The sequence below is a fragment of the Eschrichtius robustus genome, chromosome 15 (genome assembly GCF_028021215.1).
Source record: "Eschrichtius robustus isolate mEscRob2 chromosome 15, mEscRob2.pri, whole genome shotgun sequence".
In the NCBI taxonomy this organism is placed as follows: Eukaryota; Metazoa; Chordata; class Mammalia; order Artiodactyla; family Eschrichtiidae; genus Eschrichtius; species Eschrichtius robustus.
In genome coordinates, this window is record NC_090838.1 from 37,391,192 (window position 1) to 37,462,249 (window position 71,058).

At 51.4% G+C, this 71,058-nt stretch overlaps 1 protein-coding gene across 1 annotated transcript; it reads left to right on the forward strand.

Annotated features, from left to right (window-relative positions):
- The first annotated feature begins 19,549 nt into the window (after positions 1 to 19,549).
- On the forward strand, positions 19,550 to 22,414 carry SIX3 (SIX homeobox 3). The gene is made up of 2 exons (XM_068564667.1): positions 19,550 to 20,352; positions 22,222 to 22,414. Exons 1-2 carry the CDS (start codon positions 19,550 to 19,552, stop codon positions 22,412 to 22,414), a joined length of 996 nt encoding a protein of 331 aa, XP_068420768.1.
- The last annotated feature ends 48,644 nt before the right edge of the window (positions 22,415 to 71,058 follow it).

Below are 71,058 nucleotides of genomic sequence, written 5' to 3' on the forward strand. Positions count from 1 at the left end.
AAAGACTTGTGGATTAAGGAGAAACTCTAGAATTTCTCAGTACCTGACAAGTTGTAACGTGAAGAGCTACACTTAGTCCATTAAAGATTTTCCACAGTGACATTTGAGTGCAGCTTGAGAAACATGCCACCTTGCCATTTATCATTTTCAGGGCACGGGTGTCGGCAAGGAGGTTGCCATGAAGAACAAAACAAAATGGATTGCGTGTGTAGAGGTGAGCTGGCGAATACTGATAAATGTACTTCACTGAATGTCAACAAATGTCACTTGAGAAGCCATTTGCAGCTACCATAACAGCCTCCCAAACCCAACAAAGAGTAGCAAAAACAGGCAAAATGAACTGGGCGTCTTGCTTCCGCATGAATAAGCAATCAACCCTCTCAGAAGTTACACCAGAAAGTTGTTAAACTTGATAGAAGAAGCTTTTTCACCCATACTGATGCAGACTACAGATTGCTACAGAGGGTTGGAGACCTTCTGGGGACATCAGTGCTGTGACTCAGGGGAGGATTTAATAACCCCCTCTGTCCCAGGTGGGTGCCTTCCTTCTGTGGGTGGAGGGACTTGCTGTCTCCAAGGCATGCTTTCTGGGTTCTTCCCTGCCTCCTCCTCTGGCTGCTTCGGCTGAGGCTGCAGACCTCTCCCCTGCCCCCAGTCTAGCCTCCCTTGCAGTGTGATCTGGCAGGGGTTGAAGATGTGACCTGGGTATCAGGACCGGAGGATGCAGCTCTCACTTGCCATATCAAGAGAAGACCTAGCAGACCACCCTTGAGGCAGGCTTTCCATCTGTCATTCAAGAAAAGGCTTTTCAATGTGTCCTCTGGTTAATGTGAAAATGTGAGTCATGGATGCAGCTTCTGTTTTATTCTTGGTGACCAGGCCATGACTTGGCATCCATGTGACTTTGGATTTCCAGAAGGCAGGGCCATGTTTTCTTCAGAATTCAGCTTGGGTCAAGATGGTCCACTCTTCCTCCTCAGCTTGGTGAGTCTCTACACTTGGCTGCAGACAAGTAAATGGAAAGAAGATCATATGCTCAGAAAAGCTCTCCAGGGAAATGTGAGACTAATTAACATTCCAGCCCCTCTTCATTTTCTAATCTCTGGGGGTTCCTTCTTCTCAACACATACACACACGGTCATCCAATACGTGTTTCCTCCTTGATACCAAGAGACTGACAAGAGTAGCTTGAATTCGTCTGGCCTTGTAAATACACCACACACACACACACACACACACACACACACACACACACACACACACAAGCAGGTTGCCCACACAAATTGAGGTCAGTTCAGCTTTCATTGGAGAGATGCTGTGGTGTAGGGCTCCCATACAAGAAGCCCTTTATTGAACACACGTCCCCGGCTCTGCCCCTGAATGTGCTAATGTACAGATGTCACACTGTTCCGCCATATGTTTAGCCTGTGTATGGTAGAACTGAACACATTTTACAACCAGGAAAAGATGGGCTCTTTGGAAAGTGAGCTTCCCTTGGATGAACTTGGCGGGACTGTACATGGAGTGGGGGTGGGAGGCTGGCTCCTCTTCAGCTACACTCACCGCTGAATCCTTCATAATCCTTGGTGTTTCCTCCTTTTGAATTAGGTGCTTCCCGTGGAAGGGCCTTTACTTGGGTCTCGGGAACTCGAAAGACATCTGTTTATTATTGAAATGGAATTGCCCTCAACTTGTTGACTTTCATGCTTTGTTTAGGAAGAAACAGTGCCTTGTTTAGGGAAAAAAAAGAAAAAGAAAAAAAGAAGCAGCAGAAGAAATCCAAATTTCTAGAGCAGAGGGGGAGGTGAGGGCAGAGTAGAGAAGACCCGGCAGGAAGAATGGAGATGTAAGATCCCCAGCCCGATGCATAACACAGCCTAGCACTGCTATACTCGGTGAAGGTACTTTCTGAAGAGTGAATCTCTGCTGTGTCCTAACGTGGATTGTGTGTCCCAGGCACAAAACCCTGCTAAAGCATAAAAACACATTCGGAAGAAAAGACTAGATGGGTGTCAATGTCCCAACTTGGCAGTATTGTTTATTTTTCTGGTTGTTGTAATTTTAAAATTTGTGTATTAAAGATCAAACTAATAAGCATCTGTTTCAAGGGGAGGAAAATAAACTGTCCATAATTGATTAATATCACCCAAATCCTGCAACTGCTGGAGGCCAGAGCTATGTACAAACCTACCTTCCTATTGTTTCATCTTTAAAGAACAAAAACAAAGTCTTGCCACATAGACAAACATAGCCAATAACTCTGTCTCTCAGGGAGAAAAAGTGAAGCTGAATTGGGTGAACCACATTATTCACCCACTAATTAGTGGCACTAACTGGTTTCCTTGTTTCTAATCCAGAGGCCATTTTCAGTGGACTCTGCTCTGTGTATAAAAACCTAAAAAGCCCCCTTTCACCATTTTACATTCCAGGATGTTTCAAACAAAACGTTAAATTGGTACCCTAAGAGGAAGGTTTGTTAAAAACAAAAACCAAAATTCCTTACAATTGCAGGAATCCCCTCATTTTTGCAAGAATGGAGAAGTCTCCTCTGAGTGAGAACCTTCACTCAGAGCCTGGTGCCAATGGGCATCGTTCTGTCGGCCCTAGACATCATCAGTAACCCCAAACCGAGGTCCCTCAGCCTGAATGAGGGAAAAATACAACATTAAATGGGGAGAAAAATAAGACAGCTTCAGGTTAACATAGCAGGCAGGCCATCCTAAGGAGAAATGTTTACAGGAATTTGTTATCAGGCTTCTAAATAATTTCATTCATTCATTTAAATAAGCACTTTAAAATGTCTGCCTATGTCAGAGCTGTCACTATATCTTAACTGGATACTAATTCTGTTTATAAGTCATCCTCCTCACCATCTCAAATCATACTCAACCTTCAAGGCTCAGCTCAACCCCACCTCTTTCAGGAAGCCTCCTAAGATTTCCCCCATACTTCCCTTCTGTGTGCTCCCAGCCTGGACACCCATAAGAACAGCACTGTTCTGTGCTGTCCTGACCTATCTATGCTCCTGTCCCCCAAATGAATATTAGCTCCCTGAGAAAAGGGTCTCCATCTTATCACTGAGATGGTCTCCCCTAATATGCTCCTTGGGATGGTATTTAAGAGGACTGAAAGCACGGTTATCTTTCACCCACGTTGAGATTTAAACTACCTTAGTTTAAATATGTGGGAAACAGCCTTCTCTTCCTTGGCTATTGGTAGTATTCAGCATTCAATGCAGGGGAAAGATGCAGATGAGGGAGATGCAAGTGGGCAGCCCATCTAGATAATATGGGCCCTCTCTGCAGGGGAGGCAAAATCCTCTGGTAAGAGGAGCCGAATCATCCGAATAATTGCATAGATCTGGCCTTTGAGGCAAGTGTCACCCTTTTTGATACACTTGGGCATTTAAAGCAATTTCCCCCACCTCTGGATCAAATATGCTTTAGAAACTTGGGAGCTGACACTTCGTCCAGATATAATGGAATAGAAACGGAGAGAGTTCACTTTTTTTTTTTTTTTTTTTTTTTCTTCTGGAACTGCCAGCATTGAGGCACCTGAGCTTCCTTCTTAATACCCTGACTTTCGTTATTGCCCCGCAGGAATAGTTTGCAGTGTAGGAATCATTACGCTTTCCCCCCTTTATCGCTGCCCAAGTAATCACAGGAGAGAGAATACTTCCCTCCACCAACACAAGAGAATTTTACTATTGGAAAACTAAGACTTTTCGTGAGGGTTGCAAATGTTGATGACTTTTGGCAGAGAGATTTTTTTAAACCAGGAATTCAGGAATTCCCTTCCTTCCTTCTGATACCTATTGTTTTCATATGGGCCTTTCAGGGAAACACCTTTCTTACAATTTTTCAAACTTTTAAGTGCCAGAAGTCCACCAAAGCAGGCAGAACCCCTCATGTCTGTGTCCAACGTCAGGCCAGAAGAACCTATGCGTCAAGTCGCCTGGTTTAGCAAGTTCATATAACTACTATTTTCCTATTGGGCTCTTAAAAAATATCCCATCTAACATAATTCATAATAACCTTTCCTTATCATCTCAAACATTTCATTTCAGTGCCTGTAATATTTACTTCTTTCCCTACCCAATTAGGGAAAAAAATCTGCCCCGATTTTAGGAAGAAAAAAGATCTTTAAAGTTTCTGAATGTAAGAATGGTTGAAAAGGTTTTTTTTCCCCCTCTCAAATCAGCACTCAGAAACATATATTTATACATTCATTTACCTCTGGTGTGAAAACAGAGTTGCCGCTTTTGCTCAACGGAAAAGGTTTTTGAAATGACACAAATCTGTATGTGTGTGTTTCTAGAATTAATACGCTTGTATTCACTGAGGTGGTGGGCTTTCCAACTAGGGGAATCCGCATTGGGAGGAGTACCCTGCCTAGGGAGCATTTAAGGAAATGTTAATATCCAAACAAAAGCAGTATTACCAGTGTTATCCACTCCCTCCCCCAGAGGAAAAACAATTAATAATTTGCATATGCTCATGACACATATTAAAGACAAAGGGCCCCTCACAGACTGTGGTTACTATGCAGCCCTCCGCAAGCTGCACAGCCCCAGCCCTGCACTGTTCTTGCTTCCAAATGAATAGCATTAAGCTCAGTAACTAAAAATAGTGGTTCTGGGCCCTCTGGCCCATTCCCACTGTAGAACCGTGTTTCCCCAATGAAAAACGTCTTCCAATCTCTCCAGAGCTTCTGGGCAAAAAGAACGTATAGTTCTAAGGGGAAAAAACGTATATACTTTGCCCTTTTTATTTTAATGGCCAAACATTGTAATGCTAGCTAAATGGAAATTCTTGTCTGTTAATAGGTTTCTTTAGTTTGTAATAAATAGGAATGCTAATGACTAAAATTTGGTATTTGGTATGCATTAGCTTTTGTGAGCTTTTCTTTACAGTCCTCATTGACATGCAATATGGCAAGCTTCCTTTGAAACATATTTATAAAATAACTACAGTATAATTAAACCAACAAAGCCATCTTTTAAGTAAGCTTAATAGCTCAGTTTTTTTTTTCACCTGGGTAAAATTTTATTTTAAAAAGAAAAATAGTTATGCCTCAATCCCACTGTATATTTTATTCTGTGCATCTAATATTTCCTCTGCATCTACAATCTATGCATATCTAATTCTTTTTGACAGCTATGATTATTAATAAAGTGCTCATGAAAGATATGCTTCATAGCTTCTTCAACAGGAATAATGTTTTTTTTGTTAATGGAAATTGTAACGTATCTTGACAGATACAATATATAAGATCTGCTTTTTCTTAATGGTTAATATTTCTGGGCTGAATACTCAAGGAGCGGATCAACAGATATGGCAGGTAATAATCAGAGAGGATGCTATTTTATACAATGTAACTAAAAATATTTTAACGATATAAAAGCAATAGATAAATAAAAGCAATTATGTTTAATTTTGCTTTCGGTGTGCGAACAATTTTTGGTTTTTGTTGCTGCAGTGGCCGGTGTGTTTAACAGAGGTGGAAGCTCGCAGCGCAAGAGTGATCGGTACACACGCGGCTCTGCCTTCTTGCAGCCGAAGGGTCCTGCAAGCGCCCTTTCTCTGCTCTCAGCGGCTTCAGCGTCCCTCCCAGGGACGCAGGGCCCGGCTGAACGCTAATTCGCAAAACACAGTGGTTCAAGTTCACCAGGTTTTCCTCAATTTTGCAAACCGTTCCTCTCGCTCCACGCCTCGCGGTTTAAGACCACGCGATTTCCCAAAAGGAAGAACTCAAAAGACACCAGGCGTCGGACGGGAGCAGTTGGAGCGGGTCTGGTGCTCTTCGGCCTCCCGGACCCCTGCCCGTCCGGCTCTGCCCCAGGCGCCTGGCTCCCTTCTCCCCCAGGCTCCGGCCTCTCCGCCCCGGGCCTGCCAGGCTCCCAACTCCGCCCCGTGCCGAGAATAAACACAGTTGCCATCACTGTTATAATCTTTATTTCAAACTGTTTCCAAGGTTACAAATTATCGTGCCTCCCATGCAACAGGTTTCTCCGAAGAAGCGGTATCATTACAGATTAACTGTAATGTGTGGGATTAGAATAAAAGCACAAGGGATTAGGTAAAAGGGGGGACGCTCGAGAAATAACGCCCGAGCGCACCTCGACTGAGAGGCAGAGGGTGGAAGCCTCGTAGACACTGCTGCCCGGGCGCCGCGGCTCCTCCGTGAGCTGGACCCGGCTCCTCCGCTCTCGGCCCCGGAGCGGCCAGGGCCGGCGGGGCCCGAAGGGCTGGCGGGGCTAAAGGCTGGACGCCGGAGACGAGGGACGCGGCCCCCAGGCTCGGGAAGTCGAAGGGCCGGGAAGCCGCAGCGGCGTTGGGGGCGGGCGGGCCTATGGCCCGGCTGGGGGCCGCGGGTAGCACCGCGCCCGGGACACAGTTCCAGCGCCGTACGCGGCGCCCGGAACTCGGCGAAGGAGACAGCACACCCACAAGGGGGTCACCGGGTCTCGGGTGTTGCCTACACCGCATTCAAGGTCCAAGCCTAGGGGGCCCGTCCTCGTGTAGCTCCCGCGCCGGCGTCACTCTCTGCGGGTCTGGGATAGGGAGCCGGGGCCCGGCGGCACTGGGATGGGCGGCGGCGCAGGCTGCCCGCGCCCTTCGGAGCCTAGGACTTGGGCCTCGGCCGCCCGCCGAGGCCATGCGCCCCATTCGACCACCTCCCGGCCTGGCCGACCCCTGCCCCAGAATTCCAGAAAGGCCCCGCCGAGCTCCTTCTCCCCTCACTCCGCGCCCTGAGGGGCTGGAGCTCGCCGCGCCAGGCCCAGCGGGACTCGGGCCTGCCTTGGGCCACGGCCTCGAGCCGCTGACACCGCCCCGAGGACTGTTAGCGTGTCCCGGTGGAGGGCGCGGAGCTGGAAAAACAAACAGGGCCGGCGTGCAGGCTTGGGGTGCGGAACGGCCGGGGGCTGGAAGGAAGTTCGCAGTGTGGCCGCGGCGCCGAACAAAGCCCCCTCTTCGGGAGCCCCGTCACCTCGCGTTGACCCCGGGCCCTCGCCTCCGAGCAGGCCGCGCCACTCGGGGGGCGCACGCCAGGGCCCCGGGCCTCCGCCGCCGCCAGAGCCCGGGCTCTCCTCGGGTCGCGCAGGCCGAGCCCGCGGCCCGCCCCAAAGGCGCGAAGGCTAGCTCGGCCGGCGGGTCAGCCTCACCCCGCCACCAAAGCCAAAAGAGCAAGGCCGAGGGGTGACTCCACGTTGATGTCCTCTGCCAAGAAACGGGGTGACCCCGGGGCGCGCTGGAACCACAGCACTGCCAGCAGCCCCCGAGGGGCCGAGCGGGCTCCCAAGTAGACGGAAGTGGGCGACCAACTTCGCCGAGACTCCCGCTTCCAAGAGAAGGGCCCCGGCTGAGGAGGCGGCGGGAGGCGACTGTCGAAAACAGCTGTTCCTCATACATATTTCATTACACAATCAGATAATGCGTCCCACCACCTTCTCAATTATTCCCAGATAAACATTTTCAAGACGTTTTGACATCTGTCTTAGTGCCTGCTATTAATTTAGTAATCACTGTAGTTAAAAATGTATGGGATTTTTGCCTTCGGAGCACCTCCTCTCGGGCGCGCGGGCCCAGTGTTTTCGGGCTGTGGCTGGAAGCCTGGGCCCTCCGGGGGTGAAGACGCCTTTGGAGGTGAGACGGCCTCTCTAGCGCATTGACACTGTTAATGGAAGGGATTAAAGGGGTGTCTGGTTATTTTTATTGTTGAAGATGATGGTTGCCCCCTCCCCTACCCGCATAGCACCCCCTCACTTTCCCGCCCCAGCCCTGGACCGGACACCAAAGTTCAACCCTTTGCCCCGGGCAGCGGAAATGGTTAGCTTCTATCCGGGCGGCAGGTTTCTGGTGAGGAAGACGCAGGCAACTGCAGTTGGCTCGTTTGTGGCCAAAGAGAGGGAGAAAGGGGGGTGGGGAGAGGACTCACAATCACGAAGAATTCATCACAACAGAAAACTCTAACAACACAGTGCACCCCATTCCGGAGGTCACAAACCTCCGTAGTTTTGCCCTGAGCCGGGTGGCTGGGCAGAGGTGACAAGGGCGTTTAGGAAACACAGAGAAAAATAAATTCGCTCCAGTGACTGTACACGGGGCATTTGGGGCTATGAGAAAACGAGCTGCTTTTCTGCTTGAGTGATAAATGTTGCAATGAGCTTAGCTATGTACCCGAAATTTTATAAATCAGACAAGCAGAGTTTGAAGAATCTTGTAGAATTCCTTGGTAGGTAATAGCAGCCAACATCTCCAACTCTAAAATGCTGATTGTTATTTATTATTGGAAAGGGTCTAAATAAACTATCCAAAGAGGGGAGAAAGAAAAGCCCTGAGGGAAAGGAGTTTGCCTCCATGTGTCCCGAATCTCAGCTACAGCGAATGGAAGTTACACTTCGGGTTTGGGAATAATGGTCTCCTTATTCGCTGCCCCCGCCTTCTGTCGCAGTCCCTTTCCGAGGTGCAATAGCAGGTGGACTCTTCGGACTCTTATTAGGGAATAAGGAGAAACAGACCTGGGGAAAGAAAAAGGTCTTGGAAGAAACTGCCCTTCCAAGGAACATCAATGGACTCTAAAGTGATTTTCACTGTTTATTGTTCAAACATCTACCAGAACGACTCTTGCTAAAATTTCCAGGAATTAAGTGGGGAGTGGGGGGGCAGTGGTGAGTGGGGAGTGGGGGGGAGTGGGGAGTGAGGGGGAGTGGGGAGTGGGGGGAGTGGGGAGTGGGGGGGAGTAGCGAGGGGGGAGTGGCGAGGGGGGAGGGGAGGGGAGTGGGAGTGGGGAGTGGGGGGTAGTGGGGAGTGGGGGGACAGTGTTTGACCCCAAAAGGGAAGAAATTCTTCCCTCCTCATACCCCTACTGCACCCCCTACATTTCTAGGGCAACTACATCGGCTTCAACCTGTCCTCCTGCCCTGTTTACCAGGTGGTTCATCTCTTTCTCCCAAGAGGAACCTTCCTCTGCCCCTTGCAGGGTGGTCATCTACTTGCTAGCCCAGAAAATCCTCTTCCCCGCTCCACCCTATTTTTGTCTAAAAGAATCTTCCCAAACTTACCCTCCACTTTTAGAAAGAGAGTTGGGGAGGGAGGTGAGTGGACGGAAGGGCACTATCGTACCCAGGGTGCCAGCCTCTTCTGCAGGAAAACCATGATGGTGGCTCCTGTCTGGAAGGTTGACCAGGACTGGGCAGGCAAAAGGAGCTGAAACCAAAATCGAGCCTGTGCACTTGCTTGGGCCTTTTGGGAGAGCCACTCTAGGAATCCCTCTTCCAAACCTCTGCAGCTTGACCAGGACAGTGGGCTCTGTTTGGAACTGAGCAGTAGGGGGTGAGAACTTCCTAATATCTCACAAAGAAAATTAGTCTAACAAACCAAATAATTCAGTTTGCTTTGGAGTGTTCTTTTGTGGACTTATATGATATAAAAGAAATTGGGATGGAAGTGAAGGCAGGAGGGTGTGCAGCTGAGCTAAGTTTCTCTGTAACGACTAAATTTTGCATAAAAAGAAGAGAAAGGGGCAAAAGAAGGGCCCTCCGGCTTCTTGAACCCTGGTTGGAGCTGAACGCTCCTATTAGGAATCTCCCAGCTTTGAGTGAGGGCATCTATGCTCTCCACCCTATCCTTCTTTGGAACACAATCTCCTAAACCAATAATAACAACAAATAAATAATCCGGGTCAAAATGAAACTTTCCTGGATTGCCCTCTTCTGGGTGTCTCCAGCCCAGCTTAGAAGAAGGCGAAAGGGTCGGCTTTGGCGTGGATGTGGTGCTCTTTCTAGTCTCCAGGACTTGACCTGAAACCTTTCACCCAGTCGGCTCAACAAAGTTTCTCCCTCGGGAGCCAACGTCCCCCTAGCAGGAAGCCCTTGGCCTCGCGTCCGGCATCCTCGTTCGGGCCACTCTCCCTGTAGGTGGTTTCCTGCACATCTGCCCGTGACTGGGGTCACTCCGCGCAGGCACTGCGGCTTTTGTCTGCATCTGGACAACTGGATGTGCACCCGTGCATTCAAATAATTCTGTCTGTGGACACTTCTTTTTTCCTCAAATCCTGCTGTTAGTATTCCTCTAATTCTCCCGTATGTATTCGGGTACAATTGCATGTACGTTCCGTGTACAGTCAGGTGACTCAGCTTAAGCCTGAGCTCGGACGTCTGCGACCTCCTGAGTCTGCATGGGGAGGAGAAAGTGTGCAAGTGTGAACTCGGGGCTTCAGGTGGGGTGCGAGGTTAATAAGGCTTTCCGGCCCCAGGGCCTTCTAGGCCTCTTTTACACCTTCATCTCTCCATCTTCTTAACTTTCCAGGAGGAGGGCGATCCTCTGAACGATCCTGCGCCTCGCTCCTTCCGGAAGGGTCGAAACAGCCTTTGGGATCTCTCTTGGTGGATTTTGGTCGGGCCAAGCCAAATGGGAAGGGTGGGGGAGTCCACGAGGTTGCCTCGAGGCTCGCGACTGCACCTCTCCACTCAGGGCACCAACTGGCCCAGTGCGCCCCGGGATCCTGCGGAAGTTGCAGGACCCCACAGTGGAAGTCTAGGCGCCTCGGGGTGAGTGATCTACGTGTTTGGGGGCGAAACTCGCCTCCTCAGCCTCCCGGGAGCAGCTGTATTTGTAACTGGGAACTGGCCTGGACCCGCCCCCTCGGCCCCTCCTCCCGCCCCCACCTCGGCGCTCCGAGCTTAGCCGGATGCAGGACCGTTCGCCCCGGCCACCGCCAAACACCCTAGGGCCACGCTATCCCTTGGAGCCCTTACTGAGGCCTAGGGGCCTGGAGCGGAAAGGAAGGGTACGAAGCAGGGTGGTCGGGGTCGTGCTGCGAAGGCCTTGCGATGTATCCCTCCGCCAGGAGCCGCCTTGCGGGCCCGCGAGTCTTCCAGTCTCCGAAGCCAGCGGGAGCGCTGGCCTCCGGCTTGCTGGGTTGGGGATGGGGGTGGCTCGCCTGCGACTGGAGGCTGTTCTCGCAGGGATCGTGCGGGGACCGGTGCGTTCCTGGAATCCTGTAGTTGTGTTTTCTCGTGAGTGTGAGAGAGAAAGATGCGTACTCGCGGCTAACTTCAGGTCAGTTTGTTCGTAAAAGGCCGTCGTCAGCCCGTCGGTCTGTCTCTCCTGTGCATTCGCACAAAGTGAGGCCACCTCTCCCCACCCTCCATACAGCTTCCCAGGCCCGGCCAAAGGGCCAAGGCCTGGGGGCCCTGAGGCCTGGAAAGGTGAGGCCCTTGATATGCGCTCCCGGTGTTCTGATCGTAAAGTCCACGCTGCCCAGGTGCCCACTCAGGGTCAACTAGAAAACCTACGTGGGAAAGGGGGACTCGGAGAGCTATCCCCACACCCAGTGCAGGGTGAAGTCCCAACCTCGGCGCGCTGGACCTACAGACCTGGTGTCTCACTGCCGACCCAGCCGGTCACCCGGATTGGCGGCGGGGTGGGGTGGGGGGGATCGTGGAGTTGTGCTGGTACAGGTTGGAGGTGGGGATGAAAAGAGGGGAGAAAAGAAACTAGACTGGGTGGAGATGGGACATGGGGTGGGGACGTGGGGTGGGGACGGAGTTGGGGCAGCTTTTGATAGCGCCGGCTTTTCATCCTGCTTTGGGGACGTGCGTCGGGCTGCGCAGTTCCCCGCCCCCCCCCCCCCACACACACCGGAAAATAAAGCTAATGATGTAGTAATTTAGGAGGGGGTAAGGGGCTGGGCGAGAGGAGGGAGGAAGGATGGAGAACGCGCGCCCCGAGAGCGAAGGCAAACAGCTGTAGAGGCGCTGCCCGCGGTTCAGGCTTCCCAACAGGTTAGCTAGACAGGGATCCACCCGGCATTTCGCAGGAAAGGGTGGGGGTTGGGGGGGAGACTGAGCGAGAGGGGGAGAGAGCCTCGCAAGAGGACAGAGGGAGGGAGAGAGCGAGAGGAGCCAGAGCGCGCGCCGCGCGGTTTAAAAGGAGACACACTTCCTAATGAATATTTATCCGCCGCTGCTTCCTGCTCCCGGCTTCCCTTACCTTTCCGCAGGTAAGACCCTCCCTGCGCCCCAGCCCTGGGGGCCCTCCCAGCTCCCCCACTCAGTCTCGGGGCAACGTTGTCAGGGCGGAAGGGTTCTTGGCAGCCGAAGAGGGGGAGTAGGAGGGCGACTCCCTCCCGGCTGCGCTTGGGCGCGGGGGATGGAGACTCCGCACTGCCAAGGCTGCGTGCGTGGGCTACCTGTATGGAGTAGGTGTGGGTGCTGTGTAAGGGTGTGAGTGTGAGAGGGAGAGGATGTCAGCCCGGGGGCGCGAGCGCCTGTTTCCCGCGCGCTCTGAGGACATTTTCCGACTTTTCACTCGGACGCCCCGGATTTCTTGCCTTCGCCTTTCTCTGCTTCCCCCTCCTCCCTCCTCTGCCCTCGCCACCTCTCCCACCCTATCCCCAACCCCGGCCGCTGAGACGCTCTTCTCCGGGCTACTGTACAGCTGGCGCCAGCTCCCCCGGGCCGGATCCCGGCCTCTCATAAAAGAGGGTGTATAGTTGGGTTTCTGTCACAAACCCCCATACAAAGGCCGCGCGGCCACGGTCCCCTTCCTGCCCGCTACGCTCTTGAGGCTCTGCGGCGCGTTCCCCCACCAGCACACACACCTCGGGATACCAGGGCCCACAACGGACCTAAGGGTGATCGGACCCCCGGGGCACTGGGGGAGCAGTCCTGGGCTGCAGCTGGGAGCCGGAGGACCCCCAGGGAGAGAGCGCCGCTCATCCCCTCCCCCACTTTCTCCTCCCGCCTTCGCCGGCGGGAGGAGCAGAGGGAATTCGGGGCAGCCAGGGGGGAAACTGGGAGGGGCTGATGATATAACCAGAATTCTTAAATGGACTTACTTGGCCACCTGTTGAGAATCCATTTGGGGTCGGCCGGCTCCGGAGCTGCGCGTGGTGGACACACAAAACCAAACGGAAAAAGAAAATTCTTTCTCTGGCCATTCCCGGCGCGGCCCGTCAGGCTCTCAGCTCTGAGCTAGGGTCGGGCGGATCCAGAGCCAAAAGCAACTTTGCCAGGTCCCCAGCCACCCCAATGCCTCCCTCATCCCACGCCTCCTCGGCTCCGAGGCCGGGGGCTCGGAGCGCCCGGACTCGGCGCTCAGGGCCCAGCACCGGCAGTTCTGCTTAAGCCGGGACAGGCTTTCTAAGCCCTGCTCAGAAGTCAAGAGCAGCAGCGCCGCCGCCTCTGCTTGGCCTTTCAAGACGCGGTCGCTCCTTATTCTTGTGCCTCGGCCTCTCTGGTCGCCCCCGGACAAAGCCCCCGGAGCCGGCGCCTCCCTTCCCGCTAAATCCCCTTCGGGGTCAATGCGCTACCAGCACCCGGCCGCGCGCTTCTCCTGCCAGCCGTGTGGCTCTTAAAGAGCGCACCCCCCCCCCACCTTCGCCCTGCGCTCTCCCCCGACCCCCGCCTCCCCGCCCCTCTTCTCTGGATCTAGCCCCCCACGCCGACGCCTCAGGTCCCTCCTGCCCCGACCCAAGCCCGCGGACTCCTAGCCCCCTCCTCTCGCCTCCTCCCCTGAGCAGTTGGTGGGCCTGGCCTTGGGGCCACAGAGCTGAGTTATACCCTCTGCCTCAGGACCACTTTCTCTCCAACAGCGTCCATTCCTCTCTTCCCCCCTCCTACCTTTGCCCTTTGCATGGATCAAGGCCCAGGGCACTACCTTGCCCAGGTCAGAGACGATTCCTAAAAATAGTCAGTTTGGGCTTGAATTAGGAGGTCGTAGGATGGATAAGGGGCGGGGCATGCCAGTTGAGCTGGGGGAGAGAAAGAGGAGTAGACCAGATGGACTCAGAAAGCTCTGCTATCCCAGGGCCTACCTGGCCTTTTGGCAGAGGATGAGGGCTGGATGGTGCCACTCATTCCTAGAGGGGGCCACCCTGGAATGGGGTCCAGAGGTTACCAACCTGGCCAGCCCATGTGTGTCTGAGGGATCGTGGCATTGGGGGGGGGGGGCACCTCCAGAAGGCCCAGAGTATCCATCTGAGAGCAAACTGCTTCCCAAGCTCAGTGTATTAATACCCTCAAAAGTAACCTTTAAAAGCCCAAGAGCTGGGTGAGCAAGGAAGGACCTTGAGTGACAACTGTCCAGGGAAAAGGGCATGGGGGGAGGGGGCAGCAACAGGAAAACGTCGACTCTTTCAGAGGACTGAAGCACAACTGTTAACAAGGTTCCTGACATCTGCTGGTCAACAATGTCACCTGCCCCACCAAAAAAAAGGGAAAGTAAGATGGTGCTTTGGTCCCCCTTCCTTACAGAGCCCTCCCTCTCTTTCTCTCCTTCAGGCCTGTTTTAGTCTGTCTCACCCTAGCCGCCAGCTGGTCTTGTACAAGGTGGCCCCTTGCCTGGAGCACTTTCTTCAGGCCTCCTGAAGGCCAGATGTGTGATCAAAGAGAAACCAGAGAGGGCATGGCTGGAAGTGTGGGCAGGGATAGGGTGGGCTGTGGTACTTTGCCTTCCCTAGTGCCAACTGTCATAACATTTGACTGTGCTTGAGGTCTGCGGATGGTGGGAGCAATGATGGTGTGCCCTCCCCTTCTTAAATCCAAGCCCTAGCACACCAGTTCTGGCTGTCATAGAGGATCTCTGCAAAGAAGTAGGTGCCTCCTGAGCAGTGGAGACCAGAGGAAGTTGGAGCGGGAAGGAGATGGAAAGCTGACTCTCCCCTGGGCATCTCTCCTCTGCCGCCCCAACATTAGTCCAGATGCAGTTCTTTAAGGAACTGGGGTAACTAATTGATCTGAAATTGGCCCTCTTGGGAAACTTTGGCAGTGCAGTCCCTGGGCTACAATCTGAGGCCACAAACCATCCCCTAGCCCGTATGGCTCACATCTTCCCCAAGTCTCCCACCTCTTCTCTTGGGGCTGGGTCACCACAGCCAGCCAGGCCCGGTTTGTGCCCACTCTCCTGGACGGTGGCCCAAGACTGGAGCCAAACTTCTCTTGTTTGAGGACGTGGGGGGCGGAGGGGCCTTCGGCGGGCGTTGGGGCTCATTAGGCAGAGCGGGGTGCCGAGAGGTGCGCGCCGCCGGCCCGGAGGCCGCCTTTGAGCGGTCGGGGCGGCTTCATTAAGCGGCGCTAACAAGGCATACAAATGCCGGGCCCAGCAGCTTTCTTGCAATGCCGGGGCCTTAGCAGGGCGCCAGGCTAATGAGGGTCACTCAAAGGGGCTGATCAAATATTCAAATTTCCCCGCACGCCGGGAACTTTTATGTACGGAGAAAGTTGAGGCAACTGAGCTGTGTTTACTGTCCGTGTCGACAATTGCTAGGAGCGCGGGTCCCCGGAGGCTAAGGGGGGTGGGGGCGCGGGAAGGGAGCAGTTGTTGTTGTTGTTGTTGTTTTTCATTCAAAGGAAAGTAATCGGGGTCCTTGAAGGACTTCGCGGCCTCCCCGCCTGCGTGCTGCTCTCCCCTGCGCCCTCCTCTGCCGCCCGCGCCAAGGGCCTCAGTTTGTAGCTTTCAGGGAGGCCAGACCGCGGGCCACCCGGCCAGCTCCCGCCTCCCGATGTCTTGGGGGCCGGAAGGGCGTTGCCCCCCAGGACAAACTGGCCTATGGAGCTGAGCAAGGCCGAGTGGGTGCAGCTGCCCCAGCCCTCGGGTCTTCCTCTCTCAGAGGCTTCCAGACCCCTTGGCTTTGCCGGTAACCGAAACTAGGAAAGAGTGGGAATCTCTTAGGCACCTCTTCTGGTGGAGTTGAGACTGCCTGGGTTGGGGCTGATTTAGTTGTAAATAAATGACCGGTAGGTCCTGGTAAGAGAAGGACATCTTCCAGCTCAAACGCCCTTTCTCCCCCCATCACCTGTACTGCTGTCCTTCCCATCGCCTGGGCCAGGATTAAAGCAGGGACGATGGTGACAATTCTGTGACCTCGGCCGGTACGGGTGCCAAATCCCCGGAGTCTGAGCGGCCAGAGGGCGGAGGAGACCTAGAGACTCCGCGGGCTGACTTGTCCATCCGGATCTCCCTTCTCTGAGAGAACGGGGTGCAGGAGCCCCCTGCGCGCCACCTCCTCCGGGCGTCCCCCAGGCCCACCTCCCGGCCCTGGCTCTGCCCAATGCTTCGGGTCCCCAGAGCACCAGGGCAGGCGGCCTGGGCCCCAGAACCTTAGGTCCTTCGGCTCCTAACACCCCTCCCCAACGCCCAGCGTCTGGGAATTTGGGAGGGGAAGCTTTGGTGCTCCACATCCCCCCCGCAACCCCCCGCCAGCACCCTTAAACCGACATCCTGCGGAGCCTGCGCTCCCAGCTCGTCCGGGAGCCAGTCCAGCCATCCGCGCCGAGGACTGGCCGCCCCGCCTCCCTCCCCAGCTCTCTGGACTCTCAACTTACGTGCTCCGGCCGGCGGGCGTGGTGCTTCGGGCCGGAGCGGAGAGGCGCTGGCAGCTGCGGGGCCGCGGGGTGGGCTCGGTGGGCGGCGCGGAGCTCGGCTCTGAGGGGAGGCTCTGACAGCCGGGGGCTGCGCGCCCGCCCCGCCGCGCCCGGCCCTGGCCCGGCGCACAAAGCTGCGCGCCTGGCTGCCTCCCTCCGCCCGACTTTGCACCCCCAAGCCGCTGGAGGGGTGCGGCGGGTCGGCAGGCTCCCCGGCTGAGGCTGGGGGCAGGGGTGCCGCCGAGCTGAGCCTCAGAACCACTTGCTTCAATTCTTGAGCGGCGACGGTTTTCGATTTCAGCGCTTTCGGCAGAGCCCGCGGCACCTGCCCAGCCTCCCTCCGGGGCTGGTCGGGCGGCGGCCGGGAGAGGCCGGGTCGCCCCAACCCGGAGGCGGGGGTTGCGGGCACGGGGAGGGGACTGGCTGGGTTCACCCGCCCGCCCGGCGCCTTGGGTCCTCGGCTCCAGGGGATGCAGTTTCGGGGTCACGAGCTGTTTTCAAAAAGTTGAACACAATATTCGGAAACCCACCCGTAGGAATTCTCCCCCCACACGCGGCACAATACCCACTCCCCTCCCCTTTTTCATTCCTTCCTCCCCCGCTTCCTCCTCCTGCCCCTTCCCCCTCCCACCCCTCAGCCTATAATCCTTCCCCTACAAGAGAAAGGGATCGGGAAGAAAAGATGAAGTGTCTGTTTTTGTGTCCCAACCTTAGGGCTCTTTCTGGGCCCACAGTGAACGACCGCCTAGAGCTTCGCAGCTTAGCAGAAAAGGACTCACGGCTGGGAGGAAGATACACGGAGGGGAGAGATACCCGGAGCCCCACGAAGTGGGGCTTGGCGGGTCTTCCCTTTGGGCGAATAATTTTCTGCCGCAGTCAGCGGGTTTAGGACCAGCGACTCTGGCTGACTGGGGCTGAGTGGCCGGTGTCGGGCCCCCTCGCGCAGCCCACAGCCTCCCAGCCGCAGTGGAGCCTCCAAAGCAACTTGCATTTCTCACCCCGGAGGCCTGGTGCTCGGGGAGTCAAGGCCTAACGAGGGCCAGAACTAGGGGTTTAGGGGCTGGGACACTTGCAGCCCCTGTCGCGTTAGGTTTCCTATTTAAATTCTCTCACAGTCTCTCTTTCTCTCCTCCCTCTTTGAGATCTCCAAAGTGGTGTGGACTCAGCGCCTCACCCCCAGATCTCCATCGGAATGTAGAAAAGATCTTTTTTTTTTTTTTTCAAAAAAGTTTTGAATTCCTCAATGATTTTTCTTCTGGAAAGGCAGCTTAGGATAATTATTTCAGCTTTATTGAGGGCAGATTAGTTGAAGTCTGGACGCTGCGTTTCAATACACGTTGTACACGGGCCGACAATGTGGGCATTGTTGGCTACTGTGTGTGAACTCATTCAAAATATACACTTTTTAACACCAAACCGAGTCCTGTCTAAATATACACAGTGCTCAGGGGAAAGACGTCTCTGACCCCGACAAATCTGCGTAAATCACACTTCCATAGTTACAGAAGCCTCACAAAGGGAGGCCCGGCTCAAGATGCTGATTACATGTTCTTAAAAGCAACATACCTTAGAATAAATACCCATGCCTGGCCTGGAGGCTGCAGTGGCCAGAGGGAGGGAGGGCCCTCCCCATGCTATGGGCCTTTTGGGGTTTCTTTTAGGCTTGCAATGTTACTTTCCTTAAAGGAATTAGACAGTTTTATAATTTTTTTCCCTTTCAGTGTGAGCAAGCAAGCCATTTTCAGGCCTATCCATTTCTTGGGGCAGCCTCCAAAGTTTGAGTGGCCTTCTGGGGCTGGTAGGCAGACCCAGAGCCCCTTGGGGGTTGTGGGATAGGTGGCATCTTGGGAGGGGAGCAGAGGGCTTCCAGGCGTCTCAACCCAACTTCCTCCACAGCTCCTAGGGAGGCAGCTGAAATGGGGGGGGGGGAAACAAAGAGGCGGGTTGCTTTTTAAGATGGAAAGTGTACTGTTATTTCTACTGCTATTTTAAAATATAAGCCAATAGGGGAAATCAAGGCACCATGACTGGGAGCAGAGTTAAAGAGAAGCCAGATCCAATGCAGAGGAAGTTGGGGTAAACGTGGCCGAGGACTGCGGACCAGGGAGGCCAGAGCGGCTTCCAGCACCCTAGGTCCTGGGCTCCAGCTCCCAGGCGCCGGATGCCCCCCAAAATCCGAGATCCTGGGGCGCAGCAGCCCGCCGGACCAGGGTCGGCGCGCGGTGGGCCCCATGATCTCATCTCTCCTTTCTTCCTCGCCACTATTAGTGCTCACATAGGCAGAAAGAGGCGGCCCGACGTGCACACCATGTGCAAACCCTGCTGGCTCCGCTGGCTCTCGGCCTCTCCTTGGGGGCTGGTCCTCGGCGTTCATGCAGCGTGGGGAGCCTCTCACCTCCCAACAAAATCCCCCCTTTAATTGCTCATCCCATTCAACAACTCTATGCCCATGGCTATTAAATTTTCTGGATCAACTTCTTTGGGGAAGAGGAAAAAAGAGGGAGCTCAGAGACAGTAAGAAAAGGAGAGAGAGAGAGGAAGAGAAGGGGGGAAGTGGTGAGATTAAGAGTTGCAAAGATCAAAAAAAAAATTCTCTTTCCCCCCTTCTCCCTCTTTCCCTGCTCTCCCCCTCCCCCCCACTCTGGCTAAGTGGTAAAACCGTCCTTACGTTCTCGGTATTGATTGGCAGGGCTGACAGTGATTGGCAGCGGTTGCCGTGGCAACGCCACAACGACACGCCGCAGACCAATAGAAAAGCGAAACAAAATGTTTCAATGCTGCACTCACTGTGGATTTAGGGGAGATATTATGAGGCTGTTGTCATTAGGGCGATTGCTGTGGAATCGCTGAATCTTGACTCGGCGGTGGTTGGCTCTCGCTCGCTCTCTCTCCCTCTCCCTCTCTGTCTCGGATTCTCTCTCTGCGCGCGCGCACCGGGCCGCTCTCCTTCCTCCCTCTCTATGTGGCTGCGCGGGTGTGTGTGTGTGTGGATGTGTGTGGGGTGTGGGTGTCCCTTACGCCCTTCCTCCTCCCCCTCCTCCTCCTCCTGCTCCCCCCTCCTTTCCTTCTCCTCCTCCCCCCTCTCCTCTCCCTCCTCCTGGTCCTCATCGCCCCTCTCCTCCTCTTCCTCCCCTCTCTCTTCCTCTCCCTGAATTTTCTCCTCTCCTCTCAGGTCAGTCCATGGTATTCCGCTCCCCCCTAGACCTCTATTCCTCCCACTTCTTGTTGCCAAACTTCGCCGATTCTCACCACCGCTCCCTACTTCTGGCGAGTAGCGGCGCCGGGAACGGTGCGGGAGGCGGCGGCGCGGGAGGCGGCGGCGGCGGGAACTGTGCGGGAGGCGGCGGTGCTGGCGGAGCAGGCGGCGGCGGCAGCGGCGGCGGCTCCAGGGCCCCCCCGGAAGAGTTGTCCATGTTCCAGCTGCCCACCCTCAACTTCTCGCCGGAGCAGGTGGCCAGCGTCTGCGAGACGCTGGAGGAGACGGGCGACATCGAGCGGCTGGGCCGCTTCCTCTGGTCGCTGCCCGTGGCCCCCGGGGCGTGCGAGGCCATCAACAAGCACGAGTCGATCCTGCGCGCGCGCGCCGTGGTCGCCTTCCACACGGGCAACTTCCGCGACCTCTACCACATCCTGGAGAACCACAAGTTCACCAAGGAGTCTCACGGCAAGCTGCAGGCCATGTGGCTCGAGGCGCACTACCAGGAGGCCGAGAAGCTGCGCGGCCGCCCGCTCGGCCCGGTGGACAAGTACCGCGTGCGCAAGAAGTTCCCGCTGCCGCGCACCATCTGGGACGGCGAGCAGAAGACGCATTGCTTCAAGGAGCGGACTCGGAGCCTGCTGCGGGAGTGGTACCTGCAGGACCCCTACCCCAACCCCAGCAAGAAACGCGAACTGGCGCAGGCCACCGGCCTCACTCCCACACAAGTAGGAAACTGGTTTAAGAACCGGAGGCAGCGCGACCGCGCCGCGGCGGCCAAGAACAGGTCAGTGGCGGGGCCCGCGGCCTGGCTACACTCTCCGGGGCCGGGGAGGGGGAGAGCGGTTGAAAAGAGGGTGAGCGGACAGCAGGCGGGAGGCCAGCGGCTGCCAAGCAAGCGAGAAGCCGAGACCTCCTGGTCAGTTGGAGAAAGTTTCCGCTTGCCCAGGAGCGTGGAAGAGGAGCGGGCGTGGGTGTATTGATTGCTTTGCCCTAAAGGGTCTCTCGTCAGGGTGGAGAGAGTGTGTGTGAGGTCCTGAGTGCCCATAACCCCTGGGTCGTGTCCCTGGGAGCCTTAGCTCTGCGCTGCACCCGCGTCAGCCTCCTCAGCCTGGGATCCAGCTCCGGGCTTCTCTGGAGTCTACAGACAGGGAAGGAAGGAAAGCGCTCCTTGCCACCTGGTTCTTATTTCCACGCATTGCAAAAACCCAGGGAGGAATCCACGAACGTCTGGGAGAGGAAACTGAACCTGGGTCCCTGGCATAAAGGGGAGAGGCCGGTGGCCACCGTGCAGCAGGCCTGTACCCAAAGCCTTGCAAGTTGCCTGACCAGGAGCAGGAGAGCCAGGCTGGGAGTGGAGAGGCTGTGTGTGTGTGTGTGTGTGTGTGTGTGTGTGTCTCGGTGCTAGCCCTCCTGCCGAAGCCAAGGAGCATCCCCTCAGTCCACTAAATTGGGAAATAGGAGCAGAAGCTGCTTTGCTGCCCGGCAAGTTGGCCACAAACTCACAAAGTTGCACTGCGTTTGACCTGTCAGCAGAGCTGGGCCTGGGGGAAGTAGGGAGAAAAATAAGAAGAGGGGGAAACAGGAAAGGAGTGGAGAGGAAGAGGGGAAAGGAGGAAGTTGGGTGAAAGCCCTGATGGAAGGCCTGTGTCCCAGCCCTGCCAGCGTAGGCACTGGGCCTGATGCACTGCAGGGAACAGGGCTGCAGTTGCCGACAACTGCCTGGGCTGGGGACTGGGTGTGAGCTCCTGGAGGGAGTGAGTGTGTTCCGTTTTAGGTGTCCCAGGCCTAAGCCTTTGGCCCTCTCACCCTTGCCTTTGCAGCCAACTTTTCGCCTGATGGGGGCAGCGCCCAGGGCCAGGGGAAGGCCTCCTCTTGGGGAGAACTCAGAGACACTAGGTTTACATAGCAGCTGCCTGGCCCGGGGAACGGGCAGCCGGAGACGGCTCTGCACTCCCCTCCTGCCTTCTCTGTCTCCCGCTTTCCCTCTCCCTCCTCTCCCCCACTTTTTTGCTCCCAGCTTCCTTATTTTCTCTTCCCCTGATCCTGCGCTCTGCTCAAGGATCCAGAGAGCAAAGCCAGCCGGTCCTACCAGGAAGAGGCGGCGGGCGAGCAACCCGCAGCTCTTGATTTGGGGGAGCTGAGGCAGGAGGCAGTGAGGGGACCCGTCCACTCCAGAGGCAGCCGGCTGAGTCGGAAGAGTCCCAGGGGCTGGGGAAGAAGAAACACCCAGCCTCTCCCCGACTTCTGCCCCTTCGGGGCTCGGCGTCCTTCGCAGTGTGCGCCCGGGCCTCCCCTCCTCTGGCGGCCGACCTCGGGTTCTACCTCTCCCCCCGAGGCCCGCCCCGATTTGGGAAGCCTTGGGAGGCTCCAGAGAACGCCGGGGAGGGGAAGACGGGAGCCCAGACCGCGCTGGGGAGGCTGCAGCGCTCAGGGAGCCGACAGTTGCCCGGAAGAGGGGTATACTGGCAGAGAGCGAAGTCGGGGGCGACGGCGAAGGGCGCGGGGTTCGGGAGGTGGAGGGGCACGGGCGGCTGCGGAGCACCGGCGGCGGCATGTCCTGCTTCCCGGCGGCGCGGGCTCAGGGAGGCGGCTTGGCGGAGCCGGGTGTTGGGGCTGCCGTATCAGGGCGGGCGCCGCTCTCTGTCTCCCGCAGGCTCCAGCACCAGGCCATCGGACCGAGCGGCATGCGCTCTCTGGCCGAGCCCGGATGCCCCACGCACGGCTCGGCAGAGTCGCCGTCAACGGCGGCCAGTCCCACCACCAGCGTGTCCAGCCTGACGGAGCGCGCGGACACCGGCACCTCCATCCTCTCGGTAACCTCCAGCGACTCGGAATGTGATGTATGATACCCAAGGCCGCCCTCCTCCCCCTCCTCCCCCTCCTCCTTCCCCTCCTCCTCCTCGACCTCCTCCTCTTCCTCCTCTTCCTCCTCCATCCCCAGAACAAACCGAAATCAGGATACACAATCATACACACACCCAAGTACACACACACTTCCACTCCAGCCAAAAATATATAAAAACCAAGAAAAATAACAAATTAAACGCAAACCATCAACAATTCCCAACCACCATCTACCACCACGGCCACCCCAAAGGACCGCGACGCCAACAGACAGTCACAAACGCTGATGCTGCGGGCAGAAAACATAAAAGAGGTGACAATTGTATACTTTCTAGGACAAGCACGGCTTCTCCTTTTGGTTCCCACGGACCCGGCACCCCACCTGCATGACGATTTATTTGTATCTGGGAAAATACTCTCTCTAGTTTAAAACGATTTAAAAAGAGTCGACTATACAAAAACCGACCGCCACCACGACGACAAGACGACAAAAGCAAAACAGACAAAAAGAAAAAAAAAAAAAAAAACAAACCCTCCATCTCTGTTCGGAATTTGTTTAAAAAAAAGAGAACTCCTCGAGAGGGAAATAGCAAATGTTTCTCGCCTTTTGTTGCGCTCTTTTTTCCTCTCTCGCTCTTTCTTTCTCTGTTTTTAAGTCCAAGTATTGGTCAAACAAGATGCAATCTTCTGTTTTTTGTTCAGCAGACAATCATTTTCTTGTTAAGCACCTTTTTCTCTCCACTCTGTCACTGCCTGTGTGGGTACTGGTTATAAATGTGGAAAAAGAATAGTTATGACTGTAACAGATTTTTATTTTTATTTCAAAATTTTATATGAATTATGTATATCTTAATGATCGGTCATTTTCCCAGTTTGTAATATATGTGTAGAAATTGCCTGTATATGATATTGCTTTTTCTCCTCTCCCTTTCTCTTTCTTTCTCTCCCACCCTCTTCTCCCTTCCCGCTCACCTGTCTCTTTCCTTTTTGGGGTTCCCCTCCCACTCGATGTTCCTGGCGTCGACTTGGCAGTCAAGGCGTGGCGTGGCGAGCTGGGTTAGGAAGAGGGACCCCGTCGCTAGCGAAAGCGGAGAGTGAGACCGTAGTATTCTTATGCAAAAGCTATTTCAAGTATTTCTTAGCTGCTTTGGAGATATCTCTCACTCCCCGTAGGGCGCTTTTACTGTTATCTTAACTGCGTGTTTATCTATATGTAAAAACTTTCTAAAGCAAATACAGTATTCTCCATTTTCTTAGCACTCCCGGAGACTGGTGTTTTTATCCGCCCCTGTGCCGGCAGCCCCGGCGTGCAGCAGCCCGGCCTTCGCTTCCACTCCAGCTATGCCGCCGGAGCTGGAGCAGAGTTTTAAGACTGTGTCTGAGCTTTTTTCTGGAGAAGGGGAGTGGAGGTGGAAAGACGGGAACAGGCCCTTTGGAAAAGAACTAAAGCCAAATCCCGAGCGAAAAGGCAGAGAGGGTGCAGGGAGAGGGGATTACGGTCGGTTTCTTCAGCGCGAGATGCCAGGCCTAGATCCCCAGGAATTGCAGCCTTGCCGAGGCCCTGGTGGGTCTTTGGGAGCATGTTGGCGTCTTTTGGTGGTTACTGCCTTCTTTTTTTTTTTTTTTTAAGGGGAAATACACAAGTTCGCCAAACGCAAGCATAAATCTACACCGGAGGTGACAGGTTTTCTCTTCTTCTGGAGGTGGGGGTGGAGGTCGGGGGACAACTGTAGGCCCGATGAGGAGGGTATAGAGAGAGTGAGGAGGTAGTTTGAGTTTAGGGCCTAGAATCAGGATAACCTCCCTCCTCACCACCCACATGTGCGTCTGTGTGACTGTATGACTTGCCTTATGGCTCGCTGTCTCCTTGAAATTTCTTTTCGTCTTTTGGGATCAACTGGAGTCTCTCGAGCATTTCAGAGTTGGGTTATACTTTAAAATGACCCCCCCCTCCCAAATCACTGCCTTTTGCCAACCAGGTTCCCGCTGGCCCCTGGCCTCCCCGCCCCGCGCGGGGGGTGGGGTGAGGACCCACAGGTCCCTGTGTTGGGGTGGCTGGCGGCGCCTCCTCCGCTCTGGGCCAGGCCGGCCTGTGCCCGAGGAGGAGCCGAAGAGGTAATTTCAGAAAACTTGCTTTCACTTGAAAGTCCAGTTTCCAAAGCGAGTAGGATTAAGGAGAAACGTGCCTGGAATTTCGCGCCCGTTTCCAAACTAATTTTGATTTCCGATTTCCTTTTGTCCCCAGCCCTGCAGCACCATTGGGTTTACGTAGGCCGGGCTGGGCAGAAAGGCGGCCAGGCCGGGAGGTGCCCTGGGCGCAAGTGGGGCCTTGTGCGCCCAGGGCGTGTGCTTGCGTGGAGAAGGTTCCCGCGTGTGTACTTACTTAGAATCAGGGCGTCCAGACCACCTCGAGAGCTTCCAAGTTCTCTGGCCTGGCACGCAGTGTGTAAATCTCTGCGTGTGTTCACTGCCTGGGGAAACGTTCCTCATGGAGCCACATTTCAGGCAATAGTGACCCAGGTAGTAGGAATTTGGGGAAAGGGCTGCCTGGGTTCTACTCAGCCTGGGCCTCTGTTCTGGTGCACAGAATGATGTCTGGGGTGAGGGGCTCGTCCCCTACCCTCATTTTCAAATGGCCTGTCACATACTTGACCCAGACCTTGGGCCTGGAAACCCAAGGCGTGGCTGCCTCAGACAGTGTGGAGTGTCTGGAAGGACCCTACCCAACAGACCGCCCAGAATTGATGGGTGGAAAGAAAGGCATGGTGCTGCTAGAGGGTGACCCCTGGAAGGGCCTCGACTGGTGACACGAGGGAGCAGATGCCTTTTTGTCTGGGGACAGGGGACAAACCAGTGTTATTAAAATGCTTCCTTCTCTCAACATACCCAGCAGAGAAAGCGTTTGGGGCAACCAGTGCCCATTCCTCCTTTTCCACTTCAGCCTTGGGGGCCTAGCCCCGTTGGGTGTCACCAGCCTGCTGTCTTGCTATCTCTTGTCTGCCACTCTCATCTCCTACATTTCTACTAGGTCTGTACAAATACCAGTATTCCACTCTGCACTTTCTGACCTTACCTACGGATTCCCTGCAGGAGAGGCGTGAGTGCTGGTTGTGAGTGGTGTGGATGTGTGCGATTCTGAAAGCTGGCTTCCACCATGCAATCAAGGTCTACATATAAAGGGGGTGTATGTGTTGTGATGTTTGATATAAAAGTGTGTACGCTGAATCAGTGTGTGCCCAGTGTGTGTTTTCATGTCTATCGCCTATAGGGTGGGTATCTGTGGGAGGCCTGGGCAGTTTATATGTCCCTAGTTCTGCAAGGAGTGGCTTAAGTACACCTACAGGATGCTGCGTGTGCAGGAGTTTCCGCGCAGTGGACATGTGTCTTGTGAGTCTTGAATCTGGTGTGGACATGTGTGGGTTCCCTTGTTCTAGTCAGTCCATAGATATGACTGCCAGGCGGCTGCCCACCCCTAACCCTCCTTCCTCTCCTTTTAAGGAATGGAGAGTCACAGTGGGTCTTCTTTGACCCAGAGGGCAGAGGGGAGTTGGGCTCTTTGGCTTCCCCAGTCCACCCGTTACCCTGACACACTGCGGATGTTACATTGGATTTGGCCCCTGCCCCTTTAAACATCAGAGCAAGGGGAAAGAGGCCCCTTGCTGGCCAGATCTCTCCTTTAATCGGCTGCCTGCCCATTCTCTTTCTGGGTCCCTCAAAGCCACGGCCAAGGCAGTCAATGTCCCAGGGGCCGCCAGGGTAGAGCTCGAGGGCAAGCCCTGGCTGAAGCCCTGCTGGGGAAAAGCCATCGCAGCCGCTAAACGTAGCCCCCATGGCCTGGGAGTGTTGCGGATTCTGCCTTGGCAAGGGGAGCGGGTGTGCCCATGAGTGCTCTCGCGTGGGCCTCAGCAGGCTGGATAAGCAGGCCTCAACGTTCATCCGCCCCCTCTGTCCGGGCCAGCCCGTGGGCCAGCTTCTCTCCAGGTGTGCCAGAGCCACGGCACACGCCACCCTGGGCGCACCCCTGCTTGTGTGCCGCGCACTTCCTTCTGGTGCCCCAGCCAGCGCACTCTGGCTCGGAACCTTCCCTGTGTGCATAGGCCTCTGGGTACCTGTATCTGGGTTGCCTACTCTAGGGTGTAAGGGGCTTGAAGAATGACAGCCAATCTGGGAATATTTTCTTCGTTCCTGCCTCCCTCAAAGAAAAACAATAGTGATCTGGGATTTGCACCAGAAACCTGACCGGCAGAATGGGATGCGAAACCCGGGAAAATCTGTATCAAAGGCATTGACCCCTAGAAGCCGCCTGCCCGAGGGAATATAGGTCATTCTACCCCTTTTCCGGCCTGCTCACCTCTCCCTCCTCGGCCCCGCCCCCAGCTCTGCCCACCAGGCCCCTCTTCTGGCCCTCTTCGAGTCCTGCAGAATCGACTGCCCAGCGCCAGTGCAGTTGATTATCCCCGGCGAGACATACAGCTGATTAAAATGAAATGACCTGGAAGCTGCTACGGCGCGGGGTGGGGATGCTGATCAGTAGTGGGGTTGGAGGCACAGCAGCCTGGCCAGTCTGGGATCGGTGTTGGAGGCCGTGGACTTTGGATGCACGGAGGGCTCCAGCGATGGCTAGGAGGGCCAGGCCCAGGCCTAGACGAACCAATGGGAGTGGAACTCGAACCCTAGTGTGGGCTGTGGTAGTAGAGTGGCTCCCTCAGCTTCTTCTGAAAGGAGAATGGGCCAGCCTGGAATATTCTGGACCCAGCTCATCGCTCAGGTCACTGGAGCTCACAGCCTAGTCCCAGACCCGTGGCACATTGGGCGTGCTTGGCCTCTCCAAGCAGGGCATGTCTCTGTATCTTCTCCCTCTCCCTGTCTTTCTCTGCCTCCTTCCCTGCCTGGGTCTTTGTGTGGCTGTCACCTGAGGCACCGGCTGCCACCTTGGGGACTTTACTGGGCCCTTCCCTACGCCCTCCACCCCTAAGAGTTGGGGCTGAGATGTCCAGCCCACCGGGGATGCTCGCCCCCAAGTTCTTGGGCTCAGGCCCCTCAACTTCCCACGGCCCAGGCCCCTTCCGGCCCCAGCTGAGTTGAGCCTCCTGCCCCAGTGCGCTGGCTGGCCGGGGCGGGTGTCTGGCCCGAGGGAGGGCAGGAGAGAGCCAGGGAGGAGGGGAGCAATGCTAGCCGGGGTCCGATTTCTCCGGTCAGCTGAGCACAACTTTCCATTCGAGTGTATTCATGCAGCGGCTGATTGAGCTCGGCTGTGTCAGGCGGGGCTCCGCAGGAGCAAGCAGGCACAGCCAGGCTGACAGAGGCTACGCCACACATACACACACACACACACACACACACACATGCATACACACTCAATTATCTAAAATATTACCCCCATGTTATGCACACATCTCAGCCCCAAGCCATGTCATCACAAACCCAGTAGAGCCCTTTCCCTTATACATCCGCCTGCCCCCAGAGCAGTTTCCCAACATCCGTAGACCTCCTTCCCAACACAACATAGGGCCTGCCTTTCTGATTTCCTCTTTACAGATTACACATCGGTCCTCATCAGACACAAACACAAGAACCTTCATTCTCCTTCTCCCCTGCAGGCACGCTCTCCAGGGTGCGCACACTCCAAACTGCACAGATGCACACACAAACATGGCCAATCTCACAATCACATCCTCCTATTGAGCTATCCAGAGCTATTCACACCGCAAAAGAAACACATCGGCGTAAAACAGCCTTAGCACCAAGAATGTTTAGAGCATAGCCTGTGATACACAGTGGGCTGGGGCTCACCAAAAGTTCACATACGAGAAAAGGAGCAGATGAGCAATAAATACAATCAGAGAACACAGCCACTACACATCCACCAAAACAAACACACGGAGGATACACAGAGGAAACCCTTAGACACACAACATACTATGCACCAACCCAAAGACATAACAGAAATGCCACCCAGAGACACTTCAACCCCCAAACCACACAGCCTGACTCCAGGCACTCAAATGCCACCAATTTGCCCAATCTCACGCACTCCCAGCACACCGTGCAAACACACACACACACACACCAGGCTAGGACCCCAAAGAAGATAGGCAGAGAGCTACATAAACACCGTCAGAGAAACATGCATAATCTTGGGAGTAGTCAGGTGGACAGGGGTCTCCATTCTATAATCCAGAACAGGAAAGGAAGGGAGAATAAAGAAGTGGGAGAGAAATTATAGAGAGGGGAGACAAGCAAAAGGAGGAGAAAGAGAGAGAAAGGAGGGGGGAGTTGAGACAAAAAGTCGGGAGGGGCAGGAAGAGAAAGACCAGGGGGAAACGGGGAGCAGCTACTTCCCGGGCTTAGGCAGGGGGAGGGCCAAGCCCGGTGGCAGAGAGGGGGCCTGTAAGCCCAGGAACAATTCCATCTCCAACAAAGCACCTAGGGGAGCCCAAGGGACTTGTGGCCGGTTGGGCCTGGGAGGTGAACTGAGTGCTGCCAGGGTGCAAGGTGGCCTGGGGCCCCAGACTGACCACTCTCCTGTGGTCTGGGGAGTTCCGGCAGCTTCCTCTGCTCAGGAGAGGCCCACCCAGTCAGCACCCTCCTGACTCCTCTGCGTCCTCAGCAGCGTTCCCCCTCACGCTGCACACTCTCAGAGCCCCCCACATGACTTCACTCCCACCACACACGCAGCCACTCCCTGCACACACACAGGCACACGCGTTGCCGCCCACCCCCTTGCACAGCACAGAAGCAGTCTCTACTCCCAGCAATCTCTCTCCACCTTTTACAGGGAAGCCCATGACTCTCACGGATTTATACACACACTTTTTTTTTTTTTTTCCCCCGGAAAAGGGAAGGGCCTTAACCTGCCGGAGTCTAACCCTTCAGACACTGAGGACTTTATAGAATGTGGCGGCAAGAAAGGAAGGCGCACGGCAAATCACGTACACTTGTATGTATGGCCTCAGGCGCTCACTGCCGGGCTCGGGAGGGAGCCTCTCCGCGGGGCCGGAGTCGCTCTACAGACCCCAAAAGCTCAGGTGTTCTCCTCCCCTTGGAAAAGGTGGGCTCCGGGCCGGGGATGAGTTCCTGGATCCCTGGAGGTGAAGGAAGCGGAGTGTGTGCGGCCCAGGAACCTAAACAGAAGGGCTGAGGGCCCGAGGCAAGGCCCAGCGGTGAGCGGAGCCCGGCGGTGTCGGGGGCAGGCAGCCCCCTGGGGTCTGGGAGGACGCCGCCTCGGCTCGGCGGGCGTGCGCTCCGCTGCCCTCGGGCCCGCTCCGCCTCCAGGCCTCCGCGGCGCTCTCTGGCGCTGGGCCTTTGTCCCAGCTCCTCTGGCTCGGACTCCGGCTTTCTTCTTTCAGGACGCTGGGAGGCGCTGTGACCCAAGCCCCGGCCTCTCGGGGCCAGACGCCCCGCTCCTCCTGTCCCGCCGCCTCTCCCCGCCCCGCCCCCGCCTCCCTGGGATCCCCGCGGTGCCGGGCAGCCCCGGGCGCTGGCCCGGGTGTGCCTGGACGCGGCCTGGAGCCCTTCCAGGCCGGCAGTAGCTTTAGTTGGTGGGATTTTGAGATGACTATTTACCGTCATAACTAATTTGAGACCTTTGTTAAACAGAAATTCTTAGCAGGGCCCCTTGATGACCGAACGCGCTGCTAATTACGGGCGCGCGCGCCCCTGGCTCCGCAGCCCCAGACCCGCGCCGCCGCCTCCTGCCTGCCCTCGCCTGGTCCCGGACGCCCTGGCGCGGCAGGGCCAGGCTGGACTAGGGGGAAAGGACGGACCGAGGTACACCTGCGGGCGTTCAGAAGCCAGGCCCCGGCCACCACGGCCTTTCTCTGAGGTGGAAGCGGCTCTGATTACACGGGAAGGAGAAACGGAAGCTCGGAGAGGGCCGCGACTTGGCCACTGTCACACAGCCAGCCTGTACCTTCAGCCCGCCACCCTGTGCATCCGGTGCCCCCCTCTGGTCTTCCTCGCCCGTGCGCTCCGGTAGTTGAGGAAATACTTTCCTAAGAGCCTTATTTGGGCGCGAAAGATTAGGAAAAATGGGAGAGAAAGGAGTGGGGGAGGGCGGGGAGCAGCGGCCCCAGGCTCTGCGGGTCTGAGGGCACCATCTCTCACGCTCCTGAACTTGGACCTTGCAAGGAGGTAGCCCCAACCAAAAAGCTCCTCCTACAGGCCCCGGTTGGGAGAGAAGCGCCGGGCAAAAGGCTACGTGATGGCTTCCTATGAAGCCCAGTGGATGAGCAGGATTTCAGCGGGCTCCTTTCCCAGATCGGACTGGGCTCTGCTAGAACCACCAGCGCTGCCCAGTGGCGTAGGACTCCATGGTGTGTGTTTGGGTGTGAAGTGTATGTGTACATGTGAACCTTGATGAGTGTGCAGTGAGACTGTCCACATTCCCATGAGATGCAAGAGAAATATTTACCTCATGTCCTTGTGACACTTCTACCTGTAGATGTGCCAGAGGGGGAGGGACATTGTTGAGAGCAATGTATGCTTGTGGGTACCACTGCATCCAACTTAGTCCAAAAATAAGACCTGAGTGGAGAGGGAGGGCCAAGCACAGTTAAGCCTTGCCCTCAAGTTACAATCCAGTGGGCAGTTCGAGGTACCACTGAAAAACCAAAAAACAGACCCCAGGAGTTGCATACGGAGTATTTTGGGGAGGCAACTTGGAGATTAATTACAACTTTGTGGGCAGGAACAGGAAAGGAGCAGAAGAGATGGCTTTGGCCAGAAAGAGGAATTGGATTCCATGGAGGAGATTCCAGGCAGGAACTGCAGGAGCAAAAGCATGGAGGAGGTTGCATTCTAGCACAGAGCAGTGTCGTGTGGCTGGTGCTCAGGTGCACAAGGAAGTCTGAGAGAAGGGGGAGTCTGGGTCCAGCTACAAGATCAAGTAAGTTGTGTGGGCTTGATCCCATGGGCACTGAGGAGCCAAATAGGGCTTTATGGAGAGCTTTGATGATCACATGCAGAGCTCTGCTTCAAGACTTTGAGGGAGTGAGGCTGTAGGCTGGAAGGCAGGTTAGGAGGCTATTCCCATAGACAGGCAGGAAGTGAAGGGGACCCGAGATAAGGCTGCAGGGCTGGTTGAAGACATTCCCAAGGAGTAATGAGGGCCAGTGGGAGACCTGTGGGCTCCCTGATGATGTGATTTCAGTGTTGGTCCTCTTTTCATGGATCTGTGACGTGGTCCCAGATTTCACCTTCTAACCCCAGTTCCTCCAGAAGCATCATGACCTTCAGCCTCTCAAAAGTCTCATACGTGCTCCTTAGAGGGGTCTATCGGTGGATCCCGAGCCAATCAGACCCGTGCACCTTTTCCGGAAACCCTCACCCTGCCGAGGATGTTAGTGGCCAGGTCTCCTCCCATGCCCACCACTGTCCACTTCAGTCCCACCTCGCAGCAACAGTCACTCCGAGGGGGTGCGAGGGTGAGGGAGGACGGCGAAAGCTTGAGCCTTAGGGCCGAGGCCTGGCGATCCCACGGGGAGTAGTTGGTGTGACCCGAGGAGACCAGCACACTAGGTGAATGGGAGTGTGGCCTGCAAGCAGGATCCCAGAGAGTCAGGGATGGAGAAGGGGACCCAGGACTCATGCGCCTGGAGATTCTTCGTCTTAGCGCGACAGGCTCTGCGCAACTTCTATGCGCCCAGCCTTCTGCAAACCGTTTCGCGTGCTGTCCGGGTCTCGGGCTCAGGGGATCCAGACGGCCCAGCGCGGGAATTTGCCGTTTGAGCCATTGGGACACTAAAGAAAGCTTTCCAGGCTGCAGCAAGCGCTTCGACGCGGAGAAGGCGTCGGCCTCAAGGCAGCTTGGCGATGTCGTCACAGATCGTTATTGGAGGAACGGGGTTTTAGCGAGCCAGAGAAAAGTTCAAGTCAAACTCAAGTCTCTTGGCACCGAGTGCTGCGATCCTCGCGGCCGCTCCGTCTGCCCCTCTCGAGCCCGGCGCGTACGCGTGACCCGGGCGAGCCTGCGCGAGTGGGCGTCAGGTGCGTGGCCTTTGTGTGACTGCTCGCCGGCACGTGTTTACTGCGTGTGCGTGGGTGTGACAGGTCTCAGAGTGTAGGACGGGGAAGCCTCAGCTTCCAGACTCGCTCTCAGGTCCTAACCCGGGCTGAGTGGGAACGCGAAAAGATGAAGGCGGACCACGGCTCTGTTCCGCAGAAGAGCTCAGGACGTGAGCCCGCCTTCGGAGAGATCCGGGAGGAAGAAGGGATCCGTTCCCCTGGGGGTGGGGTGGGGTCGGGGTGAGTGCAGAGGAGAGGCGCGGGGCAGGGCATCTAAATTCCATGAGTCCCTCGAGAAGCTTCCAGACACCAGTTTAGGAGTTTTCTGAGCTGGACACCCGAGGAAGACTCGTCCTCCGCCTCCGGGACCCTGAGATCCTGGCCGTGGCGCACAGCTTCGACCCATGCTTCTGCTCCGGATGTGCGCGCCCAGGCCAAAAGCAGAACCAGGTCCGAGGTGGCAAGGCAACGTGCGCTCTGGGCCATTGGCGGGTTTTTGGTGCCACCTCGCGGCGGCGGCGCGCAGCGTCTCACCCACCGGCGCCGCGGGCTTTGGCTACGCAGTCGGGCTGCGGCGGGGGTGGGGTGGGTGGGGTGGGGTGGGGGTGGGGGTGGGGGTGGGGTGGGTGGTGGCTGGCCCTGAGGCCTTTGCTTTTCCTCCTGGTTTTTCTGAGCACCGCTTCCCCCAGAATCGCCTTTTTCTGCTCTTAAAGGGGTCTGCGATGGGCCGTGCCCTGGCTTATACCAAAGTCCACAGTTCTGCGTCTATAGGACCCTCCACCTTGGCCTGTGGGATTTGGGTTCACCTTCCCAGCTCCTTCCTCTCTCTTTACTATGTGGTCCCGGAGCTGCCCGCCTGGACTTGTAATGCGTGTCTCATGCAAAGTCTTCCTTTCTCCTGCACTATTCACTTCCTCTCCCGCAGATGCCTCCGGGTCTCGTCCAGATGGCGCGCGGGCCCTGCTTCCACCATGATAGCCCATCTGGCGGGAAGCCACACTCACCTAGCACCCACTCATCCCCTCCACAACTGCTTGCTGAGTGCCTGCTGTGTGCCGGCGCTGCGTTACACCTCTGGGACAGCGCGTGGCAACGTGGACGCTGGCCGTGCAATCATAGTTTACCGGAAGCAGAGAAATGCCCCACACAAATTGATTTCAACGCCCACGTGGAAGCATGAATAAAGAGAGATCCCAGAGGAGGGCATCTGAAGCCGTTCTTAACCCTTAAGTACAAGTTTTCCAGGCTGGTGAGGAGGAAAGGACCATCGGGGACTGGGAGGAGCTTGTCCGAAGACACTCATGGGTGCTGAGAGGGACAGATGCTTTCTTGGGGGTGCTCGTTGGTCTGGTGGTGCCTCCTCTGAACAGTGCAGCCAGCTTTGGCTAATGTATTTCATAGGATAATAAAACGTCAGAGGTCAAAGGAGCCTGTGGAATCACTTCCTTCCCAGTTTAAAGCGATCAGGAAACAGACTCACGATGGCTCAAGCTCTGGCCTTAAGTACGCAGTAGGGTGGCCCATAACTCTACAGAGTCCCAGAGAGTGTGGGAGGAGGCTGGGCTCCAGCGCCAGGATCTCAGCGGGTGAGGCCGGTGGTGGGAGGGGGCAGGCTCTATCGCCGCAGGCTCTTTTCCTTTCACAAGGATAGTTTTGCTTGCCTGCTTCCCTCTTAAGCAGCATAAATACTGATCTCCAATCTCTTCTCGACAAATCTCAAACTCAGAAAGCTCTGTTTTTGCTTGTTTGTTTGGTATGTTTGCTGCCAAAACTATTTGGCAGCAAAATCTGCCCCAAACTGAAGTGAAGCTATTTATAGTCTTTATTTATCCCACTTGGCACCTATATCAGATGTTCCACTGTGGAAATATTGTGTTTGATTACAGGTACTGCTCTGTACCCCCAGGGTGGTACTGTAGAATATGTAAAACAGGCACAATTATATGTATCTTCCTGAAATCCCCCAAATTCTGAATTCCCAAACACATCTACCCCAAAGGTTTTGGGCAGGGGATTGTGGTCTGTTGGATTGAGCCTGTTTTGCCTAAGGATAAGAGGTTCATGGTGAGACAGGAAGTTGGAGTTAGAATTTAAATAATGTACGTGGATGAACCACAAAGGCTAAAGTACACAGGAAGGTAGGTCAGGTTGGCTGTGGGACAGGGTCACAGAGCCAACCCAGCAAAGCTGGCGGCATCCTGGAGGGCCCGAGGGGCTAGGGTCTTGATTTCTACCCAAGCTGGAGAAAGCAGATAAATCCTGGTTCCTGGCATCAGGGGCGAAAGAAGGAGCCTCAGGGCCCTCTAGGAACACTGATCTTTCTGGATGCCTTCCTGCCATCCAGTTGGAGGACTGGCCCAGGCCCAGGCCCTTGTCTCCAAACATCTTTTTCCTCCTTGACACATCCAAGCCCAGTGTAGGTTTCTACTGGTCACGTCATGGTTAGTTGAGCTGACTGGCTCCCAGGTCAAATTTGGTCCACAGCAAACTGACTGGCATCTTATGAAGTTCCAGGTTATCACCGAGGAGGGGGGAGGTCCAGGCTTCCTGTGGTCATCTGGGCCTTTCTGCAGCAGCAGGACTGGTCGGCATGGGGGCAGGAGCTGCCCTATGTTCAGACCTGATGAGCTGCGTGGCACTGTGTGTGGTCTTATAGGTGAAGCTCCAAACAGTCTTTGGACCTCATGAGCTCTGGTTCCATCCTGCCTGCACTTCTGTGATAGAAGCCAGAGGACCTGGAGGAAGACCGACATGGATGTTCAGCCTCCTCTGCCCCTGGCTGGGGACCACCTGGGAAGCTCAGTGCTGGTGAGAGAGAGAGCAGGCTGGGCAGGGAGATGGGTTAGGATGAAGGCCTGGAATGGAAACGAGGCTGGGTCTTTCTTCTTCTTAGTCCGGGGACTAGGTCTGAGAGTGACACTTACTGCCTCAGTCGAGGCCCTGTGGGGTTGTCCTCGGTGAGCTTTTTTTCTTTTTTTTAATTGGAGTATAGTTGATTTACAATGTTGTGTTAGTTTTGGAGGTACAGCAAAGTGATTCATTTATACATATACATACGTATCCATTCTTTTTCAGATTCTTTCCCATTATAGGTTATTACAAGGGATTGAGTAGAGTTCCCTGTGCTGTACAGTAGGCCCTTGTTGGTTATCTATTTTATATGCAGTAGTGTGTATCTGTTCATCCCAGACTCCTAATTTATCCCGCCCCCTTCCCGCTCCTTGGTGAGCTTTGGCCAGTGCACACAACCTCCCGAGCAGCAACAGCAAAAATGTAAAATTGCCTTTTTCATTCGAGTGAGTTCTAGAACTCTTCCTCCCAAACGGGGGTGGGGTTAGAAGGATGGAAGTGGAGGAGGAAATAATCAAGGCCTGAAAAGGTTTTATTTTTTTAAATTGTGGTAAAATACACAAAAAGATTCCCCTCTTTAATCATTTTTAAGTGTACAGTTCATTGGCATTTAGTACCTTCACAGTGTTGTGCAGCCATCACCACCATCTAGTTCCAGAAGATTTTCATCATCCCCAAAGGAAACCCCATATCCATTAAGCAGTCACTCCCCGTGGTCCCCACCCCCCTCTCTCCCCAGCCCCTGGCAACCACCAATCTACTCTCTGTCTCTCTGGATGCACCTATTCTGGACATTTCATATAAACGAAATCATACTATATGTGGCCTTTTGTGTCTGGCTCCTTTCACTTATAATCTTTTCAAGGTTCATGCATTTCTAGCATGTATCCTACTTCATTCCTTTTTATGGCTGAAAGATACCTCATTATATGGATACGCCACATTTTGTTTATCTATTGATATTTATCAGTTGATGAAAGGGGAGTTTAGCCCCTTGCCAGGGGAGGACTGAGTTAAAGGGGGAGGACCTGCCAGTGATTGTGTTTTAGCTACGGAAGAAAAAGTCATCCAGGCTGAGTGTACTTGGCTGTTGTAGTTTTCAGGGGCCTCCTCCCCAACACACACCTTGCACACCCTGTTATTTCCCAATATATTCATTTAGAACAATTCTATCCTGACCCTGAATGAAAAGAGGAAATGGTGCTCAAAGCCGTCCAGGAGAGGAGATGAAGGCATCTGAGGGCATTTGGGGCCAGCGGTGGTGGTGAAAGTGAAGTCCCACCTGGAGCTCAGGAAGGCTCATGGGGCAGCCTGGGATGAGAGAGCAGGCAGCCAGGTGTCCTTCTCCATCCCGGTGGGTTTCCCTGCCCCTGTTCCCAGTGCCTGCTCCCTCTTCTTCTTACTGCAAAGTCAAGGGGAAGATGCAGCCTTCCTTCACCTTCACTGGAAAAAAAGGGGCTTGTTTCAAGAAGCTTCAAAGTTGAAAAAACAAAAAGGTTCCTTTCAAGGAAGTCTGCAGTTCTGCAGAGATTAGATCTCTGACTCAACTGCTAGGCTGACCCCTTGCTCAGGGCCAGCTCTCATTTTTAATGGCCATTCTCTCCCCGAGTTGGGCTCTCCCCTTGATGCCAACCTTTACCCTTTCCCAGGCCCAGGGAAATGCTGGATTTCACCCTCCAGGTCAGGTTGGGGACAGCCAGGGGCCCACTACTCTCAACCCTGGATGCCTCGGGGAAAAGTCCACCTCTACCATAAAGCTACGGATAAGTGCCTCAAGCTTTCAACTTTTACATGAGAGACACCACTCCAAAGGAAGGAAGAAAAGGAACATTGATTAACTGCTTCCTGGGCATCAGGCAGTGTCCTAGGTTCTTTCACCATCATATTTCTTTTAGTCCTCCCAGCATGCTGGGTGATTCGTATTTTTATCCTCATTGTACAGTTGAAGAAGTTGAAGGCTGAGGGAATTGTAGGATGCTTGCTAGTTTTCTCCATCACTCCGAAGTCACCTTGCAGTCATGGGAGAACTGCTTAGAGACAGGGTGGGGATGGTCACCTGAGCTGGGAAGAGTGACTCAGGGAGACCTGAGTCATCCTGGCCTGTCCAGAAGCAGAGGCAACAGGAACTCTGCAGGTGACCCAGAGGGGGGCTGTGGTTTTCAAAGAGCAGGAGGAGGGACTCACCCAGGCTGTGGGGAGGAGTTTACGGTGCAGTAAATACCAGACAAACACGATGTCTTCACTGAGATACCCCGGCCACCAGGGAGCCCAAGACCGCACTCTACCTGGCCTGACAGTGCTTTGGGTGTATGGCTCAGTCCCCGACTAGAGTGGGGCAGGGCTGTATTGAACACCCCTTTGTATTTCTCACAGCACCTAACCTAAAGCCTGGTACATATTTGTTGAATCACTGAGCGAGTGAGTGAAAAATGCCAGCTCAGGGCCATAGACAAAGAAACCAGGCATTACCAATCTGCCATGGGATATGCTTAGAGAAATCAACAACCTGGTGACCCAGGTAGGACATGCTGAGTCAGAGAGATCCCTAAAAAGGAGTGGAGGTGAGGACAGCCTGGGCAGGTGGGATGGCCTGGACCAACAGGAGGATTCTCTACAGTCAAATGTAAGGGAAGGAACCAGAGAGCTTGCAAGGAGGAAGTGCTAACAGGACAGAGCCAGAGAAAGGGGCGGGGCACTCCTGGAAGGGCTGCTAAACAAAGCTGTGTAGGTGGGGGGTGGGCGGGAAGGAGGGGTGTCTTGGAGGTGATGTCACACTCAAGTACCTGGAATTGAGACTTAGAACGTCCTTGTCTGAGGGCACCTGGTCCATTTGGACGGTGGTACTCAGAGCTCTTACCTGGTTCTAAATCCACCCATCTTATTTTGACCAGTTTTAGAATCTTCCTGTCTTTTCCTGTCTAGCTTCTTTATTGAATTTCAAAGTCATCCATTTCAACACAAATCTTCATGCCTGTTTATCTTACTGTAAAAACAGGAAAAACATATGTGCTCAAATTGACAACCCCATTTTTTCCACGTGGATGTGTGGGGTGAGCTGGCTTTGCATGGTAATTGCTGGTTAATGAGTATGCCTGGAATACCAGGTGAGGTCATGGATTTCAGGTGGGAAAACAAGAAAAAGAAGCACTCACTGGGTTTGGTGTGCATTAGGGCAAAACCACTATGTACCCACACACTTAGCAAGCCCATTCCCAGCAAACGAACCTAGAATTGGAACCCGTAGTTTTTGCAGGTCAATATCTCTCTGTGAAAGGTCTCCACACACGTGCCACAAGCCCAAGTCACCACTCTAATATGCATTTAATTTGATTTGAGGGAAAGGATAAATATATCCCTGGCTCCCTTGGGTTTGGAGCCCATGTGCAAACACGCTTTTCAGAAAGATGTTGAACTACAGAAGTCATAAATGGTAGAGTGGGAGGCCTGGCTTTGAATCTCAGTACTTCCATGTAGTAACTCTGCAAACTTGAGCATTCGGTCTGCTTTCCTCACCTATAAAACAAGTACAAGAGCACATACCTTGCCAGGGTGGATGAAACATTAATGAGATAATGTACATTTCCAGCACCTGGTATACAGTGAGGGCTCAGTACCTGCCTGTAGAGAGGACACAGGTGGGGTGGTGGCAACTCTGAAATGGGTGATGGCGGCTGGGACTGGGGTCGACCCAGCGAGTGGGAAGCTGGAAGGGTCTGTGTCCAGCCCTGATTCTGGGCCAGCTCTGCCCTCTTCTCCTCCATTCCATTTCAGAGCACCCGGCCAGCCCACCCCAACCCTCCCGGTGCTGCTTCTCTGCTCCTCTGTGATATGGAGGACCAAAGTGACGGGCTTTGCACACTCGTGGTGGACGTGGTCCAGGTCTCCAGGATCCCCTCTCATTCCCACTTTTTAAAGTCTCTTTGGTCCTTTGGCTCCATGTTTTCTAATACCAAGGGGTAGGGGCAGGATGTGGCGCGCCCCCATGCCCGCTGCACCACCTTTGCTCTTTTGCACCCCAGCACAATCGTGGCCTTCTCCCATTTCCCACTTCCTGCTGCCTTTCCTCTTCATCCGTCTCTCTGCCACTTGCTGGATGGACACTGACTCATCACTGGCTGCTTCTCCACCATCCTCCTTCTCTAGGTGCCTCCCTCCATCGTGTCCTCTGCATGCCCCGGGCTTCAGCTACCAGTTTCCATATTACAGAGGAGAAGGTGGAGGCAGAGAGATGGGAAGAAGTCTGCCCAAGACTGAACGCCAAAGCAATGTCAGGGCCAAGGCAGGCATTCTGCTGGAGGGAAGGGTGCCTGGTAAACCGAGGCGACCAGCAAAGGGGACCCAGCCTCTGGTTCCCTGCTGAAGCTTCCCAGCTGTGGCCGCGTCTTTCCCACACTTGAAGGGCAGCATTTCGCAAACTTACCTAAGGGTGCTCGAGGCTCTTGTCAGACAGTCAGCACCCCGAGTCCTTACTGAATTGGAATCTCCAGGTGCTCCAGGTGATTCTCGTGAACAAGAGATGGGAAAACACTGCTGTAGGACCTTGCCACTCAAAGTTTGCACGTGCGCGTGCGTGTGTGTGCGCACGTGTGTTGGGGGGAGATCCCAGCAGCATTGGGATCACCTGGGGACTTCTTAGGACTGCAGAGTCTTAGATCCCACCCCGACACACATTTAACAAGACCCCCGGGTGACTTCCATACACAGCACCCTCTCTGGGTTTGCAATCCCTCAAGGAGGTGACATTGTGTAGGGGGACAATCAGGCCTGTGACCTTAGTCATGTCATTTTACTGATCTGAGCCCTTGCCTTTCTCCTTTATAAACCGGTGGTAATAATACTTGACAGGAGTTGTGATGATCAGATTGGATGCCAAGTTGGAAACAGTTAACAAAGTTTAGAAAGGATGACTATCGCTGTTGTCTGGCCCCTGCCCTTGCTGTTGTTCCTTTCACTCTGGCCACCCCGGGACTCTCCATCCTGTCTGTCTTCTCACAGATGCTGACCTTCCCCCCCTGCCCCAGTGCCCAGGCTGACTGCCTGAAGGCAGGGCTCCTGGGCTCCTGCAGATAAACTCCTGGAGGAGGTGGTCAGCATCAGGTGGGTCATCACCTTGGCCACACCCACACCCCCTCTGGTCCACCCCCACCTCTGGCCATGGAAGCCAGATGCCCCCATCACTCAATGGACAGACTCTGCAACAGGAGAACCGGGAGAACAATGACAGACAGAGCCACGTTGCCAGAGGGACAGACCCACGGCCTCAGCCCAGAGCCACCGTGCTGGTCTCAGCAACAGCCCACGCAGATATTGGTTTGGGTGATGGGCAGGCCTTTGGAGGATGATTGGGGCTGGAGGATGGCTGGACTGGGGTCCAGCAACTGGAACAACACGGGAGTGAGGAAAGGTGCCTGGAGAGAAGATGTGTGTGGGGGGAAGTACCACTGTGTCACCAAGCAAGGTGTTCCTCAGTCAGCTGGACGGCTTCAGGATGGAGAAAAAATGAGGCTGCTGCTAACCTCCCCGGAGCCCACAGCATTTCTTTGCTCCAGACAATTCCTCCTCTGTTAAGATTTTTCCAACACCTCTGCCCCGGGTGGGTCCTGGAGCCCCTCGGTCTGTGCCCTGTATTCGTGATAGCTGTGTGTCTTCGATTTTCCTGTCCCTTCCCTTTCAATTTTATACTCCCTCCGGTTTGTTCCCATAAATGTCCTCCTGTGTGTCAGATCACATGTCCCCTTTTAACTTTTGTCTCAGAAAATAGAATAGTTATATTTACACGACTTCATTGAGTTTGATTTTATAGAAGGTGGAGGAAGAGCATAATTTTTAGACCCCGTTTTCCAACTCATTGTAGATTTCCTATTCTGTCTCCCCAGTTGCAAATGTTATTCAATTGACAATAATCATTTCTGGAAGTCTTCGGTCAATGGCATCGAGTTACACTGCTTTAAGTGGTATCCAAACACCAGCCCAGAATTCCTTCCTGGGGGGCAGCCCCCAGCTTGCTGGGACACAGCCCTGCTTTCTCCCACGTGGGTGGTGCTTTAATGGGGTCACTCGTGAAAAAGGCAGACATTCTCTCCCTGGATGTGATTCAAGTAGGCCCCTTGGAGAACATGCTTCTGAACAACCCCACAAAGATCTATAAGGAGTTTTAAAAAATCATGAATCTGAATCCCCAAAGCTTAAAGTATGTGAGAACTTTAACATGGCAGGGACCTCCACAATTAGACCACCTGATCTCCAGGTAGGGATACAGAGACCCAGGGAGATCCTTACCTTAGCAACCTATACTGTTCCAAGTCTTGGGGTGACATCCCAGGTGCTCTCAGCAGTTTCCTTTACACCCTAGTCCTGGGGGCCTTTGTCATGAATGGAATTTGAAGATGGGTGTCTTAGGACTGGGATGCCACTCATGAGGCTTTGTCCCCTCCTAGAGGCAAAGTTGGATTCTCCTTTCAGGGCCTGGCAAGCTCTTCCCAGGGGATTTGCTGATCCTGGCAAAATCCTCCTTCCCACCCCTTCTTCCTCTTTCTTTTCCCAAGTCCCCACCCTCTTCCTCTTCCTCTTCCCCCTCTTCTGGCCCTCCTCTCACCTGCCTTTCTTGAGAGCCCTGCCCAGGACGCCCCCTTTCTGGAGTCCCCAGTGCCAGGCCCCTGCAGGCAGGAGAAACGACACCCCGCGCCACCCGGCCCCCTGAGCGCGCCTGCTTCCCTGCCTGGTGCGGTGGCAGACGCAGCACCTCCTGCTTTGTTTCCCATCCTGAAGACGAGCAGCTGCTGCACTAATTGCCACCAGCGGGGGGTCCGGGCCGCGCTGACACTCCTCCTGCCGCTTAGGAGGCGGCCCAGGGTGGGAGGTTTTCAGGAGCCCAATGAGCTAAGCCAGCGTTGAGCATTATTCCAGGAATTTTAAACACTCGTTAAAGGCTTTGCCGTGTCTCACTTCAGTACACATCATGCTCCAGTTACTGCTAGGAACCACAGGGGCATCCGCCTGGGCAGTACTTATCAATATTTTAGCACGAGAAAGGCAAATGATGTTGAAACATTGAACTATATTTCCATCTGTTCAAGCTGAAATGGGACAAGCACAGCTCAGGAAATGGAATACCTCCTCCCCAGCTGCCTTGGAAGCAGCGATACCCACTGGCCTGGTCTCTGCCCCTGCCTCAATTTCTCCTTCACTTCCCTTCTCCCTTGGTCCCAAGTGTTCATAGCTTGTGGGCAAAGGTTAAGGAGCTTGATACTGACTAGATGTTGGGTTTGTTGGTAAAGAATCCGAGAGTGATCCGCCTCTTGTTACAATGTGCCTCACCCATTGATTAACAGGGAAAAGCAGGGGTCCAATGTGACCTGCCACTTTGGTGTCAGGGGACATCATCTCCATCCCCTGCCCTGGCCTGGCTCAGTGCCTGAAGAATGTCCCTCTTGCAGCAAGACCCAAGGATGGGTGGTTAGACCTGAAAAGGAATACACAGACCATAATCAGGTGTATAACCTCTGCATAAATACTGGACACAAATAAAGCCTTTTTTTTTTTTATATTCCCATTTTCCCTGGAATAAAACAGAATTTACTGGCAGGAAAGAACCTTGAGAAATGTTGATGTCCAGTTGTCTCAAGGGATTTGAAAAGTTCCTGGGGTGTGGAAAGCAGGAGTGACTGTCATGGACCCTGAGACCAGACATCTCATATGATTTAGTGCCCCCCTCGAGATAGAGCGCATGGGGTAGATCCACCAGCTGGGCCCCCAAGAGATTCACAGCATTCAAGGAATAAGGAACCCTCACCCTTTTTGTCCCCAGCCCTAAAGCAGAAAGAGGGACTGCTTCCTTGCATCTTCCCTCAGACTATCTTTTTGCAGCTTCTTCTCTTTGAGGCTGTTCTGTTTAATTGGATTCATCTACAGAGAAGTAAGGATGGGGTGGGTAAGGACATGTGGGTGGGTCCAGAGCCTGCAGCCCCCAGGACTCTGCTAAGGAGGTCACTGTGGGTTGGCTTCACTCCTTAGGGCTTGCGGTATATACTTTTGTCTCAGGGTTTAATTCCCCCTGGCTCCCATGCTGGTGGCCAGGCTGGTGGTAACTTGCCTTGTAGGAAAGGGGCTTCCATTGTGGCAGCAGCAGCAGCAGCAGCAGAGAATGAAGGCCCATGTCTGTCACGGGAGATTATGGGCTGTGAGAGCCAGAGACCCACTGATTTCATCTCTCCCTCTGCTTGCAGACAAGACTACTCACATCCCCAGCCAGCTGGGGGAAGAGTGGCTTCCAAAGTTTTCAGAAATGGCTCCTCTTCTTTGGTCGGGACAGGGGACAGAGGAGGAGAAATAGCTAGTAGCATTTGAACCAAATATGCAAGTGCTAAATGACATCACAAACAGTCATCTCTGAGATCTGATGTTGAATGAATATTCAATGGTCAAGGCCATTACTGACAGTCCTGGAGAAGAAAGTTCTTTGCAGGCATTTGTGCCTGGGTGAGGCTGGTGGGGAGATAACAAAGTGCTCAGCCCTGCAGGAATCTGGGGAGGTTGCCCAAGCAGTGTAAAAATAAGGACCTATTTGTAAATTTAAAAATGTAATGTGTTTACTGCTATCAAGGGGAGTGCTTTTTAACCTCACTATCTCTTAAGACTCAGGGTTAATGTTAAAATGTTGGAAAGACACAGCCTCTTACCTCTCCCTCCCTTGACCATAGAAGATGGGGCTAGTAAGGGGGAGAGAAAAGAGGGCTTTTTGGAAGACTTGTGAAACAAGCCCAGAACAGGGTCTTGTCTAGGAGGGGTCCACCCCAGCATCCTCATAGACATTGCCCCACTAAGGAACTAGGCAGAACTCTAAGAAGGACTGGTAAAAGAAAGCAGAGGGAATCAGTCAGTGCATTGGCTATAGACAACATATGTCAGCCTGAGCTGGAAAATAGCATGACTTAAGATTGAAGCCAGTACCCACCCCTCTCACAAACAGCACTTGCAGATATTAGACTGCGTGCAGAAAGGGAAGGCCAGGGAAAGTGATTAAGTGAGCACTTACTCTACCCTGGGTGCTGTCCAAGGTACTTTACGTGAATTATTTCTCACAGAGCCTCAGAGATAGAAATATTATTAAACCTATTTGACTAATGAAAAATCTGAAGGTCAGAGAGACTAAGTGACATGCCAGATGAGACACTCAAGGTCACTGAGATAGTAAGTGGCACATTCAGAACTGGAATCCACACTTGTACACCTTCAAGGCTCATATTCTTTTCATACCACATGTTGCATGTGACTCCAGTGTCAAGGGCTAGGGGTGAGGAAAGGGAACAGACAGAAGGCAAGATGGGGCTTCCTGGAGGCCAGAGGGAAGGGGGCATTGTGGTGTGGGAAAATTGTGCCTGCAAGTTTATTGGGATGTGACTAGTCCACAGCCTTGTGAGTCTGGAAGTGCAGACGAAATGGCCAGAAACCAGAGCATTCCTGAGAGGGTGAGGACAACTGCAGAGTGAGTGCAGGCTATCCTGGCATTAGAGGTGCAAGTTCAGAGCCCAAACCAAAAGACCACCATACAGAGCCCAGATGGGGGACCGGTGGGCGGCCCACATTCCTGGGGTTCAGCATGAGTGTGTGTAGGCAGTACTGTCAGGGGATGAGAACACATGGCGAGGGCCAGGGGAAGCAATTTCCTTACCTCATGAGACAGGCTAAGGCTGTTAGGCATCAAGCTATTGACAGTTAGGAGACAGAGCAAACGCGAAGATTCTTTAACCTGTGACTTTGCAGAGCCTCGTAACGGCTGTAGCAGAACCCATTTTTGTGTGCTCTGCATATGGTGTGTATATCTCATGACTGAAGGACCACAGGTCAGAAGTTAAGGAGGAAGATCAGTGTCCATCCAGCAACTCTGCTGCAGAAATGACAGAGAAAATAGGAACTGGAGTTTGGAGTGAGGGTTGGTGGGGGTTTTTGGACTTAGAGAGTCATATCTCTCATCAGAAACCAGCATTCACAGTACAGATTCATGTGGAAATGAACATGAGAAGAGTCTTGATCACGAGGCCAGGCCCCTGAGACCCCAAGGAAAGCTTCCTGGAGGGGGCCTTATGGAGGCTGGAGAGTGAGTTATTCAGAAATCAGAAGGTTGTTCAGGATGGCAGGCATCTCAAGAATCAGAGTTATATGGCTGCCACCTTAGCAGGTGGCACTGGTTGACTCTTCAGCTCCATCACTGACATCATTAGACCATTTTTTCTGTAGGCACCAGGGTCACACAGTTTAGCACCTGTGACAATGTTTCAGATCTCAGCAGATCTAATCAGCCCTGAGAAAAGGGCCCAAGGTTTAGGAACAGGGGCTCTTCAATCCTTTCCAACTCCCTGCCATTCCCCACTGTGGGGAATATGCAGCGAGGACACAATCTTAAACGTGCTGGGGCTCTCAAAATGAACCCCCTTTGACCTTCACCTCTGACCTGGGGATCAGGTCCTCTGGCACACCTGCCACAGAGGTATGAACGAGGCAGACCTGTGCACTCTCTGATGTCTGCCTGTCACTAGGAGAAAACAGCCCCTGCTCGGTTTTCTAAACACTCATCAGCTTGGAAAGTGACCCAACCACAGATGCCCAGACTGCTGCAGACACGGAGGGAGCTGCTGAAAGAATGCAGGGCAAAGGTTCTGGGCAAGGATGGAGGAGGGTCCCCGGAGAAACACTGATTCCCCACTGAAGTCTCTGGAGCTCGACTGAGGTGTGACTCTATGCTGGGCCCTGGAGTGGTGGCTTATGGGGCCCCTGGGACACAGACAACTGGATAAATCATCATGAAGCTGTCTGCTCTGTCTCTCCCATCTTCATGTCCTCAGGAGCTAGCACAGTGCACAGTAAATGTCAACGTGGGCTGCCTGTGAACCTGGGGACACACAGATCCTCTCGGTGCCACCTGATCCTGAACCCTGCAGAGCAAAAACTCCGGCAGGGTCGGTGATTACCCTTCCTGGCTCTGGTTCGGGGGTCTCTCCTTTTGCTATGGAATTCTGTGTTTTTACTAGAGATGAGCCTCAGAGGCAAGGGATCTTGACAGGGAAGAGTCAGTATTTTGAACACATCTCGGAGGCGATTCTGATGTGTGGCTCGATATGGGACCCTCCAGTATACACACAGCTTCCTGCTTGAGACGTGCTGATTGACAGTTCCAGGTTTGTTCTGCAGGCCAGATGGGCTCCCAGGTGGGACAGGCAGAGGCAAGAGGGGGAAAAATGCCAGAAAATTCCCTCTGCCCCAAAGGATTCCCTTGCCTAACCTGCCAATCCCACCTTAAATCCCACCATGGGACATCGTCTTAAGTCTTTGGTTAAGTGTTGTCCTCTCCAAACACTCCTAACAACGCAGCTCTCTCTGTAGAGTCCGTCCCTCTTTCCACAGGTTGGAAGCTGCTGGAAGCAAAAACTGTCATTTCATGTGACCCAGGACCTACCCTGCCTGTGAAATGGGCTGCAGCCCTGGACCTGCCCCCTCCCAGGAGCCGAGTCTTCCCCCTTGCCCCACAGACCAGCCCAGGGTCACCAGCTCTTAGGTTCTGAAGCAGTCCTTGGAGAGGGCAGGGTGACATCTCCTCTCTCTCTTTGCCATCCTCCCTCCGGTCTCCTCCCAGCCCAGCATTTAGGGCAAAGGCACAGGGAGCCAGACTGCCTGCCCCCACCCGGCACTGTTGCCAGGAAGTGTCGGGAACAGCTCTGATGCCCCGCCCCTTGCGCCAGGCACCAAGATGAAAGAAACCCCAGAATGGCAGTTTGGGATTTTCTAGTGCCCTGGGCCAGAAAGGCTCCCTGCGAGGATTAGCGGCTTCCTCTTGAAAAAGCCGCAGCTACTCTCTCAGACAATACCTCCTATTTTGGGGATCTCCGGCCCCCTTTCTTAACCAAGCAGCCCAGTATACAAGGGGCTCTGAATCTGCAGAGGACAGCTTATCTTAGAACACCTCTGGTGACAGGGAACTCACCACCTCCCAAGGTAGCCCGATCCGTCTCTGGTTGTTCTAGACAGTTCTTTCTTTTTTTTTTTTTTAATTAATTAATTTATTTATTTATGCTGTGTTGGGTCTTCATTTCTGTGCGAGGGCTTTCTCTAGTTGTGGCGAGTGGGGGCCACTCTTCATCGCGGTGCACGGGCCTCTCACCATCGCGGCCTCTGTTGTTGCGGAGCACAGGCTCCAGACGCGCAGGCTCAGTAGTTGTGGCTCACGGGCCCAGTCGCTCCGCGGCATGTGGGATCTTCCCAGACCAGGGCCCGAACCCGCGTCCCCTGCATTAGCAGGCAGATTCTCAACCACTGCGCCACCAGGGAAGCCCACAGTTCTTTCTTGTACTGACTCTGAAGTGGTCTCTCTGCTGTCTCTTCCATGGGTCATGGTTCAAAGCCTGCAGCTCCATCCAGGGGCAGCGGAGCACTGAATGATCCTACTATCAAGGGATAGAAAGAGTGCTTGCTCCAAGCCCCTCCTCCACAGGAATTCTGGAGCGCCCACTGTGCACAGGATACCACTCTTCCTAATGAGGGGATACTTTCAGGATTGTTGTCCTCAGCGAGCTTCCCACCCCTCCTCCAGTGGCCCCTGCTGTGTCCTCAAGCACCTGTCAACTCCCTGTTCCATTCAGCTGTCGCTCCGGCCAGGGTCCTATCACCCCAGGCTCCCGTGCACAGTACTGAACGGGGCTGCTGGGTGTTTCCTTATAGTCCCTGGCACCCTGAACCCTCCCATCCACCAAGTGCTTGTCCTGGAACCCCTCACTGGGTTTCCCTAAGCCCTTTTACCTCTTCCCCCATCAACACAGGGCCTGGGTCCCAGCCACCAGCCCAGCCACTGGGGGTGGCAATGGACCGGAGTCCATGGCAAAGGGCTAACAGGCTGTGTCTTTGGAAACAGAATCCACAGCCTTCTTCACTGAGCTTGTCTGAACCCCAGACTCCAGGGTGTGTATTTTTTTACTGTGGTAGAATACACCTAACATGAGCTTTACCATTTTAATCATTTTTAGGTGTACAGTTCAGTGGCATTAAGTACATTCACAATGTTGTGCAACCATCGCCACCATCCATCTCCAGAGCTTTGTCATCTCCCCCAACTGAATCTCGGTATCCATTAAGCAATAACTCCCCATTCCTCCCTTTGCCCATTCCTTGGCAACCACAATTCTACTTTGTAGCTGTGTGAATTTGGATACTGTAGGTACCTCTTATAAGTGGAATCATACAGTATTTGTCCTTTTGTTACAGGCTTATTTCACTTAGCATAATGTTTTCGAGGTCATCCACATTATAACATGTATCAGAATTTCATTCCTTGTTAAGGCTGAATTACAATATTCATTGTGTGCATTGTATCCATTGTATACACGTATCATCACGTTTTATTGATCCGTTCATCCACTGATGGACACTTAGTTTGTTTTCACCTTTTGGTTATTGTGAATAATGCTGCTATGAACATGGGTGGACAAATATCTGTTCGAGTCCAGAGTGTGTATTTTACATGCTGCTCAAAGGGCTTCTCCCTCTGCCCCTGTAACACACACTATGTTCCAATCAAACGGACAATTCCCCCAGGGCAGGGCGGGAACCTCATTCTTCAATGATGGTACAACTTGCACTGTTTCTCGCATTATGTCAACCCTTTTTAGGGAGTTAAAAAGCCCTACTGTGTTTTTAAAGACTATCAAGTGTAAGCCCAGTATTGGAGTGGATATACACGCTGCCTGTTTTCATATGTGGCACTTTGATGTATTGTGTTGGGATATTGTTCTGGATCGGACTGGTAAATACTATGTTTGAGGTTGGGTTGTCATTTTTATAACTGTCTTGGTATTTTATCAGCATATTTATCACTTTTGATATACAAAGTGAGCTGCAAGCATTTATAGAACAGTAAAAGGTTATATTTAATGTGACTTGTTTTTAACTGAATAAGAATAAATCAATAAAAATGATTAAAATGAAAAAAAAAACCCAACTATGCAATGTGTATATCATTCCAGTACTGGGCTTATACTTGGCTTTCTTTAAAAACACGGTTGGGCTTTTTTACTCCCTGAAATGTGTTGATGTAATGCAAATGCCCCCTATCCTCATCTTCCTACTTTCCACCATCAGAACCTTCATAAGCGCTCTGATGAGTCAGTGTGACACCAACTGACATTGGTTGGGAGTCTGGCATTTTGCAAGGGACAGTGCCTTAACCCAAAGCAATGAATCTGCAATGAAGGAATTTCAGGCATTAGCTGTGGACAGAAGAGAGATTTGGGGTGAAGAGTCCTTCTCAAATTATGCCTCTTATTTTGACAGACTCAGAAGCTCCAGATTAGGGGAGGTATAAGGTCGTTTACTCCAACCCCTCTTCCAGTCCCCAGTCCTCTTGATCTCACCAGCCTCTGCCTGAACACCTCCAGCGCCTGAGAAACAACACCGCCACCAAAGCCAACCCACAGCATCTCTGGACTCCCCTGGGAAGAGCTCTTCCTTCTCGAGTCAATGACTCTCTCCCTGTAGCATCCTTTATGGGTCCGTTATCTACCCCTTGAGGCTCCTTGGGACCAGTCAGCTCCCTTTTCTCCAAGTGCAGCACCCCCTTGAATGTTACAGGCTAGTACCCAATCACCCTGAGGGTGAACATCCTGTTTCTTTTTCTTTTTTAATATATTTATTTATTTATTTTGGCTGTGCTGGGTCTTAGTTGTGGTATGCGGAATCTTCGTTGTGGCATGCATGAGGGATCTAGTTCCCTGGCCAGGGATCAAACCCGGGCCCCCTGCATTGGGAGCGCGGAGTCCTACCCACTGAGCCACTAGGGAAGTCCCAACATCCTGGGTTTTGATGTTTGTTCTAGAGCTCCACGCCCAGACCTGACTGTAGGACCTCAGCCCTGCAGCAGCCATGGGGACCTGGTTGGTCCTGCTCCACTCCTAGTCTTGGGGGTGAAAGCAGTGCTGAGAGCAGGGTGTGGGGGAGGGAGGGAAAGGTACCAGCTGCTGTTGAGTGCCAGCTATTGTTGACCAGGCTCTGTGGTTGGCTTTGTACACATATTATCCCATTTGGTCTATTAGTCCCACTTCACAGATGGGAAAACTGAGGCTGTGTGAAGTTAAAGTTCTAGGACTCCTGACAAGAGTTTGGGGTAAGCACAAGCCACTGTGATCTCACTTTTTGAATGAAAGCAGCAAGAGCAGCAGCAGCAGCAGCTCCCCTATTTCCCTAAACCAGGAGATGAAGGGGAAGAGAGAAGGTGGTCCTTGTATTCTCAGAATTGCCTAAGGGGCTCTCCGAGATGGGAGTGCGGGAAGGGGGAATTGCAGTGTTCCAGGGAGAAACTGCTGGCTGTGGGCAGGACCCTGGCTGGTGTGGACTGAAGTAGCCCCCCAGCCCTGGTCTAACCTGTCTCCCAGGCCCTCTCAGCCTGGTCCCTCAGGGATTCTGGAGCCAGCTGCCCAGGTTGCTGCCTGGCTTTCAGCTCTGTTTTTGGCATATCTGGCGCTTGTCCCTCTGATCTGGGGCCAGAGGAGCTCAGGGGAAGTCAGAGGTAAGGTACACACACACACACACACACACACACACACGCACACACGCGCACACACACACACACACAGAGGAAGATTCCTTCCTGGGTGTGGAGGTGGGGGTGGATGTCTGCATCTTGGGCTTGGCTATTGAACCCATTACGTTAACAGGACAAAGAGCAGAAAGAGGGGGCATGCTGAGGCTCCTGTCTGCTCCCCATCCCTCCACCTCCTCCCTTCCCACCTCAGTAACGGGTCAGGGTCCTGGCAAGGACACATCATTCCCCAGTTGAGTAAGAAGAGGGTCTGGATAAGCTGAACTGGGGTCAGAGTTGCCAGGCCGGCTCCAGGGGGAGAGAGGCGCCCTCTGGCTCTCTCTGGCTGCCTCCTCCTTGCCCACTTGTGGGCGGCTCACACCCCCTTGACCAGCTGGGGTGGGTGTGGGCCTGTAGCCCGGACCCAATGGGCCGACCACCTTGTTTCCCATCCTGAGACTTTCTTGCTGTTGCTCGTGATTCTGCTTTTTCTTTTTCTCACAGATGGAGCCGCTGAAGCTTGGAGCCAATTTGGGAGGGGACAGCAAAGGGGCCATTCAGCCCATGGTGGTTGGTAGCCCTGCAGCCTCCAACTTCCCTGGAGTTAAAGGAATCTTCTGAGGAGTCCCACGGGGGTGCTCACCAGGTCCCGCAGCAGGGCTTGGGCACAGCGTGGTGGTGACTATGGGCTCATTGCCTGTCTCCTTGGAGCTGCAGTTTCCTCTTTGTAAAATGAGAGCAATGATACCCACCTTGTGGGTTTGTTATGAGGATTAAATGAAGCAAAACACTGAGCAAGTTCTCAGCAGTTAGTAGGTGCTCAATAAATACTGATTATTATGATTCTTATAGCTATTATTTTTGTCTTGTCTATTATTATCCTCTGGCACATTCTCCCCTCAGGAATGCCTTGGGAGGCCCTGGGTTCAGATGCTCTTGTGTTACAGTCTTCTAGCTCTAACTTCTTCTTTCTAATACCTGGCACATCTACATCCACGTGGATTATTTTTTTCTCATCCTTTGTTGCAAAACCTGCTTCTCCTCCTACATGCCCCAGTTTGGTTAGTGGCACATCATCCCCCGATATGTGGAGTCACCCCCGTATCCTCTCTTTCCCTCTTCCCAATGTGCAGCCCACCTCCGAGCCCGGCGGCCCCACTCCCAGAAGGATCAGTCAGTGGCTTACCTGCACCTGGAGTGTTTTTACGTGAGTCCTGGACAAGTAAGCACTTAGCACAACATTTGTTTATAAGTCTGTCTGTCCTGTACTGAGGGCCTAAGGGTCATGTCCTCTGTTTCTTTTTAAGGCAGGTATCAAAGATGGATGGACAGATGGGAAAGAGGCCATGGAAAAGCACTGGGAATCTTGGGTCTAGCAACAGGGCCATCATCCTCTCTAAACTTTAAAGGAATCCTCCATCACCTCTTCTAGAGCACTCAGGAAAATGGAACGACCATGTCTTCCCTCTATAGGATGTGTTGATCCCAGGCCCAGAAAGGATAGGGCACTTGCCTAAGGACACAGAGCACATAAAAGGATTAAAATGTCGGAATGTAGGACATTGAGGGGATTGACATTGCCAGGGCCTCCCAGTTCTTAAACAAAGCTTCAGTGTGTTTCTCTGGAGCCAAAAAGAGTGGGTGGGTTGAGAAGGGGATGACACAGAGCTTTGGGAGCTGCTCTCAAAGCCACAGGTTTGGGAAACTTGTCTCAACACACACACAGGAGAGGGGAAGAAACAGAATCAAAGCAAGTCTAAGACAATCTTTGGCTCAGAAATATGCTGGAAAGAACTGTTCTGGGGAAGATTTCCATATGACACTTGTCTCTTTCCTCTGATGAGGTACTGATTCCTCTGTTCAGGTAGCAACCGCTGGCCCCTCGAAGGAGGCATAATCAGGCCCTCTTTGGCAAAGCTGGAGATACCCGGTAAGCTGTTCACAAATGCACGGAACTGGCACTGCAGGGCAGGAGATTTAGGAGGAGTGAGCAGGCTGGGGTGAGGTGGCAGAAGATGGAGGAGGTGTGGCGAGGCAGAAATGACGAGGACCGACAGGGGAGCAGAGGGAGGGTGATGGTGTGTGGCCGCTGGAACAAGGGTAGGTGTAAATAGCCACGACGGCCGGTGTTTACTAAGCACCCAGCGGGTACCAACAGCCATGCAAGGTAGGTATTATACTCATTTCACAGATGAAGAGATTGAGGTTCAGGGAGGTCAAGTAAGTCACCCAAATTCACAGTGGCAGAATCAGCATGGAACCCAAGTCTAAGTGACTCCAGACTCCAGGCTCTTCCCTCGATGCCACATAGAGAAGAACTTTGGGTTTGGATCTGGCGACCACAGTGACAGGACCTGTTAGCCTAGAGGAGGGATAAAGAAGGATTTCATGACGAGGCCAAATCTCCCAATAGCCACCTCCATAAACACACACACTTAGGCCCATTCCTTCAACTGGCTGGAAAGTGCAGGATCTGGAGTCAAGAAACCAGCTTCATGTCCCCCAGTTATAGAGTGAATGGCCTCCCCGTCTCTGCACTTCATAAAATGATGACCGCCATCATATCTCCCAAAGAAAGTGTATCACACACTTAAGTCCTTAATAAACCATATGGCGCCTGATAGAAGTTAATCATATTTTGATGATTTACTTTACTGTTGATATTGCCGCTGCTCATTCCAAACTGAGCTGGTGATGTTTGTTTTTTTGTTTTTTTTAAATTTATTTATTTATTTTTGGCTGTGTTGGGTCTTCGTTTCTGTGCGAGGGCCTTCTCGAGTTGCGGCGAGCGGGGGCCACTCTTCATCGCTGTGCGCGGGCCTCTCACTATCGCGGCCTCTCTTGTTGCAGAGCACAGGCTCCAGACGCGCAGGCTCAGTAGTTGTGGCTCACGGGCCCAGTTGCTCCGCGGCATGTGGGATCTTCCCAGACCAGGGCTCGAACCCGTGTCCCCTGCATCGGCAGGCAGATTCTCAACCGCTGCACCACCAGGGAAGCCCGAGCTGGTGATGTTTTAAGAGGCCTGATCTAACCAGAGTGTGAACAGCATGGCACTAATTGACTTTTCCAGCTTTGCACTCAGCAACGTGGTGGAACAACCTGGCCATCTTGTCCCAACCCCAACTCTAGGCCACCTCCTCACCCACCCCCCTCCTTGCCCATCCAAGCACTTGACATCACTTCTCTCAAACTCCCCCCTGGAAGAAAGCTCTGAATTCTTTTTGAGAACGAACTTCCCACCCCAATAACAAGGTTTTACTCTTTTTTTTGGTGCTATAGGCCCCGCCTCCCTTACCCCCTCCTCCCTGGGCAGCCTGAATAACGTTTTCAAATGCATAAAAGAAAATACAGAGGACCTAAAAGGAAACCAATCATTCTGAAATACAGTGATCAAAATATTTTTTAAAGTAGCGATATAGTAATATATGTGCTTCTCCATTAATGGATTAAATAATAAGATCTACTGGCAGGACTAATAACCATTGGAGTTTTGAAGCAGTGTTGTGCACGGATGATACTTGCTACACTGTGATGGGATTTGAAAGTATCTGTTATCACTGCTAATACTACTGTGGTTGTTTGCTTACTTTCATAACTTAAGAAAAAGCGAAATTTCAGTTAGCAGTTAGTGAAGATAAAGATGTCATTCTCTCCCCAAAGTCAAGGACCCCTTGGAAGCTTATCCATTAATCTCTTGCTGGAGAGGGAGGGTGGGAGGGTATCTGGGGATTCCTAGTTTGAAACCCTTGTTTTACAGCAGTGCTTTTCACCTGGGAACCTATTAGAAATGTAAATCCCCCCAGCCCCACCCCCCTGAAAATTTAGTGAACCAGAAACTCATCAGTCTGAGTTTGAACAAGCCTTCGGGTGGGTCTGATGTGTTTTCAAGCTTGAGAACCCCTGTCATAGAGCGAGGTGGGACACAATTTCTGAAGTGGACAGCATGGTCGAAGTGGCCCCTTACCCATGATCAATAGCCCTCTGCTTTCTCTCTCTGCTTCCTCCACTCTAGCCCTTAACCTAAGGTGGGCTGGTGGAGTGGAATTTAAAAACCCAAGATTCTTGTTAATGCATAAGAAAGTGCTACAAAGCAGCTTCTGTCACAAGGGCGGAATAAAATACAGCTACAAGGACAGAGGCTAAGGTTTCGCTCCTTTATGTACATACAAAATAATTGACCTTCTAATTATCTCCATAAAAGTGAGAAAACTTGCTTGGCTTATTAGCACCTTTATTAGTACTAGGAAATCATTAGACACCCTTAATAGCTTTCTTTTTATTTTATTTTTTTAACATCTTTGTTGGAGTATAATTGCTTTACAACGTTGTGTTAGTTGCTGCTGTATAACAAAGTGAATCAGCTATACGTGTACATATATCCCCATATCCCCTCCCTCTTGCGTCTCCCTCCCACCCTCCGTACCCCACCCCTCTAGGTGTACATAAAGCACCCAGCTGATCTCCCTGTGCTATGCGGCTGCTTCTCACTAGCTATCTATTTTACATTTGGTAGTGTATGTATGTCCATGCCACTCTCTCACTTCATCCCAGCTTACCCTTCCCCCTCCCCATGTCCTCAAGTCCATTCTCTATGTCTGTGTGTTTATTCCTGTCCTGCCCCTAGGTTCTTCAGAACCATTTTTTTTTTTTTAGATTCCGTATATATGTGTTAGCATGCGGTATTTGTTTTTCTCTTTCTGACCCACTTCACTCTGTATGGCAGTCTCTAGGTCCATCCACCTCACTACAAATAACTCGATTTCATTTCTTTTTATGGCTGAGTAATATTCCATTGTATATATGTGCCACATCTTCTTTATCCATTCATCTAGGTTGCTTCCGTGTCCTGGCTATTGTAAATAGAGCTGCAATGAACATTGTGGTACATGTCTCTTTTTGAATTATGGTTTTCTCAGGGTATATGCCCAGTAGCGGGATTGCTGGGTCATATGGTAGTTCTATTTTTAGTTTTTGAAGGAACCTCCATACTGTTCTCCATAGTGGCTGTATCAATTTACATTCCCACCAACAGTGCAAGAGGGTTCCCTTTTCTCCACACCCTCTCCAGCATTTATTGTTTGTAGATTTTTGATGATGGCCATTCTGACTGGTGTGAGGAGACACCCTTAATAGCTTTCTAATGATCCCTAGAGGAGGGAGCCATTTTCAACACATCTGCTGGCCATTACTGGGTAATTACAGAGCCTTTTAGACCTGGTCCACAGAGAATGGGGCAATAGCAAATTGATCCTTGTCGGTACGGGTTTTGGATCCCGTGCTGGTGAAGGCACTCCCTCTCTCACCAGCCCATGTTGCTTCCCTCAGAGCCCACAGCAGCATCCTTCCCGAAAACTCTGAGAAGAGGACCCTCACCATGGTGCGCTGGCAGGGAGAGCTGCCAATTTGCAGCCCGGGCAGCCTCGGGAGACCCAACTCTCCTCTGACCTTACTTTTTAAAAGGACATGGGTATGTTCATCCTATCCCAGTCTCCTCTGGGAAGGACTGCTAGGCTTACAGCGTTTCAATTCTCCAGCCCCAAGAGCACAGGCTTTGCAAAGCTGAAGGCATATTGATAAGCAGGGCTGCGGTTTTCCACCTGGCTGGGACGTGGCTCCCCTGGAGGGCTTGGGTCTCTGGGGGACTGAGCTTTAGGGCAAGTGCAGGGAGGAACAGAACCAGCATGCAAAAGGAATCAAGCCTACATTTCTCCAGCAGGTGGCACCATAACTTAACCTTTGGTGCCTCCATCGCCAGGGAAGGCAGCTCTGAGTTTGCAAATCAGGAATGTAAGTCGCCGCCTGGGACTGCCCTTCTCAGTATTTGGGGCTTTGATAGTGCTTAGGATGGCTAACTAACCCCAACTAACCTTCTCCATACCACTCTCCTCCCAATACCTGCAATATTGCTGATTCTTTATCTGAGCTTCATAAACAAACTTGTCAGAAATACTTACTGCCTTAGGTCTCCTGGAGCCCTGAGGAAGAATTTGGGCAAGTCCTAACTATGCTCTCCATCACCTAATATTCTGGAGTTTTCTCCCAAACACCCCCAGTCTCCTTGTAGAGAGATCTGCCATCCAGATGTAGAGCTTCCAAAATCTACCTGTTTTCTTGGCAGAGAGGTGAAGAGCTTGGGCGAGGAGAGTTTTGCGATTCTACAGCCCACAGTCCCTCCCTCCCAAGGTGGTCTGTTCCACTATTTGGTAGCTCTGATTTTTGGGAAACACTTTACTTATTGTCTGGTTATCCTCTGCTGCATAACAACTACCCCCAAATTTAGTGACTTAAAAAAACAATCATGTTGACACTCCTACACTGTTGGTGGGAATGTAAACTGGTACAGCCACTACGGAGAACAGTCTGGAAGTTCCTTAAAAAACTAAAAATGGAACTACCATATGATCCAGCAATCCCACTCCTGGACATATATCCAGAGAAAACCGTAATTCAAAAAGATACATGCATCCCAATGTTCATTGCAGCACTATTTACAATAGCCGAGACATGGAAGCAACCTAAATGTCCATCAACAGATGAATGGATAAAGAAGATGTGCTACATATATATACAATGGAATACTACTCAGCCATAAAAAGAATGAAATAATGCCATTTGCAGCAACATGGATGGACCCAGAGATTATCATACTATGTGAAGTAAGCCAGAGAAAGACAAATATCATATGCTATCACTTATATGTGGAATCTAAAAAAATGATACAAATGAACTTATTTACAAAACATTAACAGACTCACGGACAGAAAACAAACTTATGGTGGGAATTCCCTGGCGGTCCAGTGGTTAGACTTGGTGATTTCACTGCCGTGGCCCAGGTTCAATCCCTGGCCAGGGAACTAAGATCCCGCAAGACACACAGTGCGACCAAAAGAAAAAAAACTTATGGTTACCAAAGGGGATAGGTGTTGGAGAGGGATAAATTAAGAGTTTGGGATTAACATATACATACTCTTATATATAAAATAGGTAATCAACAAGGACCTACTGTATAGCACAGGGAACTCTACGTAATATTCTGTAATAACCTATATGGGAAAAGAATATGAAAAAGCATAGATATATGTATATGTAAAACATATAACTGAATCACTTTGCTGTACACTTGAAACTGACGTGACATTGTAAATCAACTATACTACAATATAAAATAAAACTTTAAAAAAACCCAACAATCATGTTCTTATATCTCACGACCTTGTGTGTCAGGAATTCAGAGATCACGTTCCTGGCTGATTCTTCTGTTCCACGTGGCATTGACAGAGGTCCTGCGGTGGCATTTAGTTGGCTGATGGGCTGGTCTGCAGGGTGCAGGGCAGCTTCTCTTGTATGTCTGGCTGGAAGACTGGGCTGCGCTGGGCCTGTCAGAGCCCACGTGGCCTCAGGGAAGCGGGGCTCCTGACACCAAAGCTCAGAGCTCTGCAAGTGAGGGTTCCAGTGATGAAGGTGGAAGCTTCATGGTCTCTTACGACCCCTTGGAAGTCACATGATGCCCCTTATACCATATCCTATTGGTTGAAGTAGTCAGAGGCCTGCCCAGGTTCTAGGGGAAGGGAGACAAATTCTGCCTCTTGGTGGAAGAGGTGTAAACAGATTTACCACCGTGTTTTGGGAATTCCCTGGCGGTCCAGTGGTTAGGGTTCTGCATTTCCACTGCCAGCGGCCTGGGTGCAATCCCTGGTCAGGGAACTAAGATCCCCCGAGCCAGGCGGTGTGACCAAAAAGAAAACAATTTTTTTGCCACCGTGCTTTGAAACCGCCACACTTATTGAATCAAAATTAGCTTTTCTAAATCTGCCTCTAGTTTTACACTTACTACATCTAGTCCTTCTTCTCTATTCAAACTATTCTCTCTTCAATTCACAAAATAATCCTTTGGGGTGAGACAAGAAAATAACAGAACTTTCATTCATATTTTAATTTTATCTATACAGTTTAAAATGGGACTTTACTAATACATCATATATAAATTGAGGCTGGTACCCACCTTTAGGTCATGTTTCAGGTGGAGACATGTTACCTGCTGTATACAAGCTACCCTGAGGGAAGAGTTGATGTTCCCCAAAAGGCTTGTCAGCGGGGCCCTTAATCATTTGTCTTGCGTTACAGAAGTGCTTGACTGCCAGGATGATCATATCTAGATTTAAGGAAGCTACCCATGCCCAGATGGTTAAAGAAGCTCAAGAGGATTTTGCAAATAATCTTTAGGTTGAAAAACTAAACAATTAATGCAAGCAGGACAATGAAAAAAAAGGAAACACCAGTGAGATACCACTACACACCTGTTAGAATGGCCAAAATCCAGAACATAGACAACACCAAATACTGATGAGGATGTGGAGCAATGGGAACTCTCATTTCTTACTGATGGGAACACAAAACGGTACAGCCACTTTGGAAGACAGTTTGGTGCTTTCTCACGAAACTAAACATATTCTTACCATTTGACTCAACAATCATGCTCTTCGGTATTTACCCAAAGGAGCTGAAAACTTATGTTCACGTGGAAACCTGCACACAGATGTTCTTTGTTTTTGTTTTTTTTAATTAATTATTTATTTTGGCTGTGTTGGGTCTTCGTTTCTGTGCGAGGGCTTTCTCTAGTTGCGGCAAGCGGGGGCCACTCTTCATCGCGGTGCGCGGGCCTCTCTCTATCGTGGCCTCTCTTGTTGCGGAGCACAGGCTCCAGATGTGCAGGCTCAGTAGTTGTGGCTCACGGGCCCAGTTGCTCCGTGGCACGTGGGATCCTCCCAGACCAGGGCTCGAACCCGTGTCCCCTGCATTAGCAGGCAGATTCTCAACCACTGTGCCACCAGGGAAGCCCCACACAGATGTTTATAGCAGCTTAATTCATAATTGCCAAAACCTGGAAGCAACTAAGATGTCCTTCAATGGGTGAATGGGTAAATAAACTGTGGTACATTCAGACAATGCAATATTATACAGCATTAAAAAGAAATGTGCTATGAAGCCATGAAAAGACGTGGGGTAAACTTAAATGTATATTACTAAGTGAAAGAAGTCAATCTGAAGAGGCTATATACTGAGTGATTCCAGCTATGTGCCGTTCTGGAAAAGGCAAAACTATAGCAAGAGTGAAAAGATCAGTGATTACCAGGGATTGGAGGAGGAGGAAAGGATGTATAAGTGGAGCACAGAAGATTTTCAGGGCAGTGAAACTACCCTGTATAATACTATAATGGTGGACACATATCATTATACATTTGTCCAAACTCATACAAAGTACAACATCAAAAGTGAACTCTGAACTATGGACTCTGGGTGACAACGATGTGTCAATGAGGGAGGCTACGCGTGTATGGGGGCAGAGAGTATATGGGAAATTTCTGTACCTTCTTCTCAATTTTATTGTGAACCTAAAACTGCTCCGAAAATACACTGTTAAAAATATATATTCTAATGGCAAAGCAGGAACTTGTTCAGTGACACTTCATCTGATGACACTTCATCTGGTGACACTTCATCTGCCATGTTATGGAGTAAAAACAATGATATCCTAATCAGGTTAGAAAGGTCAGACCAAAAAAAACCAAAATAACAAACCAATCAAACTTATCAAGGCTATTTGAAATATGAATGTGCATCTACTATTGTTATTGATGTCCTGTTAAAAAATAAGATTTTTAAAATGTTATAAACAATTTTATACCTCATTCAGTTCAAATTATTTTTATATGTTTTATAATGTACAGAACATAGTACACAATATATTTAAAATACACATATGGAACATGCGCAAATGTTTTTATCTGATGCAGCATGTGAACAATAAATTTTAGACCAATGAAATATATTTCCATCTTTGCATTAATCTAGCAAGCTTTTATCAAACATGTACTACATGCACATACTATACTAAATACTAAAGATACAAAAAACATGTAAGGTCTTTGCCTTCAAGCATTTTGGAAGGGACGATAAGATATGTAAAAAAAGTAGTTGGAGTGAAGTGACATGATGGAATTGTTTACAAAATACTGCGAGGCACTCTAATAAGCGTAGGTCAGTTGTACCTGGGGGAGACAATCTTGTAGGTCTTCACAGAGGAAGTGACAATATGATCTGGGGTCAGAGTGAAACCCTCAACTCTGCAACCAGTGCATGATGGCAGATACTTGCCCTCTTGCTCCACCTCTTCCTTGGCCCTTCTCCAGCTCTGTTTTGGCTTCTGGGCACAGTGATCAATTTTGCACACAATGTCCCACAAAGAGGGAAGGAGAACATTTCCAATCCCCTTCGTGGTGAAACTTGGAGCTAGAGCATGCACCCCATGAGGGTAGGTCCTACATCTGGCACGTGTTTGCAAACTGGCCCTGGGTATGATGCCTGGCACATCAGAGACTCTTTTTTAAAAAAATTTATTTATTTATTTATTTATTTCTGGCTGCATTGGGTCTTTGCTGCTGCATGCGGGCTTTCTCTAGTTGCAGCGAGCGGGGGCTACTTTTCATTGTGGTGTCCGGGCTTCTCATTGTGGTGGCTTCTCTTGTTGCGGAGCATGGAATCTAGGCGCACGGGCTTCAGTAGTTGTGGCACGCGGGCTCAGTAGTTGTGGCTCGTGGGTTCTAGAGTGCAGGCTCAGTAGTTGTGGTGCACGGGCTTAGCTGCTCCACGGCATGTGGGATCTTCCTGGACCAGGGCTCAAATCCATGTCCCCTGCATTGGCAAGCGGATTCCCAGCCACTGTGCCACCAGGGAAGTCCCACAACAGACACTCTTGATTAATGTTGTGCAACTGAATTGTATTGACCTTCTCAACTAGACCAGCTCATTGGTTAACGTCTTTGGAGAGTAGTTAACAATAATCCCTGTGCCTTCACCTTCAGCTCCCTAGCCCACAAATTTAGATTATTATCCACCCTTAGTCTGTTATTCGCTCGCCTCAGTTTACCTGTCACGGGTCTGCCCACTCATGTGCCTTTATGAGATGTTCCTGAATTTGCTTTCAACTTCTGAATCCTTCACTCTCTAGGAGAGGACAGTGTCACATGCAGACCTAGAGATTTCACCATGATCCTCCAGATCATTTGTAAAAATGAGGTAAATAGTTTTGGTATTGATCCTACAGTCTGGGAAGGGGATAAGGTCAACATTCTCTGTTTTCCAATAGCTCATCACACACCCCCACCCCCCGCCCACAATTGCTATTAAGGAACATTTGTGGATTTTTAAATCTCTTTGCCAGTTCCTGAACTCTTACGGAGAGTGCCAGCCTGAGAAAAGCCTGAAATAAAAGTGGGAACATATCCAGTAGCCTCCTGAGTCCAGACAAATTCATCTAGGTATAGGAGTGGCTGAAAACTTTCTTCATTTAGGTGGCCAGGCTATGCTGAACTTACGTTTTCGCAATACCCTCTGGTGGGGACAGCATGCACTGGAGAACTAGGAGTTACAACTTCTCAGTTAAGCCACTTCATTGCCTTACTTCATTGCAATACTTTGAATGGAGTCATGCAAGTTTTCCGTACCTTTGTGAAATAGGCATGGTCAAACAATACTACACCTAAGAGAAATATTGAAAGAATAAAAGCAAATTACAGATGTAAAAGGGCCATAAGGTTCCAGGAAGGAAGATTATACTCTTTGAATTTGGAAAGGTAGTTTTTAGTTAGAATTAGATACGACTATCGATACATGTGTCAGAAACCCAAGAGATTAGTAGCTTAAATAAAATAGGGGTTTATTTCTCTTTTATATTAATGAAGTCTGAAGTAGGAGGTCTAGAGCCAGAATATCTACTCCAAAGTCATATTAGATTCAGGCTCCTTTTGCTTGACTGCTCCACCAACTTTAGCATGCTGCCTCATGGTCTAAGGTGGCTGTGCTAGCTCCAGCCATCACATTTACATTCCTGTCAGCAAGAAGGAGGAAGGGAGAAGAAAGGGATCCTCTTCCTTGAAAAACACTTCCAGAAGTTTTCATACAACACTTCCAATAATATTTATTAGCCAAAACTTAGTTATGTGGTATATCTAGTTGTAAGGGAGGCCAGAAAATGTAGTCTTTATTCTGGGCAGCATGTGGGTTCAATCATTAAGCTACAAATTGTGGGTTCTATCATTAAGAAAGGTGTGAAGCTAAATAAAGGGAGCCAATAGCAGACTGTGCTGAGGTGGGAAGGTACAGTCCCTTACCAGAAATAAAATGAAACTAATAACCTATCAGGCATACACACAAAGTACTAAAGAGTGTGAAAAATAATTCTTTCCTTATTTTTTTCCCCTTGGGTCACCTAGTCAGTCTATCTTGAGCTCACCTTAGACAGTCATCAGGAAGTGTATTTGTCAGGGTTCTCTAGAGAAACTGAACCAAGGGAGGCCTTATCATACATAAAAAGATTTAGTTCCCTCTGGTAATCACTACTCTGTTCTCTGTATCTACATGCTAGTTTTTATTTGTTTTGTCTTGTTCATTTATTTTATTTTTTTGCTTTTTTTTATATTCCACATATGAGTGAAATCATATGGTATTTGTCTTTCTCCATCTGACTTATTTCACTTACCATAATACCCTCAAAGTCCATCCATGTTGTTGCAAATGGCAAGATTTTATCTTTTTAATGGCCAAATAATATTCTATTGTATACATATACCACATCTTTTTCATTCATTCACCCATTGATGGGTACCTAGTTTGCTTCTGTATCTCGGTATTGTAAATAATGCTGCGATAAACATAAGGGTGCATATATCGTTTCAAATTAGTGTTTTGGGGTTTCTTTGAATAAATACTCAGAAGTGGGGTTGCTGTATCATATGACAGTTCTTATTCTTTGAGGAACCTCCATGCTGTCTTCCATAGTGGCTGCACCAATTTACATTCCCACCAACAGAGCAGGAGGGTTCCCTTTTCTCCACCTCCTTGCCAACACTTGTTATTTCTTGCCTTTTTGATAACAGTCATTCTAACAAGCATGAGATGATAATTTATTGTGGTTTTGATTTGCATCAGAAATAACGTTTAATCAGATACCTGGCCATCTTGTGGCCCAGTCAAGCTTCACATAAAATTAACCATCACAATTCCACCTCTTGTTAACTTGGCATATACATCTCCTTAAACCATACTTAATGTGCAAATAAAGACAATAACCAGGTCATAATTCCAAACATGATACAACTATCCTGAGTACAGTGAAAACACACTAACCCCCTCCCCGGAAGAGGAGGAAAAGTCCTTGAGCAATGTTTACTCTTCTCCTTGATATCCCGTAAACTTAAATACTATGGTGTAAAATTAATAATATGTAAATACTATAAAGTCAATACATCTCATGCTACATGAGAAGGAAATAAGAGAGGAAAAAACCCAAAGATATTTGCTTAATATATATGCATATATACACACAAATATAATCATAACGAAATAAGGAGGAAATAGTCTTGACAATTGCAGTCCTCATTTCTGTAACCAGTCACATAGTTGTAGCTGGTATTTATAATTGCCTTTTATAAAAGGACCTCAGCTGGTCATAGTTCTTTAACTGGTGGTGTGATTCCTGAAGGCTCTGGGCCATTAGTAGTCTTGCCTGGCCTGGGTGGTTGCAGTTTTGTGTTGACTTTAATTACGGGGCATGGTAACAGTAAGAGACGCCCTAAGGGATCTCCTGTATCCCAGACATACTTTGCATTACCTCCATCGTGCAATAGCAGTCCAGTTTCCCCTTGGTAGTCAGGACCAATCACCACAGCCAGCACAGTGACTCCCGTCTTTGCCTGCTGATTCAGAGGCATGGGGAGGTGGCCATCTTAACTTCCAGTTCAATGGAATCACTGTTGTGTCTCCTGGTGGAAGCATTTCTCTTTCTGGAACTAAGACCTCTAGGCCAGGAGAGCATAATGTGGGAACAGAAAGCAGAAACTTTCCTAGTGGGTCACTAGGGGGAATAGTGAGTGGTGCCATTCCCACGTCTACCCCTTGATTCCTGGACCTGTGAATCCTGGCTATGGGAGAAATAGCAGCATATATTGGATGCTGATTCAGAGCACATACAGCTTTCTTGGGAACCTTGCCCCAGTCATGCAAAGTATTGCCACCCAGCTGGTGCTGTAACTAAGCTTCAAAAGATCATTCCACCTTTCTATCAAGCCAGCTTCTTCGGGATGGTGGGGGACATGGTAAGGCCAGTGAATCTAATGAGCATGGATCTGTTGCTGCACTTCTTTTGCTGTGCAGTGAGCTCCTTGATCAGAAGCAATGCTGTGTGCAATACCGTGATAGTGACTAAGGCATTCTACAAGCCCATGGATGGTGGTTGGTTTTGGCAGGGAAGGTAAATTCATATCCTGAGTAAGTGTCTATTCCAGTAGGAACACTGTTGGTGGGAATGTAAATTGGTGCAGCCAATATGGAAAAGAGTATGCAGGTTTCTCAAAAAACTAAAAATAGAACTACCATATGACCTAGCAATTTCACTCCTGGGTATATATCTGAAAAAAAACACAAATTCAAAAAGACACATGCACCACAGTGTTCATAGCAGCATTATTTACAATAGCCAAGATATGGAAGCAACCTAAGTGTCCATCAAAAGATGAATGGATAAAGAAGATGTGGAATATATACAGTGGAATACTACTCAGCCATAAAAAAGAATGAAATTTTGCCATTTTCAGCAACATGGATGGACTTGGAGGGCATTATGCTAAGTGAAATAAGTCAGACAGAGAAAGACAAATACTGTATGATATCATTTATATGTGGAATCTAAAAGATACAATAAACTAGTGAATATAACAAAAATGAAGCAGACTCACAGATACAGAGAACAAACTAGTGGTTACCAGTGGGGAGAGGGAAGAGGGGAAGGGCAAAATAGGGGTAGGTGATTAAGAAGTACAAACTAGGGACTTCCCTGGTGGTCCAGTGGTTAAGACTTTGCCTTCCAATGCAAGGGGTGCAGGTTTGATCCCTGGTTGGGGAGCTAAGATCCCACATGCCTTGGGGTCAAAAAACCAAAACATAAAAGAGAAGCAATATTGTAACAAACTCAATAAAGTCTTTAAAAATGGTCCACATCAAAAAATCTTAAAAAAAAAAAGTACAAACTATTAGGTATAAAATAAGCTACAAGGATATATTGTACAGCACAGGGAATATAGCCAATATTTTATAATAACTATAAATGGAGTATAACCTTTAAAAATTGTGAATCACTGTATTGTACACCTGTAAGATATAATATTCTACAGCAACTATACTTCAATTTTAAAAAAGATTCTTTGTCCTTTGACAGTTTGATTATAACACATCTCACTGTGGCTCTCTTTGACTTTATCCTACATGAAGTTTATTGAGCTTCTTGGATGTGTAAATTAATGTTTCTCATCAAATTTGGGAAGTTTTTAGCCATTATTTCTTGAAATATTCTTCCTGCCCTGTTCTCTCTCTCTCTTCTTCTGGAACTCCCGGTATGCATATATTGGTATGCTCGATGGTGACCCACAGGTCTCATAGACTTTATTCATTTTTCTTCATTCTTTGTTCTGTTCCTCAGACTGGGTAATTTCATTGGCTAATTCTTTCTTTCTTTTCTTTTTTTTAAAAAATTATTTATTTATTTATTTATTTATTTATGGCTGTGTTGGGTCTTCGTTTCTGTGCGAGGACTTTCTCTAGCTGTGGCAAGCGGGGACCACTCTTCATCGTGGTGTGCGGGCCTCTCACTCTCGCGGCCTCTCTTGCTGCGGAGCACAGGCTCCAGACGCGCAGGCTCAGTAGTTGTGGCGCATGGGCTTCGTTGCTCCGCGGCATGTGGGATCTTCCCAGACCAGGGCTTGACCCTGTGTCCCCGTGCATTGGCAGGCAGATTCTCAACCACTGCGCCACCAGGAAAGCCCTAATTCTTTCTTCTGTCAGCTCAAAACTGTTGTTGAGTCCCTCTGGTGAATTTTTCATTTCAGTTATTGTGATTTTAAACTCCAGAATTTCTATTTAGTTCCTTTTTACTGTTCTGATTTCTTTATTGATATTCTCTATTTGGTGAGACATTGCTCTCATGCTTTCCATTAGTTCTTTAGACATGGTTTCCTTTAGCTCTGTGAGCATATTTAAAATAGATGATTTAAAGTCTTTGTTTAGTAAGTCAATGTCTAGGTTTCTTTAGGGGCAACAACAAAGTTGGAGGAGATTGGCCTCGCATCAATCTTAGATTGCCTACCTAGATGTTAATGTGTGAGAGAAATAATCTTCTATTATGCTTAAGCCACTGTTATTTGGGTTTTTTTCATCACTTCCAGCTGAACCTTACCCTAATTAATACACTATGCAACAGATGAGGAAATGAGGCCCAGAGACGTGAACTGACTTGTGGTCTGTAATGTAGGAGTGGTATCTCCACATGTATTCCTCACCACAGAAAAACCAAGATAAGCAAGACAAAAAACAAAAAACAGTACTCAAGTCATAATAGTAAAAAAATTATATATATATATATATATATATATATATATATATATATATATATATATATATAGATGCATGAAAAAGGAAAATTTACAGAATACAGATTTCTCTGTTTTAAAATCACTGAGGATTGAGTAACCATACAGAATCAGTAAATGCTTTTTTTGGGGTTTCCTCCATTTCCCAGTTTCCCTTGCAGTTGGGTTGGTCAAATGACTAAGTTACCTCCAATGGAATACAAGTGGAAGTGATGTGCACCTCTCCAAACCTGTCCCCCACCCCACACCGCCCATGCCTGTCTTCCATGCTTCTTACCCATCTGGCAACCAAATGCAAAGGACTCTAGGGGTGGAGCCACCTGATAAGGAAGCCTTGGTCCCTGAATCACCCCATGGGAAGCCACCTGTTGTCCAGAAACACCCCACTGGACTGTTATGTGGATGAGAAACAAGCTCTTGTTTTGGGATTTATTTGTTTGCAGCCATACCTAATACAGTCTCTTTTCCTGCTCTTTGCCTCAGCTCCACCTGCTTGGACGTTGGCCTGTGTTGGGTAGACTTTGAGCCTGAGGAAGACTTTTGTTGACACAGCTACTAGATATGGCGACATTTTCATTCTTTCTTGGTCTCAAGTTTGGTGCCCAACACAGCCCAGCTGCCGTGGGGTGATGTGGCACTACCTGTTTGTGCCTCCCTGCCCCCTCTTGGTTCCTGGTCTCTAGGAAGGGAGGCACTGCCTAACCCCTGAGATTGTGTCTTGGCTCCAGCCATTCTGGACATTCATCCTTTCTCTGAAGTCATGACTATTTAATATTCCTACTTAATATTTATCTGCCTTTAGGGTGATTGCTTAACTTAGTTCTTTAAAGAATAATAAGTAAATGATAAAGTGACTCGACTTCATCTACAGCTCTGAACAGACACCAGGGTCTAGTCTTTCAGAGTAAACAGAACTCTTGACTCTCTTCCCATTTTCTCCAGCTAAAATACCTACAGCCCTTTGGGGACCACCCACAAAATTCAGTATTCACCTGCTAAGGAAATCTCTGGCTCACAACTCATTCGCTGGGAGCCTTAACTGACAGGTCTTGAGCCCAGTGAGAGAGCACAGTTCTAGTTCTCTTCTCCGCCCACTTCCCTTGGGGAAGGTATGGAAGTGGCCTGTTAGAAGAGACCCGTTTCTTTTAGTGATTAGGCATTCTTTTTAGTGATTTCAGGGATGGGTTGTTCTGATTTTGAGGTACGTTTACTTTAAGTCTCTATAGCGGCATCCTGAGCTCCATGATGGCTGCCGTCTCTCTGCATCCTTCCCCCAAACCCAGGGGAACAACCTCTACTCTTTGGGCTGGTTTGGTATCTGCTATTTTCCCCAAACTCAAGAATTCACCTCAAGGGACTTCCCTGGTGGCGCAGTGGTTAAGAATCCGCCTGCCAGTGTAGGGGACACGGGTTCGAGCCCTGGTCTGGGAAGATCCCACATGCCGCGGAGCAACTAAGCCCGTGCGCCACAACTACTGAGCCTGCACTCTAGAGCCCGCGAGCCACAACTACTGAGCCCGCGTGCCACAACTACCGAAGCCCAAGCGCCTAGAGCCCGTGCTCCACAACAAGAGAAGCCACTGCAATTAAGAGCCTGCACACCACAACGAAGAGTACCCCTGCTCGCGGCAACTAGAGAAAGCCCGTGCGCAGCAACGAGGACCCAACACAGCCATAAATAAATAAATAAACAAACAAGGAATTAAATAAATAAACTAATAAATTAATTAATTTTAAAAAGTCACCTCAACAACAGAGTTCAGAGGAAAGAGCCTCCGCTAACTCGGGCCTCAGGAAAGTCACATAGGTTACCTTCCTTAGGCTCCCATCCTCACCTGTCAACTGGGGAGAAGAATTCCTTTCCTGCCTACCCTATACGATGGTGAATATTAAATGACAGGAAGTTTTTGAAACCACTGACACCCTGCAGAGTACCATATAAACACTAGGATTACCTATATTGTTTTGCTTTTAGAAACTATTCAGCTTCACCCTTTCTGTTTCTAATCCCCTCCATCTCCCTTCCCCCACCCCATCAGGGTCTGGCTCTTCCCTCCGGAGGAGAAGGGAGGAGTGATTCACACTTCCTGGTTGGCCTCCTTAATTAAGCCTAGCTTCACTCTCCGACCACTCCCTCTCTTCCTTCTCCTTGGATCAGGTGACCTCCCTCAATAGTTCAGGTGTCTCAGGGCGGCTTTCCACGGTCGCCAATGGCTCTGCCTCGGGACAATAGGGTATTTCATACACCCTATCTTGAAACTGACAGAATCACCGAGCTCGGGTGGAATCTGAGCGCTTGTACCAACTACAGCTGCGCGGGTGGAGAAGGGAATGGGGGCTTCCAGTGGGGCCGAAGTGTGTGTGTTGGGGGTGGGAGGAGGGAGTGGGGCGGGGATGGGCCCCGTGTGTTTCTGGTCTTTGCAGAACAGTGTCTGGGCTGCCCCTCCTTTCTGACCTCCGCACACCGCAGCAGTAAACCTGTGTTAATTGAACGACGCTTTATTTACTGCCCACCAGACAGAGAGCCCTGTCCGCAGCACAGGATTGATGGGGGTGGGGGGGGGCGGACAAAGAGGAGGGCGTCCCACCCAGGACTCAGGTCTCAGCCCTCAGGATCCCCGAATCAGTCTCATCTTCCCGAGCAGAATGGAGGAGACGGGGCCGGAGTCTCAGGAGGGCGAAGACGGAGGCGGCAGCAGGGTCCCAAGGGTCCCAAGGTTCTATCTTTACTATTGAGTAACCCGCGCTGGTCGAAATCCGCTTCGTGGTACCCGACAGTGCGTCAAGACTACACCGTAGAGCGCAAATGAGGGAACGGGGTAATTATGCTGATGGTTGCGGAGATAAACGCTCTCACCCGACTTCAGCGGGTCACTGAGGCTTTGAGCTCCGCTGCCGCAGCTCGCTCCGGAGCCAGTGCTGGTTCCGAGTTTCGCATCGCCCTCGTGCTGCCTCCGATCCCCGCGGGAGTCATCTGCGCCCGCCCCTGCCACCCGGGGCCCCGGGACTAGGCGCCGCTCCACTCCTGGGCACCGCGCTCGTCTGCAGCCGGTACCCTGGGAAGACGTGCGCTGAAGACTCACAGGGACCAGGTTCAAATGCAGGTCCCGCCGCTGTAAACGTGTCTGACTGGGCAAGTTCCCGAACGTGACTTCTCAGTTTCATGTACCAGTAATAATAGCTTCTTTGTGTGGCCGCTGTGAGAATTAAACAGATACCAGGTGTGTAAAGTGCCTGATGCGGAGTAAGCGTTCACGAAATGGCAAGTATGACCTGTTAGTCTGGGGACCACGAAGTCACCATCGAGCTGCGTCTCCACGGCCCAGGGCAAGTTACCCGGATAATTCTGCCAGCAACGAGCTTTTGAAGTAGTGAGAGGTCCTGGCTGGGCAGCCAACACAAACCCTTGGAAAAGCCCTGAAGGAAGGGAATCGAGGGCCTGCAGCTCTGCAAGGCCCACCCCCGCGGCTGCTCTTGCCTTCTGGCTGCTCTTGCCTTCCTGTCTGACCCGTCATTCCCTTTATAGGACCTCAGGCGGCTGGTCTGGCTGCCGGGCCGGGGCAACCGAGGCTACACTCCGCCCGGAGACTGCAGAATCCCAGGCATCGGCCAGTCGGGCCTGAGTGCCCTGGACCGGCAGAGGTAAAGTGCCCTGAGCTGGGATGGCTACCAAGTTGCGGACGGCTTCTTCTCCCGAGGTGCGTCCCAAGCCGCTAGTTCAAGGGCCAGACGAATGAGGCTGCCCAGTCCCTTG

Bases quoted from the DNA above. Each gene is read 5' to 3' on its own strand.
- SIX3 (XM_068564667.1), top strand. From the start codon at position 19,550: ATGGTATTCCGCTCCCCCCTAGACCTCTATTCCTCCCACTTCTTGTTG. The intron at 20,353-22,221 runs GTCAGTGGCGGG...TGTCTCCCGCAG, and splicing joins GCCGCGGCGGCCAAGAACAG to GCTCCAGCACCAGGCCATCG.